The sequence below is a fragment of the Rosa rugosa genome, chromosome 3 (genome assembly GCF_958449725.1).
Source record: "Rosa rugosa chromosome 3, drRosRugo1.1, whole genome shotgun sequence".
Classification (NCBI taxonomy): domain Eukaryota; kingdom Viridiplantae; phylum Streptophyta; class Magnoliopsida; order Rosales; family Rosaceae; genus Rosa; species Rosa rugosa.
The window spans coordinates 41,690,200-41,758,035 of record NC_084822.1 but is presented as its reverse complement, the minus strand read 5'-3'; the positions used below and the strand labels follow the sequence as shown (position 1 = coordinate 41,758,035).

The 67,836-nt window shown below is 38.4% G+C and overlaps 9 protein-coding genes and 1 long non-coding RNA gene across 14 annotated transcripts in view; 5 read left to right on the top strand and 5 right to left on the bottom strand.

Annotated features, from left to right (window-relative positions):
- Positions 1-2,090, top strand: part of LOC133736672 (protein NPGR2) — a 4,874-nt gene extending 2,784 nt beyond the window's left edge. For both annotated transcript variants that reach the window (XM_062164258.1, XM_062164259.1), the window contains exons 4-6: positions 1-505; positions 1,188-1,344; positions 1,521-2,090. The exon at positions 1-505 is cut by the window's left edge and continues 721 nt beyond it. In XM_062164258.1, the coding sequence (XP_062020242.1) occupies positions 1-505; positions 1,188-1,344; positions 1,521-1,837 (979 nt within the window). In that variant the 3' untranslated portion in view covers positions 1,838-2,090. The remainder of the gene's footprint in view (positions 506-1,187; positions 1,345-1,520) is intronic.
- Positions 2,091-2,195: 105 nt separating this feature from the next.
- LOC133736673 (polygalacturonase-like) lies at positions 2,196-4,433 on the bottom strand. The gene is made up of 7 exons (XM_062164260.1): positions 4,076-4,433; positions 3,805-3,936; positions 3,494-3,661; positions 3,368-3,391; positions 3,044-3,251; positions 2,633-2,946; positions 2,196-2,551 (listed from the first exon to the last, which is right to left on the bottom strand). Exons 1-7 carry the CDS (start codon positions 4,382-4,384, stop codon positions 2,351-2,353), a joined length of 1,356 nt encoding a protein of 451 aa, XP_062020244.1. The 5' UTR covers positions 4,385-4,433; the 3' UTR covers positions 2,196-2,350.
- Positions 4,434-14,160: 9,727 nt separating this feature from the next.
- On the top strand, positions 14,161-16,397 carry LOC133741001 (rho GDP-dissociation inhibitor 1-like). Its single transcript, XM_062168934.1, has 5 exons — positions 14,161-14,465; positions 14,903-14,966; positions 15,092-15,313; positions 15,702-15,826; positions 16,165-16,397. Exons 1-5 carry the CDS (start codon positions 14,265-14,267, stop codon positions 16,231-16,233), a joined length of 681 nt encoding a protein of 226 aa, XP_062024918.1. The 5' UTR covers positions 14,161-14,264; the 3' UTR covers positions 16,234-16,397.
- Positions 16,398-16,806: 409 nt separating this feature from the next.
- LOC133740999 (phospholipid--sterol O-acyltransferase) lies at positions 16,807-23,121 on the bottom strand. 3 transcript variants are annotated; one of them, XM_062168932.1, is made up of 16 exons: positions 22,630-23,120; positions 22,411-22,546; positions 22,162-22,306; positions 21,907-22,076; positions 21,727-21,803; positions 21,184-21,403; positions 20,918-21,092; positions 20,497-20,596; positions 19,865-19,959; positions 19,421-19,472; positions 19,222-19,293; positions 18,815-18,983; positions 18,194-18,298; positions 18,022-18,106; positions 17,836-17,925; positions 16,807-17,328 (listed from the first exon to the last, which is right to left on the bottom strand). In XM_062168932.1, exons 1-15 carry the CDS (start codon positions 22,852-22,854, stop codon positions 17,844-17,846), a joined length of 1,908 nt encoding a protein of 635 aa, XP_062024916.1. In that variant the 5' UTR covers positions 22,855-23,120; the 3' UTR covers positions 16,807-17,328; positions 17,836-17,843. The 3 variants fall into 3 exon arrangements, 2 of the variants coding, with proteins under 2 accessions (XP_062024916.1, XP_062024915.1); XM_062168931.1 differs by having other exon boundaries at positions 16,807-17,313; positions 22,630-23,116; XR_009861546.1 differs by lacking the exons at positions 16,807-17,328; positions 17,836-17,925 and having other exon boundaries at positions 18,194-18,288; positions 22,630-23,121.
- Positions 23,122-23,993: 872 nt separating this feature from the next.
- LOC133740998 (exocyst complex component EXO84B-like) lies at positions 23,994-28,720 on the top strand. Of its 2 annotated transcripts, none has more exons than XM_062168930.1 (7): positions 23,994-24,336; positions 24,428-24,525; positions 24,757-25,807; positions 25,953-26,444; positions 27,008-27,193; positions 27,330-27,454; positions 27,576-28,720. In XM_062168930.1, the coding sequence occupies exons 1-7, from the start codon at positions 24,187-24,189 to the stop codon at positions 28,507-28,509; spliced, it is 3,036 nt and encodes a 1,011-aa protein (XP_062024914.1). In that variant the 5' UTR covers positions 23,994-24,186; the 3' UTR covers positions 28,510-28,720. The 2 variants fall into 2 exon arrangements, with proteins under 2 accessions (XP_062024914.1, XP_062024913.1); XM_062168929.1 differs by having other exon boundaries at positions 27,327-27,454.
- On the top strand, positions 28,602-32,711 carry LOC133741000 (proline--tRNA ligase, cytoplasmic-like). Its single transcript, XM_062168933.1, has 13 exons — positions 28,602-28,617; positions 28,952-29,049; positions 29,228-29,297; positions 29,445-29,537; positions 29,966-30,082; positions 30,204-30,388; positions 30,634-30,700; positions 31,086-31,208; positions 31,295-31,447; positions 31,560-31,844; positions 31,978-32,199; positions 32,301-32,400; positions 32,505-32,711. Exons 3-13 carry the CDS (start codon positions 29,238-29,240, stop codon positions 32,567-32,569), a joined length of 1,470 nt encoding a protein of 489 aa, XP_062024917.1. The 5' UTR covers positions 28,602-28,617; positions 28,952-29,049; positions 29,228-29,237; the 3' UTR covers positions 32,570-32,711.
- A 7,996-nt stretch (positions 32,712-40,707) lies between these two features.
- On the bottom strand, positions 40,708-43,584 carry LOC133741356 (uncharacterized). The gene is made up of 3 exons (XR_009861838.1): positions 42,669-43,584; positions 41,918-41,993; positions 40,708-40,987 (listed from the first exon to the last, which is right to left on the bottom strand). It is a non-coding gene; the product is annotated as an uncharacterized LOC133741356 (long non-coding RNA).
- Positions 43,585-45,260: 1,676 nt separating this feature from the next.
- On the top strand, positions 45,261-51,220 carry LOC133739386 (BRCA1-associated RING domain protein 1). Its single transcript, XM_062167165.1, has 13 exons — positions 45,261-45,498; positions 45,618-45,671; positions 45,764-45,834; positions 46,599-46,694; positions 46,817-47,274; positions 47,578-47,823; positions 47,911-48,011; positions 48,506-48,692; positions 48,801-48,877; positions 49,127-49,214; positions 49,727-49,892; positions 50,446-50,564; positions 50,661-51,220. The coding sequence occupies exons 1-13, from the start codon at positions 45,368-45,370 to the stop codon at positions 51,003-51,005; spliced, it is 2,139 nt and encodes a 712-aa protein (XP_062023149.1). The 5' UTR covers positions 45,261-45,367; the 3' UTR covers positions 51,006-51,220.
- Positions 51,221-51,329: 109 nt separating this feature from the next.
- On the bottom strand, positions 51,330-54,895 carry LOC133739387 (protein NRT1/ PTR FAMILY 5.2-like). The gene is made up of 4 exons (XM_062167166.1): positions 54,475-54,895; positions 54,086-54,303; positions 52,538-53,109; positions 51,330-52,343 (listed from the first exon to the last, which is right to left on the bottom strand). Exons 1-4 carry the CDS (start codon positions 54,605-54,607, stop codon positions 51,443-51,445), a joined length of 1,824 nt encoding a protein of 607 aa, XP_062023150.1. The 5' UTR covers positions 54,608-54,895; the 3' UTR covers positions 51,330-51,442.
- Positions 54,896-57,447: 2,552 nt separating this feature from the next.
- Positions 57,448-61,793, bottom strand: LOC133740052 (protein NRT1/ PTR FAMILY 5.2-like). The gene is made up of 4 exons (XM_062167902.1): positions 61,546-61,793; positions 61,188-61,405; positions 58,998-59,569; positions 57,448-58,700 (listed from the first exon to the last, which is right to left on the bottom strand). The coding sequence occupies exons 1-4, from the start codon at positions 61,676-61,678 to the stop codon at positions 57,806-57,808; spliced, it is 1,818 nt and encodes a 605-aa protein (XP_062023886.1). The 5' UTR covers positions 61,679-61,793; the 3' UTR covers positions 57,448-57,805.
- Positions 61,794-67,836: the final 6,043 nt, after the last annotated feature.

Below are 67,836 nucleotides of genomic sequence, written 5' to 3'. Positions count from 1 at the left end.
ATGTGATGAATCAAAAAGTACTGCCACTTGTTTATTGGGCATATCACTTTCAGCACACTCTAAATCAGTGGTTACTGATGGTGAGAGGGTGACAAGACAGGCCAAGGCACTTGAGGCCCTGAAAACTGCTGGGCAATTGACAGCAATGAGTGACCCCATTATTCTTTACCATCTCAGCCTAGAATATGCTGAGCAGAGAAACTTAGATGCTGCGCTTGACTGTGCAAAGCAAATGCTAAATCTGGAAGGTGGATCTAATATTAAAGGTTGGTTATTGCTGAGCAGGATACTATCAGCTCAGAGACGGTTTGTGGATGCTGAAACAATCATAGATGGTGCTTTGGATCAGACAGGTAAATGGGATCAAGGAGAACTACTGCGCACCAAAGCCAAACTCCAACTTGCAGAGGGTCAGTTTAAACGTGCCATTGAGACGTACACTCAGCTTCTTGCTCTTCTTCAAGTTCAGAAGAAAAACCTTGGTGACAGGAAGAAGCTTCTTAAGGTCTGTCATTCTTTATTTGATTACTTTATCCATTTATCCAAGGATTCTATTTCAGAAACTTTTATTTTATATATATATATATATATATATATATATATATATATATATATATATATATCATATATATATATATATATATTGATATATTAAACAGGAGGGACTTGGGAGTGATGTTTGTTTAAGAATTTAATGCATGACTTCACTTATACAGTGACAGAGAAAATGCTGTTTGAGAATTATTCTGGTTCCATGGTTGTGTCATTACTAGTCAAGAAGTTCTGACAAACTTAAAGTAGTAGGAGTTTTCTAGCCTGTTGGTATTTCTGATGTGTTGAAGGAAAGAGAATGATTCATGTATTGAAGTATCATCTATCATGTTACTAAATTTGATGGAGTTCTGTGTTTTTATTTAGAAATAGAGGTATAGGCTCATAAACTCATATTCCGTTGGGTCATGAAACTGTATCATTAAAGAATCAACTTAATAAATATTATCCCTAATTGAAGAGTTTAGAATGGATAGTCTTCTTTCACTCGTAAGTACATGTGTATTGGGTAACTGTAGATCCATTTTCTAATAACAGTTTATGTTACCCTAGACATCATTTCTATGCGTCTCTTTGCAAGACCTTCAGATAAAATTGTTCCACTGAAATAAACTTATTTGTGTTCTTAATGACAGAGTACTAGACGACATTTGGATAGAAGTTTGGAATTGGAGATATGGCATGATCTGGCACACGTCTACATAAATCTTTCACAATGGAGTGATGCTGAGATTTGTCTCTTCAAATCTAAAGCCATAAGTACTTACTCTGCAACTAGATGCCATGTCACAGGTAAATTCAGGCAACCACAGTTAGTTTCGATTTCTATTCATCCAGTTAGTTTCTTCATGCTCCAAACAACGGAGAAAATAATATATAATAGATATGTGAATAGTAGTACTGTTTGTGGAAACTTTGATGCTGGTGCATATAATGTATTATACTAACAAGGAACATCGGTTCTGCAGGTGTACTTTATGAAAATAAGGGCCTCTACAAGGAAGCTGTGAAAGCTTTTTCAGAGGCTTTGAATATTGATCCCTCCCATATACCGAGCTTGGTCTCTATAGCTGTTGTTCTCAATCGGCTTGGTAACTCAGAAACAGTTGTCAAAAGCTTTTTGATGAATGCATTAAGTCTTGATAGGATGAACCATTCCGCATGGTATAATCTAGGCCTACTTTACAAATCCCAGGGTACCCTGTCTTCTTTATCTGAAGCTGCTGAATGTTTTGAGGCTGCACTCTTTCTTGAAGAGTCTGCTCCTGTAGAACCCTTCAGATAACCATATATACACTCGCGCGCTCTCACACACACACAGATGTATGTAAACCTTTCTTTGCTGTCATGTTCAAAGTTAATAGTTATCACCCGCATATCCTCTTAGATGATGACAGAAAAAAAAAAAAAAAAGTGAAAATAGTTACCATTCTTTACAAAGCCTTTGCAGGGGAGTCTCTGTATTCTAAAGTAATCTAAAACAACAAATGTAATTATCTTTTTCTTTGATGTAAAATTGCCCCTTTTTAATTTTTTAATTTTTTAATTTTTTAATTTTTTAATTTTTTTTTATACAAGGCTATGGTGTCTGGGAACCTTGGCTTCAACTTGTAAGCTATCTTCCACAATAGAGATGTATGATATATCAAATTTGTCTTGAAATTCAATGAATTGGATTTTATTGATTTGGTTAGTATACTTTTAATTACACGATAATTACAGAGATTATTTATCTACAATGGTATGTATATTCACAACCTAAAGCCAATTTTCATGATGCCCTTGTTTCTATGAATTTTCAAGCACATCGAGGGGAGACATTTCCTTTGTAAGCCAGATTAACATTGCTGCATTCTGCTCCTTTGTCAAGTTGAACATTTTGCAGCACAATTCCCTGACATGGAATGCTCTTGCTGCAATCAAATGTTATGGCATCTTTTGAAGTGCTTGTCCCTCTGATGTTTTGGTACAACACATTTTGTACCTTCACTGCCTTGCTCTGCAATATTTACAAAATTAATTAGCAAAACCTGTCATTAAATTTGAGGTACTTGTTATTGAAGGTCAACTGATTACCTACCTGTTGTTTGCATTGTCCTTCGTCACTGGTGTCACAGTAGTTTTGGTCTATGATTATGGGGTTGGTCACATCATTCATTTCTATGTTTTGAAAAGCAATGTTGCTTGCCATTCCTGAGCCTCCTTGCCATGTTTTGATCCTGATTCCATTCGTGGTTCCTGAAATCTTAGCTCCGTTCACTGTTACTTGCGAAACATGGTCTTCAGACCCTCCTTTCCCCAAGCTACCGATACTGATTCCATGGCCAGGTCCACAGGTAATACTGGAGGCTTGCACATTTTGGGATCCACTTACAATTGAAATGCAATCATCACCTAGAAAACAAATATAATTGTTTCCATATCAGGACGTTTATAGTTGGTCATTTCTCATTTTCTCTAGTAGTTTATGAATGAGGATCCTCTAGCGTACCTGTTCCGATATTGCTTTTCGAGATTGTGATGTTCTGGGTATTGGCAACATGAATACCGTCAGTGTTGGGACTAGTCTCCGGCGCGGTTACTGTTAGATACAAAGCTTGAACATTAGCGCACTCTTCGAAACTGACGTGCATTTGCTGTGCGTCTTGGAACTTCAGATTCTTCACCACCAAGTTATTGCATTTGTAGAAGGTCACAGCCTGCAAGTAATTAAACCGGCCTTGATTTCAAACTTAATTAATGTACTTACTCAATTAATTAATTTGAAATGCACACAGGAAGATATATATATATATACACACACACACACACGTACCGTAGGTGCTTGCGTCCCGCAGGGCTACAAATCAATGAAAATAATTACGTGCATCAGTTAATTAGCTTTCAGAGAAGAAAGGATGACATCATTATCATGAAGATGCTTAATGAAAATCTACTATACCTTGGTTTGTTTTCTTTTGCAAGAGTTTTGCCACCAGATTTGACCGTTGCCATTGATGGTTCCAGGACCTTGAACTAACAGATTTCGAACGTTGTCAAACATGATCCAGTGATTGAGATCTTTGCTGTAGACTGACCTGTCACCAGATGCTTCTATGGTTCCATATATCTGATATATATATATATATATATATATATATATATATATCCAATCAATTCATGATTAATCCCGAATTACTTCATTTTATACATAATTTGATGTTTAAATGGAGTATAGACTACAATAAGATTTTTAATTGAATTTTGCATTACCTGCATTGTAAGCTGATCAGATTTGCATGGCCCTGAAAATGTGATTGGCTTAACAAGATAGTTCTTCTTTGGCACCAGAAGAACTAGTGCCCCACTGGAACTACAAGCTGTCTTCCATGCCTTTTGGAATGCCTGAAACAAATCCATGTAAAGAAATAATGACACATCAATTCTCTAATTTACATGTAAAAAACTAATGCATTCAAAGTTTCAAATAAATGCATGGAAACTATTTGTACCATATTTATTTATGACATTATTATAAGCGCACCTGTGTGTCATCAGCAGCACCATTCCCTTTGGCGCCAAAATCATCGACGCTAACCTTTTTAACGGAAGATGATGTGCTGAAGAGCCGAGTTCGGAGATTGATCCGGTCAGAGAACTTGAGATTCTCAAGGATGCTCATGTACGAAGGATGAGCTGCCCCGGAACCATAAAAACCAGTTGCTTCACGATGAGCATCATCAACATAACTATGAAGTAATGAGTTCTCTTGGAAGCTGCTACTATAACATGAAGAACTCAAAGAGAGAACAAGAAGAACACAGAACAGCAATAAAGGTCTCATTAGAGCCATTGCTTCTTTCTTTGTTTAGTAATGAGAGAGAGAGAGAGAGAGAGAGAGAGAGAGACTGGTTAGTGTATGGATCGGATTGAGATTCAAGTAGCTTGGGATGAGGAGAATATGATGAGGAGCTTGAGTATTTATAGACAGCGACGGAGCTCAGAGAGAGAGAGAGAGAGAGAGAGTTGTATGTGCGGCGGTTAAGTTGTGTCTGGTTCTTTCAGGTATGGCCGGTCTCATGGCACATTGAGAGGTTGAGACGAAATGATTTACTATCGATGACGACTTTTGCTCCATGCATAATATGCATGCTTATATTCAAACCTACATGCTTAGCATAAATCAGAATGCAACTGTTTATGATGCTTTATATTTCATCATCTTCTTAATCTCAGAGCATCGCTGATTTCTACGGCACATAGATTAGTTCGTTATGCTATGTCGGTCACAAACGTTTGTTCATTTGATTTACATACCGAGTTTTCTCATTTTCTTTTCGAGTACTTTGTTTCAAATCCTGTTTACTTCAGCTAATTGTGTTAAGATTTAGAATTTAGTACGTCGATTAAGACATGTATGTATAAATGGAAGTTTAACTAATGGATTCAAACTCAATCAAGATATACATATATATTATATGAACATCATGGGATGTAAGCTCGATCATGGTATTAGAAAATTAAAAAGAGGCACTGCCCATGCAAACATATTGTATTCTTGGGTGCATATCTCTATCTATTTGAATGGATGCCTATGCTTCATGATCTTGCGTATGTTCTTGAACTCTAAAATCCGTTCAGATCGAAAGTACAATACAATAATATGTTTCCTATGTCATACCAAACATTAAAATACGTATTGATCATTCTAGAGCTTGATGGTCGCAACGTATATATATACAAGATATATGAGTTTATACAATATACTAATTAAATATAGAGATGAACAAACATATGGTCATGCATGGGGTTACATTAATACACAAAACATACACTGTATTATGATGAGCTTCTTTGATGTCATTGTATGTGGTGTTAGGGATTTTTGCACACTAAGGTTTTAGGTTATTATCCATAAGGTTTAAAGAGATTAGGGGAATTCAAAATCTACGGCAATCTTGTCTCCATACTTGTCGTTCTCTGATTGAATAGGCACCTCCTCTTGGAAGCGTGTGGCTCAAGCATGCTGTCTAGCCTCTCAGTTCACGAAAGATTAATCTGAGTCGCCGCCAAATGTTTGCTGGGCTTGTTGGATATGGTTTGGACTTTGGATTGGGGAGGATGGGTGTTAGAATAGGAAAACATTTCTCCCACGGATTTGGACTTCTGTTTTTTTAAGAGAAATAGTACGTCAGCTCTTTATTGAAATAAAACTCAATTAAAATTTAAAAGTATAATCCTTTAACAAAGCATCAATAATAACATCAGGAGGGATAGTCTCCCACGAGGTAGAAGTCCTATAAATTGAAATAAATTTAGCTAAATTACGAGCCACATCATTAACTTGACGATAAGCATCACAAAAAATAGAGCCAGGAATCAAAGTGAATCCCTCTATAATGTCCATTATACACACGACCCACAAATTTGGACTCTATTTCATTGTCATTTCTAAAATGACATTCTTCCCTTTTCCATAATTAGGTAAGAGCAAAAAAATAGCTAACTTGAATCTTTTGTAACTGCAACTCCTCAATTCAGTTATTAATGCTTTGTTAATGGCACTGATGTCGAATTCTGGACTTTCAATTGGGCTTATCAATTTCCTTTAATAAATCTAATCCCAAATGAATAGAAACCTGATTGATCTTGATAAAAATGTTAGTGATTACATCCTTAATGGCTGCTGGAATATCTCTAAACTAAATCATGTTTTGACTCCTGATGTCGTTAATCATATTCTGGGCATTCCTTTGCCTGCCTCTTCTATTTCAGATGAATTTGTTTGGGGACCTTCCCCTAATGGTATCTTCTCTATCAAGTCAGCTACTTGGATCCAATGTAATATATGTAAATTAAATTGACTACGTACTATGATTATGTAATCCATTAGTGCAAAACATTGGTATTTCTTGTTTGTACATTTTGGCATCCCACATACGATCGCCATGTGTATTATTTCTAGATTAGCTAACTTTTAAGCACTCGTATAGACTGTCAGAGCCGTACTAAAATGGGTTTAAAGCTTAATCTCCTTGGCCACACATTATGGTATGGAGCAAACATTTGTTGATTAGGTATTTTACTGCCTTATTTCACTTGGCAACTTGTCATTAATTAGCTAAGATAAGAATGAAAGTGAGTACGTAGGGTGATTCACTATCATGGAAAATCACTGACTGGTTATATTAATTCACAAGTAATCTTCAGAAGTTATGTCATGTATTTTTAGGACTAAATTCAGTAAATTGCTTGTCGTTAATGAACATTGTAACTGCCAAATAACTAAAAAAAAAAAAAAGTACGTATAAGCTTAACTTAAACTCTTCAAAAGTCTTTTCTTGTCAAATAGTGGAGAAGTCTCATACAACACCATCCCTATTCTTCATCAAGATGCAAAATCACACACTGACACAAACCTCACTATCAAGCAGCTACAGCTAGTAATTGATTGTAGAAATATCAAGACTATTCCTTAATTATCAGCTAAAATCTAGCGCTAGGATTAAATATTATAACCTATGGTGGAGGTGTCTTTGATTCTTTTTTTTATATTTTTATTTCATCCTATGAGAAAGAGGTATTATGATCAGCATGCACATGAACTTCACAGTGAAAGATGATATTGCAAAATACCTAAAATAAAGGAGGCAATAAACCACCATTCTTATACAAATTCCATATTTTGATATTGGAAATTAGCTCTCGTTTTTATATTTCTAATAGTACCCATTATTGAGGAAATTAGATTAATAGGTTTGGTCGGGGATAGATTGCTCTTCCAGTTTATGAAAATAGTCGAAATACAATAATCTTGGTATATAAAGGAGGAATGAAAAGAAATACCTAAAATTAGCTCTTGATGTTCATGATTTATGGACAAAATTTACAAGACAATTAATATGCCACATTTAAAAAAAAAAATTAAAAAATAAGGGCCTGTGCAACTGTCTTCAATTTTGTATTAATGAAACTACTGAATGCAATGGTGGGATATAAAATCTGAACCCATATTACAAATAAGCAATAACAGAGCATCTCAAATAATAACATGAGCTTCCACTAAACCTATGTATTCAAATATGCACCAACTATTAAGACTTGTCATACTAGCAATTTGGGAAGGGCCGGCCCTGTGACTTTAGAGGCCCAAGGAGAACGGAATTTCGAGGCCCAAAGAAAATACTTAAATCAATTTAAAATTAAGATTTCATAGTATTACTGAAATATAACTCGTTTTGCATTTTTAGGTGCAAATGTGCTAATGAAACTTACATAATCAAGTTTTCCAACAATATATTTTTCAATAGATATCATACATAGTCTATCACTCAATCTCTCTTGTGACATAGTACACCAAAGGTAATATTTGATCAATTTCAACTTACAAATTGTGCGACAAAGCCTCTTGTTCAAGAGTCAATCTAAGTACCTAAGTTAAATTAATATTTTCATAGTCTTTTTTTTAGATTTCTAAATAAATTTTTTACTGTCTTCGGATCTTGTTGTATGAATAAATGCTTTTACCACAAAGCACATTTTTATTCTCTTTTTCAGTTTTTCTACTGTATTTTTTTTTTTTGTCTTTTCTTTTAGGCTGGTCACGTGGGCTGCCCCCTACAGCACATGTTTAACTTTTCCTTTTCTAACTTATATTTAATTATTTTTTTGAGTTGGGCTCTTGGGTTACCTACTACTTCTTTCCGTTTATTCTATTCGAGTCTTTTTTTTTTTTTTTTAACTGGGCAACATGATAATTTTTTTGAGGCCCACAAAATTAGAGGCCCTAGGACTGGGCCTAGTTCGCCTAGGCTCAAGGCCGACCCTGAATTTGGGCAACTCCATTTACTTTACAACTGTGAGTCGGTGACATACCTGAAAGATAAAGCAATAACAGTGTTATATGATAATTAAACCAGCTTTCTCAATATATTATCGACTATAACTACATTCAACGACACTATATTTCATTATTGCACTAGGAGGTTGCAACCATTTGAGTATGCAAATGACTCGACGCCTCACTAAACTAGACAAGGCACTTCAAGTGCACATACATGCATCTAGCCCGACTACCCCTACGAAATATTTGTAGGGACTTATTACACGTCAAATGCGATAACTAAAAGATTAAAATAAATAAAAAGAAATAAAAGAACTTTAGCCCAGACATGACCTAAAAAGAGGGCCCAAGCTCGAGCACCTGCCAAGGGAGCTAGACGATTGCAGCCTACCAACCAAGATTGACACGAGCCCAGCATGACCACCCCCACAGAATCACTCTCTTCGCTGCACGACCACTTATATCGGACACCTCCCCCCCCCCCCTCCCCCGCCCCCGCCCCCAACCCCAACCCGGGTCGTCACCGCTACATCATCCCCATCACGCTAGCTAGAAGCATCACTCTTCCCAACCACCCTCTCCCCAAATCAGATCCATTCAACCCAAACCAGATCAGATATGAGCACAGCAGATCCCAGCCTCATTACCATATGTTCGTTACCACCAGGGACCTTAGACCCAGAGACACCAACTCAATCCACCCACAAGGCTAGCTAGCCTCTGCTTTCCCCCTCCTTCAACTCACAGATAGCCACTGCGATCTCTCCGATCAGTACGAGAACACATATGTCGAGGACTACCTGGGGCCTCATACCAGACCCAAACCGAGTCGAAAATGGCTCGTCTAACGGTGGCACTGGCAGACAAGGAGGGGAAATTTTTCTTTTTTTTCTTAGGTGCCCGTAAGAGCATTATGTAATTTGTTAGTGGGAGGCAATACTTTATACATAGTTTATTGAATCAAATTGATTATAGGTTCTATGCAATTTACAAAACCCAATTTCTTCAATGACAATACAATTTTACTAACCCTCAAATGACATATGCAAAACCCTTCAATGTGATATCTTTTCAAATAGGAAATGTACAAATGCTGGTTGAAAAGAAATGTTGTAATTTTAAATTCAAAATCCAAAATGAAAAAATAATTAAGACTTAAGTTACCATATTAAAGAAAGGCTATAATAAAAGCATCAGCAGACTTGTTTTGGATTACAGAATCATCATAATTAGCTTTTTTGAATCGAAGGAGATCAGTCAGTTTTATAATTCAGCAAGCAGTACCAGAAACAACATACCCCTGAGGGGCTGACAAAAAGAGCAGTCCTTTAGGACATACAAAGGACCTATTCTAAGAAAACAGAGTCTCGCACTCTCGGGTACACCCACCTTTTACGGACAATCAAGAACATTTATTCTAACAAAACCTAGAAACTCATAAGCAAATAAAATAAATGTGACAACCGAGCAACTAGATCTTGCGACCCGGCCAAGGGGAAAATAAAACATTGCTAGTTGAGGATGCTGCACCTGTATCCCCTACAGTTCCACCATCTGCATGCAACTCCTCCATTTGTTCAGTCTCAGGATCCTTGCATGTCTCCTTCTCCACAATAGCTTGGACCTTATCATCTTTTTTTACAAAAAGAGAAAAGCCCAACACTAAACTAAAAAGTAAAAACACCAGCCCTAAATAGACCCATAGCCTGACCCAAATAGGCAATTTCTAGCAATGCCCAATGCTGAGAAACCCTAGCATCCCAATGCCAGGCCCAGACATCCAAACTAGGGCAAACCTTAGAGAGAAAACCAGCCTCCTCCACAATGCTGCCGTTGTAATTGCCGTAATCCACCGCCGCCCCTAACGTTGGAACTCTGCCATGTATGCACCTGTGCTCAACTCGGCGCCGCCGCCACCACTTGTGAAGGCAACAACAGTGTAACCCACCAACGAAGGTAGAAAATTTATAGTTAGTTCTTTCCCTGAGCAAACCCGCACCGCCCTCACTTCCGACAGCTGCGCTACGATTCTGGTCCATCCAAGACTTTCAGCAACAGAGATGCCAGAGTCGCCGCCTCCGCAGATTAGAGAAAGCTGCCTGAAGGTGCCTCCATTGCTGCAGCTAAACACCAGCCTGTCACCACCAACCAAAGGCGGATTTCCAAACGCCGACATCGCCCCAACCACCAGACCATCTTCAGTCCCCATACCTTGAGAATCTTCAATCAGAAAACCTCGACCCCTGCCATCATTGACCGTGATAACAACAAGAAGAAAAAGGCCGTAGCTTATGGACACAGATAGCGATCGAGCAAGCCCGTCACCACCGTGGAGTAGATGAGAGAAGAGAAGACGACACCCTTTATTGTCATAGGTACAGACTGCCACCAACCAAGGCTAGCCGCCATCGAGAAGCCTCTCGCGCAAGAGTCAGAGCAAAAAACATAGTTCCGCTAGAAAAAAGGAGGTTCTAGTTGGACCTTCGTAGATATTACAGATCCTAATATAAATTCATAAGTTAGAGCAGCATAAATTCATTGAAACTTTAACCTTAAGAAGCATATTTAAAGACCATATGAAAGTAAATAGCTTTTTATTTTTTTTATATATTTTTTTATGATAGAAACAAAACAAAGCAAAACTAGAAAACAAAACCACGAGAGACACCCCCTCCTAGCTGATCCACATGGAACACTAGAGACATAGAAAAGGGCAAACAGAAAAACCAAACAGATGGATTATGAGTAATATGCACTTCCGAAGCTAGACGATCAGCAACAAAATTAGCCTTGCGATATACATGTCTGAAGAGTACTGACTGGAACTGAAGAGTAAGCGCCTTGATATCATATAATAATGTTTTAATTCGCCAAGGAGTCTGGCAGCGGCCTTGAACACAGTCAATTAATAACTTGGAATCACCTTCCATAATAATGTTGAAATGATGATATAAAAGGGCAGTGTGTAGTCCATCTCTAAGAGCCGTGGCTTCCGCAACAAGCACTGACGCATTGTCAGTCTTTTTATTAGCTGCAAAAAGAGGGTTACCATCCTCGTTGGTAGTCAAACTATTCCTGATGGAACCATCAAAATTTAACTTGACTTGATTTATATTGGGAGGTTGCCACTTGATAAGGAAATATTTTGAAATCTTTGGGTGAGAGAATCTGGGATTAGCCTTCAAATAACTGGAGCTCATTATAAAAGCTTGAAACACACATGAAGCAGGAGAAACAATGATGTTCTTAAATATTAATTTATTCCTGATGTGCCAAATGGCCCAAGCAGTATACTAGAAGCAAACTGATCTGAAGAAGAAGAATGGTGGTTCCAATATGGTCAAGCGAATCAAGAAAAGATCCATTCCAAATGATTTCATCTTGAGTATCAATGACTAGGACAATTCTTAACTTGTGACATAGTAGCCGACTTGATAGTAAACTTCCCATTACCGGAACAACCCCAAATGATTTCATCTTGAGCATCCATTACAAAGTGAAAGAAAGGGTAAAGTGAGTATATAAAATATACAGAAAAATATTAATTAGACTTGTTGATTATATAAGAAAGCTATGCTGAGCTGGAATGGGTGTACAATTATAAGCAAATAAGCATGGATTTTACCTATTAGAGTAATAGAGAATTCAGTTTATATCTTTTTTCTCTTAAAGTATTGCTGCAACTATGCTCATAGTATTAGGGAACCATATATTTGGTATTCTCTTGTAAATTTAATAATTTTGAATCATAGTTTGTTTTTTTTTAAATTAAGGGTGATTAAATTGTTAGAGACTATGTACACTAAAGACTAAACATAGTGAAATTGGCAGATATTTTTTAGATCATAGTTATTTTGTATCACGAATTCGCGATATAGTGTAATATTAAAATATATTAACTACACTATTAGATGCACTCAGAGACACTCTAAGTCACTTGAAGCTACTTTTCTCTGTTCTCAAACTTAGGAGTTGCTGGTAACATACTATTATTGGGGAGCATGATTGAAAAAATCTTTTTCTCCCTGGTTTTAACTTTGAAGAAAAGTTTGGTTTCATGATCAAATTCTAATGTTCATTGCTCATATGTCCACGGCTACCCCTAACATTTATTTTGTTCCAGCTGTTTGTTTGTAACATCATTGTTGGATGTGAAAGAGGTGGTGCTTAATGCGGGGTTGACCATGATGATGATGGTGCTGAGGTTAGTGAGTGCATCGCTGCTTCACTTGATTTGGTATCTCATTACAGCCAAATAGCCAATTAAGGTAATTTTTTTGGAACTTGGATGGTTTTCCTTTTTTGTTTGCTTCAATGCCAGGTTTGTGCAGATATATGTTTTACTCTTCGTACCACAGTTGAGTGTATTAGTGAAGATGGACATCGTCTGTATTAATGATGATCAAGATACCTTGCTAGTCCAATAGTTATTATTATTTTCAACAAGTATATTTTCTTGACCATAAGGGGAACGTTTGTTATATGGGATTGGATTAGATCATCTCATATAAACAGACTTATCCCGTGTTTGGCATCACCCAGGACTCCATTAAATGAAACTATGGAGTCCTAAAAACAGACTCAACACCTTCTTCCATGGTGAGCCCAAAAATCATCGGACTGTGGAAGCTGCGTTCTTCCCTTCAGCCTCGTCTTCTCCACAACCTTCACCCGTTTTGAAATTAAGCACAAATACCTCATTCCTAGCCCCAACATTCATAATTGAATCAAAATTAGCCTAAGAGAATCCAAAACCACCACCACAGATGGTGTACCCGACAGTGACTGAAACACCCATAAATCAATTCTTCCAAAACATAATCAAATTCGAAAATCATGTAAACTAGCATGTAGAACACGAAGAATAGATTAACTTTCATACCTCATGCACCTCAATATATCGCCAGAGCCGCCGAAATTTGTAGAGAAACCGCCGGAGACTTCAGCGTTCGATTCTCTCTCCACGAATCGAACCCGACCAGTGCTCCAGCCGGAGGTGGCCTGACGGCGGAGTTTTGATCAGGTCACCGTTTGGAGCTTCGCTGGTTTTGCAGGTTGGTGTGTTGATGGTTTTAGTTCTATGATTAATCCTGCTGGCACCAAACGTGGGTCAAGACATTCTATAGCATAAGCCAGGCTTGAGGAGTGCATGACTCTTTAAAGAAATTAAGACGGGGTAATACAATCTCCCCTAACAAATGTGCCCAAGATGTATTACTTGCTAGAGTTTAACTTTTGTTTTGAGGTCAAATAACACAAGGTTATAGTTAATTGTAACTTTGTAAGTAGACACACATCAAACTGTGATCTTGACGTACAAGTGAAATTTATTTCCCTAAAAAGTAAAATTAAGATTATTAGAGAAAAAATAATAAGCTATTGAAAAAATATATATATTTTTTATATTAGTAGGGATCTAATCCATGATTTAGTTTCACTCTAACTCAATTCACTATTTTTTTTCACCATTGGGAAACCGAATAATGGAAGAAAAATTATGGAATTGAGTTAAAAACGAGGGGGAATAGTGGAAGAATATACACTAAAATTAAGGGAAATAAAAAAGATAAAGGAAAAGAAAAGGAAAAAAAAAGCTAAAAGCCAAATATACTGTGGGCCATCAGACCAAAAAGGAAAAAAAACTGTAGGCCGACACAGCACTGACAGAAGTTGAAATTAAGTAGAAAAAGACAAACAAACATAACAAGGAGACAGTACAACTGTACAAATATACGCTTCTTTATACGTATTCTCTGCCACTATTTGAATCATACTTCGTTTTTCCTTTCCTGGGTTTGACACTCTAGACAGTTCTTAAAAGGGTTGTTGTCTTTGTCTGACGCTGCACTCTCTGAAGAGAAAGAGAGAGAGAGAGAGAGAGTAAGTAGAGATGGAGGGTGGGAAGAGAGGAGATGAAGCAGGCCCATCATCAGAAAAGCTAAAGGAACTGAGTGAAAAGCTAAGTGAGTTCTGTCATGTTGAGGAAGAAGAAGAAGAAGAAGATGGTGAAGATCACAGGAGTAATGGGGTTGCTGCTGGCTTTGTTCCTGGGCCTTTGGTTTCTCTCAAGGAACAAATTGAGAAAGACAAGGTTCTCTCTACTCTTATTCCTCTTTTGCTCTAAAGATTCTGTCTTTTCATCTATGTTGAATTTGGGTCTGTCTTAGTTTTGCTTGAATGGGATTGTTGTTTAATTGATCACATGTAATAATGGACTATTCAGGGTTTTGCTTGAAGCCTTGATCTTTTGTCTAGAATGGTCAGGAAAAGATAAAGATCAAGGCTTTATTCTTGAACCCAAAACTTCAATTGAAGTCTGAACTGTACCTTATATAAGGAATTCAAAACCGAGAATTTGAATGTTTTTATCTCGATTATGTTCAATGTGGGGATGCTAGGCTTATTTATTGATCTAATTCCTGTTGTGATCCAAATGCAACTATTCAGATTGAACCATTTGTGTGGAATTGACAATCAAAGTGTTCGGTTGTGTACCGATATAATTCTGAACTCACCTGTGTTTAACAGGATGATGACAGCTTAAGGAGGTGGAAACAGAAGCTGCTTGGTTCCTTGGAAAGCGATTTGGATGGTTCATCTTTGTGAATCTTTTACACTCCATTTCACCTTGTTCTCTATTCAGCTTTACACACATTGGTTTGTTCTGTTTTTATGAATCCGTTTGTTATGTTTTGCTAAGAGTGTTTCATCAATCAGGCCAAATGGAGCCTGAAGTCAAATTCCACTCAATTGGTATCATTTCCGATGACTTTGGCGAAATAAATACTCCATTGCCCGTTGATGAAAATCAGATCGGTCGTGTCCTGTTTACACTCAAAGAAGGATCTGAATATCGGCTTAAGCTCGCATTTAGTGTTCTGCACAACATTGTTTCTGGCCTTACCTATTCCAACACAGTGTGGAAAGGAGGACTTCAAGGTGCGTATTACATCTATATGGTTGCCTCTGGATGTATGAATTATGCAATAGAAATGGTTGAAAGCTTTTGAAGTTTTGGTTAAACCTACAAACGCTAACAGACTGTATTATTCATTTATTCCTCATCAAAAAAAGAAAATATAGGTATTATTGAAATCTGTCAACAACTTGTTAATGTAGCCGGAGGTGAGCCTAGTAATATCTAATACTCTTTTACATGCTGAAAGTCAACAATGTTAGTTGTTTCTTCAGCTCACTGGATTGAAGAAGACCCATAAAGATCGATCCTTTTGGCATATCCTTTTGAAGTTCATATTGTAGATGCTAATGTTACTTTAATTATTTATTTTTGCTACTCTTATGGTTAATTTTATGGTTTGGGTGCCAGTTGATCAAAGCAAAGGAATGTTGGGTACATTTGCTCCGAATAGAGAACCCTATGAGCACACCTTGGAAGAGGAGACCACTCCATCTGGGGTGCTTGCAAGGGGCCTTTACTCGGCAAAGCTTAAGGTGCGTTGCAGTTTGCACTTACGTATAGGCACTTGTATGCAGCAAGCTTATTTTGAGATTGAAAAGTGAAGGCATAATACCTCTTTCTTTTGGTCATATAAGCGGAAGATATGGAGTCTTTAAAACCTTACCAGGTTATAGATCTTAAGGGAACATCTGTACTCAACACGAGTGCTAGCGTTTGAAAAGCAAATCAGTAGTCTTTTGTCGATGTTTGCAAAGCTGCCATTTCCCAACAATATTTTCCTTCTCTGTAGTCATTCTATACTAGGTAGTAACTTGTGAATCATGTACACAAATTATTTGCTGATTTTTCTTCATTTGGTTGTCTTTTGCAGTTCGAGGACGATGACAAGAGATGTTATATGGAACTGACATACTCCTTTGAGATCAAAAAGCGGAGTTAGCGACTTTTTCTGGAAGATCCTGCTTGTTGTTTCCTCCTTTTTCTTTATTTATCCATGAACCACACCACATATCTTCTTTACTTGTAGTTGTGATGCAAACGTACAATGGAATTCTCATGATTATTTCCTTGGCTTGTGATGCAAATTTGGAATTAGGATTACCATTACTGTTTGTTGCTTTCGGAGCCCTGTTTTTCCCTACACACATGACTTCCCTAGATAGGGATCGTTCTGCCGTTCAAACTGCCATTCACAAGTGAAAAATGCGACACAGATGCAACATGTTGATCACAAATCAGCTAGGTAGTTCTTCACTTGAACTCTTATTTCATCAAGATAAACTGATAAACCACTTGTAATCAAATGTATTAGGCAAACCCAATTGCTTTCCAGCTCATGGGGATCGCACCATTGAACTTGTGTCAATCAACCAAACAGGATTTTCAACATTGCTTGTTAAAAAGGCTTCAGGATAAGAACAGATTTGGAGATATAAAAAAAAATTATTTTGGCGTAACTTCATTATATTAATTAGCGAAAAAAGGGAACAAAATTGTTTTGGCCCCAATCTAATATACAAAATCTACAAGAATAGCATTGATGTAGCACCTATCCTCTGAGTTCAATATACATTTATCCTTGTACGGTATAGTAGTCCATTGTCTCGGATGGACAGTCACTGCTCGATTCCGAGACAATGTAAATAGTTACACATTTCGAGTGAATAACAATCTGATAGCAAATCATGTTAACAATGAATTCAAGAAATACTTTGGTGGTGCAATGGTTCAGCAACATGGTGCTGAGAAGCTACCAGAAAAAATAGACTATATGGAGAGAATTTGGGGAAGCTGAGTTGACCAAAGCAGATCTAGCAGTGGTGTCCCCCAGTTGCAAAATTGCTTGAAGAGCAAGCTGAGATACCAAGTTAGATATCTATTGACGACAAATCATGAAGCAAGATCCGAGATTCGCTGATTGTGCTTGATACAAAACTGCTCAAATGTTACACAATGCAGTGCAATGTCTTGCATGCAAATGGTAATGTGCCTTCGATTAGCACAAATATTGGCAAGGGACCTGATTAATTTGATGCTAGAACCCGTGAGGTGATGAAACAGAAATATAATCAAAAGAACATCAACTAGAGTAGATTATTCATTTCTTATCAATATATTAGAATGTTGAATCGACACAACAATTTGAATCTCTCAGCATTACATTGTTTCAGCAAAATTACATCACACGTGTAACAAATTTTAATTTATGCAGAAGACTAATATAAAGACTGCAGAAGACTGCACTCTATTCCAAAGATATTCAAACAGAGAATTTTTTCAATGCTTTTAAGACTTATGAAATGTCAAAGCATGGTCCTAAGAACAGGTAGATACTAATGCAAATTTAGTTATTGATAAATGGGAATCATACAACTGATATTATTTCCGAGTCATAGCAATTGTATGCATTCAGATTCTTTTAAGATTAAGACGATAAAGAAAAAAGGATACCTTTCAATCTACAAACAAATGCAAAAGAAGATTTAAGTAGAAGTGGTGATATTATGCTTTTAAAAGTAAGCTGAAAAAGAAGAAAGGATACCTTTCAGTCTACAAGTAGTGCGAAAGAAGATCTGCTCTAGAATTCTTCAACCTACAGCTCTGTCCTAAATGAACATCTCCAAAGAGGTATCTACATCACCAAACATAAATTAAGATTAAAAAGAAAAGGGGCAGAAATGAGCTTTAGCTTTCTAACAAATATTTAATAGTTTGAAAAAGAACAAACCTATATTCACAGTATTCAGCCCATGCACATCGAGCTTTTCCATAATCCCAATAGCAGTCCTCATTCCTCAAAGGTCCCCGTTTGGCTGTTGCAGATTACATATTAGCAAAGTACTTAGAGGGGGACGGGAAGAATGAGAAGAAGAAAGTGCCAAATATATATAAGCAATCACCTTTAGTAACAAATTTTGACTTAGCATCGGGATGGATATCATGCCACATTTGAAGCCACAACTCTCTCATTAGAACGGGGGATCTAACAATGTTCCTATGATTTGCTACATTAAGATACTGTCAGTGCAAGGTCTATTTTCTGAAGCAGAATAAATGTATTAATTGGTTATATACAAAGTTGCTGAAGATGGTAATATTACAGAAGGGCACCTTGATGTTTTTGTAACAAGAATTTACACACACACACAAAACTAGAAGACACCGAAAAGTTTTCTTATTTATACATGCAGGAAAAGACTACAAGTTAAATTAGAAAATGATGATATCCTTTTACCAATCAATGCAACTGAGACTTGAAAAACAGTAATTTTTCATATGTTCTATCTTTTTAAAATCTTTCAAAACCAAGCAGATGTGATATTTCTGGGAAGTATCAAGTGCAGGAAATGTTTGTCACAGATGAGCAATTGGAATCTGTATGGGCCATCCCATGGTGCTCAGCTACATCAAATTGTCTAATAGTGTTCAAGCAAAGTAGCTGGTTATACTATAAAGTAAGTTCCATAAACAAAAGTTATGCTTCATTTTGTGAGTCTGTGACCACTGGTTAAGATTCACACCTTTATCTATCTCCCAAACTGCCGTCCTCCTTCCTGGTATACTTTCAGAATCTTCATAGTAAGTTATGTACTTGACCCTGGGCAACCTTGTCATGTTTGGCAAAATATCTTCTTCATGATGATGTTCTACGTTCAATTCCTCTTGTACATCAGAACCGTCATGCTCAGACTGCAATTTCAAGAGAAACAGAAATTCAATTCTCAAAAAAGGCCACTTTACTGATAAACAAAAGAACACTGTTGTAAAATATGAGAAAGATTTTTGACTGGCATCTCCTCACACGTACACATAAATGTGTGAGTAGGAAGTGTGTGTTCCAAGAATATTTTCGTTTCTTTCTCAGAAGAGATGATTGCACTAAATCATTGCAGATAAACATGTTATGTAACTAAATGAGAAGAAGTACCTGCGGAGACCTAGTTATGTTAACTTTTGGTCCTAGCCAATTCTTGCACCAAGATAGAGAATGGTATGGTACCTGTTAAGTAGTGAGTTATTAAGTGCTATGAATGCTGTTTTATAGTAGGACCACGGAATAGTAATACTGAAGCAGAAGAGTTGAACATATTCAATAATGGGAATCATGCATGAATGTTGTAACTCACAGTCTCATCCCCACTTGCTGCTCCTGGATTTCCTTCGACAACATTTCCTGACCTATGGAGAAAATTATAAAATTATACTGTCAAGTTTCCCCAAAAAAAAAAAAAAAAAAAAACCGACAGCCTGAAAACATACTGAACTTGAAAACATATTTGCAATATGATTAGGTCAATACAGAAATGATATTACACATTCAATTAGCGCACAAAGTCACCACCTTAATTTAATTTAATTTTTTATTTTATTCCAAACATGTACATAGAGAGCAAGAAACTTACCAAAGCAAAGTTCAGATATGAATAAGTATGCAGTTACTATATTCAAGTGACACAATCTTATACATTTTCTGCAGTAACTGTATTCAAGTGACGCGTGGATGCATGCGCGCACCCACTCGTGCATACATTCTGTGTACTAGTGTAGTATATAACTATTAAGAAATTCACCTTGAGACCAAGGAACCTTCAATCTCATAAATCACATCGGTAATGATCCAGTTATCAGGGTAGGGCTTTCCACTTGGTGCAAAATAGTAACCAACCTGTTTTCCATTGCCAAGACACCAAAACTATCATTCACCACAACACCCATACCATCTAAATGTAGAACAAGCACCAACAAATCCCTAGTCATAAGAAAGAGATATCTTAGGATGAATACAAATGAATAGCTCTTCTTATTGGCAATCAAATCATAGAGAATCTAACCCAATTGAGAACAGAGAATATATTGAACTTGTAATAGATGCTTATATGAACAAAAAACCATGTCTGTTTCTGAAATTACCGGTCCTAGTTATGCTTACAATGATCAAATCATAACAACAAAGAGGTTCAAGCATTCTCGAACTAAGTGCATCATTTTGTAAGCAAAAAAAAATTAAGTAATCACAAACTAAAATTGTTTCAAGCATGAAAAATAATCTGGAAGCAAGGACAAAAATTTCCAATTAATCAGTGTGATACCAAAACTAAATCAATAAACCAAGTAGCAGATGATCAACAAGAATGCCAATCATGTGAAGTTGATTTAGTCATGACAGAGAAATAATATATCCATTATGACATTGCAATTATACCTCAGTTTTCAAGTCTGTTCCGTAGATGCAAAATATATTTTTTAAAGGTGGTCTTTCCCATGGTGTGAGTGGATTTAAAACTGGATCATCATGATATAGCCTGAAATAAAAAGCATTTCAAAAACAGTCGAATTGAAAATCGGAACCAGAAATCAATATTATCCATGCTTAGTAAAACTTCAAAATGTAGAAAGGACAGAAGCACATTTTAATAGCAGAAAGTGTCCTTTACCACTGGCACTAAAGGTGCCTTTCAACCTAGGTGACTGGAACACATAATACAACTAACCTAAGAAAGCATAATTAATACTAGAGACAGCACAGAATTTAAAAGTTGTAAGTAGAGCAAGTCCTAAACTAGCAGCATGGAGAAGGAGAAAAGTACTACAATATTCTACATAACTACTGACAAATTACTCACTTCTTTAATTGGTACAAAATCCTCTTCATATCTGGGTCATAATCCTCTATTGCTTTGAAAAATGTCCCATCTGCTATTTCACGGGCCGAGAAAGACAACTGGGTAGGTATTCCACATTCTATGCTAGAAAAGTTAGTCTCGGTCATGTCGGCAACAGATGGATAGGCATCATAGCCTGTAAATACATCATGCAAAGAAAGTACATATATATATTAGAATATATCAACATTGCAACCAGAAAACTTGCATGGGGGTCAAAATTTTACCACGGGTTGCAGGAATTTCAATGTTGATGATATTTGTAGGCCATCCAGAGAAGTTCATCTGAAATTCCCGCTCCTCACAGTGATACATGTGATGACCTCTCTTGTTCATGTTCCCCCCAGAGAAGTGGTTCCAGTATTTATTTTCTGCCTTACAATACTTTGAAAATGGCATCATCCATAATGAAGAAGCAAATGAATTGACCATCAACCGAGCTGTCCCCTGATCATCACAAACATTCAAAATGCACTACATCAGTTTGCGTCAAGCAAGTCTAAGTTCTGAAGTTCTATAATTTTTATGCTTTACACTTTTCTGAGCCTGATGTAGACAACATTAGTTTCAGAATTTCTAGGTGCATCTAGAAGCCTGAATGAAAATAACTGAGTACAAATTTTGCCCTACCCCAATTTTTATTTTCAGTTTTACTTAAGTGCAAAATAATAGTAGAATAATGAGAAGAAGAGCAGATATCCTACACCCTGGAGCATTTCGTTGGTTATAATGGCATAGAAAATAAAAATATGAAAACTATAGGTCACAACCTCAGAAATAGGAAGGCCAAATGTCAGTCCAGAAAGTGTTCCTTTGACAGTCTCGCTTGCACCAAGAAGCGGAGCTCCTGGAATTAAATCACCACAAATAAGTCCAGATAAAATGGCATGAAACGACTAGAATAAACTAAACTCTCACAGTAGATGAATTCTGATGCATATAAAGCATACCAACGGCAAAATAGGCATGAATGTGGTCATCCAGCCATTTGACATAATGTTTTGGTGCAATCTCCAGCTTTAGCCACTCCAAAAAGTAACGGAAGACATGATTACCAAGTGAATGGGCAAACACTACTGAGGGGCCTCCACGGAGTTTCAGTGCCGTCTCAAATGTCAATCTGTATTTATTTATTTATTTTCCGATTAATAGAAAAATTAAAGCATCATTAATAAATTGATAGATGAACATAATTAGGTATTAACTTGAGCTTGTGAAAGTAAAGGTCTCGCTCCTCAAGCATGGCCGGCGAAAGCCTCCAATCATAAGGAACAGCAATGATTGCATTGGCTTCAATTCCGAATTCAATACACCATTTCACCCATTCCTTCCACACAGAAGAAAGAGGACCTTCCAAAAACGAAGCAACACAACAAAACTAGCAATAAGCAAACAAAGCAAAATCGAACGCGAAAAACCGAAAGAGGCGAAACTCAGAGACAGTGCAACGTTACCGGTTATATAACCAGGATCGAGCTCTGTAATGGCCGAGAGGCCGCTATCGGGCCGCGACTTGCAGTCAGGATGATCCGTTTGGTTGTGCGGGTCAAGAAGCATGCACTTGAGCCAGCAGTTCACAGCAGAGAGAAGCTACGGCACAGAATCACCGTCACCGTCACCGTCACAAAAATGGAAGAAAATCAAAGGAGAAGAGAAGGGAGGAGGAGGCGTACTTTGGTGGTGTCGAGCCAGACCAAATCGAGAGGGTTGAAATCGAGAGGAGAGTAAGGGCAATCGAGGATGGACCAGGCGCGGAGCTGCGTGGAGGCCAAGCCGGGGATGATGATGCCGGAGAGCTTGGAGTAGTCGCCGCTCCAGTCTTCGCCTCCGACTCCATTGGAGAGGAGAAGAAGAAGAAGGAACGCCGTGAGCAGGTGGAGCTTCCACGTTGCTCGCATTGCTCTCTGCGATTTTTGGTTACGGTCAATTCATTTCCTTCTGATTTTATTGGGGGAGGAATTGCAGGTGCCAGGTGTAGTGATACTGGTACATCTAGTACGTCGTTCCACCGCAAGGATTTAAATTTCTTTAAAATTGTCAGAATTCTCATCTAAATTTTACTAATATTCAACCACCTAAGGTTGGTCGACCGCTTTATTTATGGTGAGCACATCTAGGCCTCCATCTGGCTGAACTTGTTCCTAACAATCTTGCGGACGCTGAGGTCGAGCGACAATAAGTCTGGACCAACCCAAACTCTCTACAGTTTGGTTTTGGCAAAAAACTCATTGTGAACATAGTATATGTAGTCCGAGGTTGAACATACCATTGTGGATGTAGTATATGATTTCCACCCTTCTACTCTTAATAGTTGTTTCGGTTGAGTTTGTTGTGGAATGTCTTGCAATTTCTTAACACTACAATACTACTTTTGCTTGACTTAAGTGTGCTTGCAGCAAGGCAATTATGTTTAACCGTTTTCTAAAAAAAATAAAATAAAAAGGTTGGTCGAGCGACCCAGCATGAAATTCTCATGTCTATTTTTTGAGTCTCAATTCTCATTGGTTTGTGGTCAGCAGATTTAAGGAGACCTTTGGGTTCGTTGCACTGTGGCGGGAGATTAGTCTCTCATGGAATTCGATCAGAGTACTGACTAGATAGGTGTGTTACTAATTCACTATTATATCTGAGGTGGCTTGCTACCTCGTTCCCGATCAATTTTTTTTTTACCAATATTTGAGAATTTTCATAAAACATCTTCGACACTAATTTGTGCATAATATATATGTCGACATTTATCAATATATCCATCAAAACTTAAGTACTGAAATATCCATTAGATCTGAAGTGCCGGTATCGACAAAAATGTTTTTATTAAGAATTTAATTTTTTAATTTCTTTAATTTTTTTTCTTTAATATAATAAAAACCGACTTCGTCTCTTTATCAATATTTTTATCAACTCTCAACGACTCAACTCTCTCTTCTCTGTGCACACACACAAAAAAGGCGCTTCTCAACCCTCAAAATTTTAACGAAAAATTCCGTAAATTTTGAAATACCGAAATTTCGTTAAAATCGAAATTGTAAAATTTATCCTAACCGCCAAACCCAGGACACGACGCCGTATAAGTGATCCTCTACCCTCGCATAACGGTAAAGATGAACGAAGAAACCAAAGCGCGCCAACGGAGCCACCTAACGACAAGAGCCACCTCCAAATCAGCGGGGCTTCCGATTTGCTATAAATACTTGATCACAGTTTCCGGTGCTAATGGATAGCCTTTCCCCATGGAGTCGTCTTCCACTTCTTCTCGGTTTCGCTTCAGAGACCTCCCGGAAATGGAGAACTCCACGCAGTCCGACACGGCCTCCGACGCGTCCTCCGTCGTCTCCAGTGACCGCGATGACGACTCCGACCTTCAATCCATGACCGCAAGGGTTAGTCAATTACCTTCAATCGAGTCCAGTGTTGATTTTTTTTGGTGGAATTAGAGGTTTCATTTCATATGTGATATTGCTTTGATTTTAGGGTATTAAGCATCTCTGTTCGGAACTCCTGGAGCTGAAGGCTGCATCCAATGGAGATTTTCACAGGCACATCTTTGCTAATTATTCGTCTTTTATAAGGTAAATTCTTCACTCTTCAGCAATATATATTTTTCCTTGTTCTTTTTACTCAATGAACACTCGAAATTCTCGGATTACGATATCATAGAACTGTATTAATGTGTTTGTAATAAGTATGTGATCTTTAATTATATGTGTAATTTGGTGTCGCGATTTGGTTACTTGTCAATAGAGTAGAAGTGATGCTTTGATTCCATAAATAAGTGGAAATGTGTTGTTATATATATGTAGAGTCTTTGAAGAAGTAGGGCGCGTGGAAAGGGAGCTGCTGCAACTGAGAAACCATGTTTCGACCCAAAAGAGGCTTGTGAATGACCTTGTAGATGGCATATATTCAAAGGTTTTATCAAAGGAGAGTATGGACTCGGTTATTGAAGAATCAGAATGGGATGAACCTCTTCTGATCAGTGAGTTAGAGGCTCACGCAAATGATGTTTTAGAAACGTTGGACATTCTCTTGTCTGAGAACAGGATCGATGAAGCGCTGGCTATCTTAGAATTGGAGGATGAGAATTTCCAAAGGATGCAGTTTGAAGAGGATTGTCCGTTGGACGAGTTAAGACTATTTGACTCTGCAATTTCTGAGAGGAAGGGCTTGCTTACACAACAGTTGACAATGTTGGCTGAAAATCCAAGAATATCTGCAGCCGAACTTCAGAAAGCACTGGTGGGGCTTTGCAGACTAGGTGATAGTCATCTTGCAACTAATTTATTGCTCAAATATTACCATTCACGCATTGCTTCTGGTATACATAAATTGAAGGCTTCGAAATCGTTGTTGGATAGGGTATACATCAGGGAACTCTCAAAGTTCGTGTTTTCTAAGATTTCTCAAGCAGCAAGAAGTTTTGTGATGTTATATGGAGAAACTTCTCCTTATGCACCAGAAGTTGTTAAGTGGACTCGTCAAGAAACTAAAGTGTTTGCTGCTTGTTTTGATGAATATGTTAAGTCCATCTCAGAAATAAGTGGTGGATTGTCCACAGCAGTAGAAGCTATGCAGTTTGCAATTTCATTTTGTTGTTTGCTGGAAACTCAGAGACTAGTGTTGCAGCCATATTTGATCAAGCATATTCGCCCTTGCATGGAAGATGTTCTAAATATACACCTGGACCATTTTACAAAAGTTATTGGCATCTTTACAGCGACTGATACATGGGTTTTGGGTAGATATCTTGTATCTGGAATTATTAATGAATGGTGCTCTTCCATGGTTGTTGGGCAACAACCAGAATATTGCTTGCTCACTAACAGCGGCCGGAAGTTTGTGACACTGCTGCAGGTATGTATCATTTTGTCTTTGAATTTATTTTAGACATAAAGGGAACAAAAAGGATCATCCAAAAGAGTTCATGGTATGATTGTAGGTGATGCATGGTAATGATATGATGCTATCCTTACTAACCTTTTTTATTGTTTGCTTCAAGGCTATCACTGTAGATGTCAGCCCATTACTTGCCCTTGAAATTGAAGGATCAATTCTTAGTGGACTTATGAACCTCTTTAAAAAGTATATAGACATCCTTGAAAGAGCCATCAACTGTGAAACAACTGTTACAGAAAAATCCAGTTCAAGAATCAATTTGGCCGAGTCAGTGCAACAACAGGTTTCTATTCTAGCCAATCTATCATCACTTGAGCAACTTTTCTCCAACATGGTCAGGAGTATTTTCAAGGGTGCTAGTGACACCAATTCTGAATTAAGAAAAAGCCACCCTGGTGGTTATCAACAGAAGGAAATTGACAGTTGTATATTTTTCATTCAAGAAGCCTCTCTTGGGCTCAGATCTCTATTCTGTGAGCAATTCATAAATAAAGTAATGTCCCTCAAAACTAGCTACAAACTTCCAGAAATCTGCATTGACGGCCAGGGTGAGTCTTGCATATTTGATGGAGGAATGCCCTCCCTTACCTTTCAGGTATCTTATTACATAATTATGCTGATATTTTTTCTTTGTCAGATAAATAATTTGAACAGCAATATAGTCCAAGTTGAAACCACAAGAAAGTGAAAAATAAAAATCAAATGTGTATGAAATAACGATTGTCTAAAAGCTCATGAGGTTCAATAGTTCCTTATTTCTTAATGCTGTGCAAGGAGGTGCTTTATAAATTTACATCTGCAACTGTTCACTCTTACATTGAAGTTTTTGAAATTTAGAAATCAAGAAAGCTGCTGAAATTATTGAAAATATTTGAAGAGTTCGTTGAATAGTGATAGGATAATGACCATGTCCTCAGCATGTCATGCCTTTGATACAGTCAGACAGCTTAGTTGGACTAGGCTACAGCATGTCACCGCTCCTTTCAGCAGTTTTTCTTGGATTTACTCAGAATTTACTGCATCAGTCAATTATATCCTCTTAGTTAAGAAAAGTTGTAACTTTGGGGGACTTGGATTATATGCTGCTGATATGGTCTTGTTTTTGATGCAAGTATATATGCTACTAATATGGTCTTGGTTTTGATGTCTGACGATCAGGTACTGTTTCTAGAACTGAGGAAACTAGAAAAGCTTTCTGAGGACAATGTTTTTGAAGTTGATTGGTTAATAGAGCTATTAGGGGAGATTATAGAGGCTGTTTTTGTTTGGATTTCAAATAACAAAGAGTTCAGGGATATTAATAAGGAGAATATGACAGAAGATCATCCTCTCGCTTTCAAGCAGGTTTGTGGTTCCTTTTCTTTTTCTTGTCCCTTAGGCATGCCTAGAGAAGTGCTAGCAGTCTGGTTACTATCCGCTTCTTTTGTCATGATGCTTGTTTATTCAAATTTTTTCTTTTTGCCTGTGTATCCTACAGCAGTTTATTTTGGATGTGCAATTTCTAGTGGAAATCACAAGGTACGGAGGTTACTTCTCCAGCAACCCTTTGTTTCTCATGAATCTGATGAAATCAGCCTTTGTTTCAGCTGGACTAGATCCTAGAAGGTATTTCTTGAACTTCTATTGTCATTTGATGTTGACAAAATGTGATGGTGCTTCTTTTACCCACAGCATGAGTCTCGGCAAGAGGTTTTTATGTCAAGTATTAACAATTTGTTAAATGCAGAGATGTCAACGATGATGCATGGGCTATAGATTCTGCTGCTGAAACGATCCAAAAGTTGCTGGAGATTGAGAAGGAACAAGAGCATGTGAGTGAAGAAGAAGCAGAGGAACAACCCAATAATGAAGCTGACTCTTTTCAGGATGATGCTAATTCTTCAGAGGAAGATGCAGTAGCCACAGACAAGCCAGAAGTTGCCTGTAATGCTGAATCCATATCCTTGAACACAGAAGAATGTACTGACCAACCAAAGAATGAGACCGGCTTTTTTCAGGCAGATGCTAGTAGCTGTCTAGAGGGTTCTGCGGAACCAGAGGAGCATAAAGTAGCCTCATATGACCCAGAAGTTTCCTTTAATGCTGAATCAGCATCAATGAATACAGCTCACTCTTTTCAGGAAGATGATACAAGTTCTTTAGAGGATTATGTGGAACTAGAGGAGGGTGCAGTAGTCTCATATGATCAAGAAGTTGACTTCAATGCTGAAACAACGTCGTCGTTGGAAGCTGAACCAAGCGAATCAAAGTATGCTACTGACACTTCCGAGAATGATGCTGCAAGTCCTTCAGAGGATCATATGCAATTAGAGGAGGATGAGACAGCCAGATACAATCCACAAGTTAATGCAGAAACAGTATCACTGAATACAGAATCTTGTGCTCCGGGATTATCTGCCAATTTTCCAGATGTGGATGGAAATTCCACCTACAGAAGTACCACAAATGTGACAGATACCTCCTTAGAGTCTCAAGATTCTGGTTTGGAAAGTGTGTCTAACAAGCCAGTTGATGTGTTAGAGATCATTGAAGAAATAAATGTACCAACTGCAGTGTTGCCTATACATAACACGGATCAGGCCTCCGAGATGAAGGTCCCCGATGAGGAGGGGAGTCACATTCAATCTGAAGCCTCCGAGTTGGTGATGAACAATCCATGAGATGGAGTCACTATTGATTTGTCAAGGCCTGGAGATACTCCTGAGAAAGACTTGGTTACATTGCAATACCAAAATAACACAGAAAAGAGGACTGCTTCAGTTCTAATGGTATATACTGTGACACCGGACGACCTGTAGAATTCAGTACTTTTGGTTGTTGCCAAAATTCCTTGCGACCCAAGTTGCTCAATAAAGTCAATATATTGACGTGTTTGTTTGTTTTTTTTTTTTGGGGGTGGGGGGGAACTTGAGCGTACTCGTTTCTTGTAAGAAAAAAAAAAAAAATTAAAACATATTTGGATAAAAAGCTTGCTGCCCAAGATTCCTTTGTTCAAAACTGAAAACTTGCGCCCCAAGACTTGAAATCTGTTCCATATATGACTTTTATCTTTGACGGTTGCAATGAATAAAATACTTACTGTCCGAGACTAATACTGAACAGTGAGTCGGCGTCCTCTTTCTTTCCTCCGATTTCAGAGAGAAGGCTAAGTAGCCTGAAGCAGAGGCCGAATCAGAAAACACAACACCAAATTCAGTTTGGTGAGCATCAAACTTCCCCAGTTTGTTTTGCCTTCAGTCTTTGGGTTAATGTTTGCCTACTGGTTTTTGTGTTCTTCTAGTTAACTTAAATGTTAGGCATTCTGGTGTTCTTTAGCATAGTGAATTGTATGAGCCTAATATATAGAACCTAACTGTGCTACTGGCTACTGTCAATTAGGTACTAAAACATGGCTGAACTGGGTCTTTCCTATAAGAAGGACGAGAATTTCGGAGAGTGGTATCGTCAGGTATCTGTCCTTCCATGTTTTCTGGGTTTTGTTCCTAGTGTTCTTTCACAAATATGATTGAGAAATTGGCCCCTTACTTTGTTCCAGCAGGTTCCTCTTCGTACTGACATAATTGACTACACTGATATATCTAGCTGATCCCTGCAGGTTCTTCTTCGTGCCGACATGATTGGCTACACTGATATCTCTGGTTGTTATATTATAAGGCACTGGGCAATGAAAATATGGGAGAATATGAAAGTATGCGTTGCTTTAGTTTCCTAGAATATCATCAAGTCATATATGTTGATATTTGTGTTGGCTTCTGCTAGAACTACATATTACCCATCTGGTGTCAGCATTATGATTAGAACTCTAAGTCTAGTTCTCAGTAAGCCAATTAATATATGATATTTAAACGACTATTTTTCGCTAGAATTCTGGGTACTACTAAATGCTGTCCTCAAATTTTCATTATCTTGAGTTTCTCATTTAAATTGAGTAGCAGTACCAGTCCTGTACTATGTCCATCCCAAATATCGGAGTTTTGAACTTTGTCTCCCAGTTCTTTATTCAATACTTACGTTCTTAGCTTATGCTTGCAGATTTCACTATTTATCTTACAAATTTTTCCTCATAACTCAGCAGAATAGCTCACTTTCTATCTTTCCAATGCTGTTAATTTGTAGGCATTTTTTGAAGCAGAAACAGATGAAATGGAGATAGAATCTTGCACGTACCCTCTCTTTGTAACCCGTGATTCTTTGGAACGAGAAAAGAGTCACATAGAGGGCTTCGCTCCTGAGGTTAGATTGTGAGAAAGCATGATAGTATGGCTTAAGAAACACTGCAGCAGTGGTGTTTGATGATTCAGATGCCCTTGGAAAATAAACTACATTATATTATGTCATTTTCATGCTTTTGTAGGTCGCTTGGGTCACAGAGGCTGGAAAATCAGAATTGAAAGTGCCTGTTGCAATCCGTCCAACAAGCGAGGCTATCATGTATCCAGATTTCTCTAAAAGAATCAGGAGTCACCTTGACTTACCATACAAGCAAAATCAGTGGGTCAATGTTGTTCGTTGGGAGAGCAATCCTACTCCATTTATCAGGTAGTTTCTTTGTCTACATGGGTTGAAATGCATACACCCCTTCTATATATGTAACAATTTTGCAGCATTGACAACGACAATTAAGATGGCAATCTCATAGAATTCAAGTTGTTCTTTCAGCTCAAACTAGATGTTTCGTAGATTCTTTGGCAGGGTCTCCAATTATTCTCCATGTTAAATGACCAGTTTCTTGAACTTTATCTCTTGAAAAGTATGTAATACTTTGTTTCCTTTTATAATGTCAGGAGTAAAGAGTTTCTTTGGCAAGAAGGCCATACTGCTTTTGCAACAAAGGAAGAGGCAGATCATGAGGTACGGAGTTACTCAGATTTCACTGTTCTATAGATAATGTATAGCCAAGTCCGATAGTTTACTGTTCTATAGTAGTTCGAGTTTAGCCGTGTTCATATTTCATCTTTATATTACTATTGATATTACTCGTATATATGGGTGTTAGCTTATATTTAGCCACTGAGGTACCATTTCCACAGCTGCAGATTCTAGAAACACAAAACAAAGCTGCACATAACACCCTCCTGATTACAGAAGTTAATTGGCTCTGTGATCTATTCAATGCAAAGTTTCTAACTTTCATTTAGGCTCCACCTGACATTTGCCTGATAATGTGCTTATTAATAGTAACTCACTGAGAGTAAAGTTTTGAAGGTTGGATTCTGATTATTCATCTTGATTGTAGGTCCAGGAGATGTTGGAACTGTACAGAAAGATATATGAGGAATATTTGGCGGTTCCAGTTGTGAAGGGACAAAAGACCGAGCTTGAGAAATTTGCTGGTGCTCTTTACACCACAAGTGTAGAGGTACATGATAGTTTATACCTGATTTAAGCATGTTTTTATTGCCTCTTTCTATGGTGAGCTTGAGTATTTTAGTTTCACACATGCAGGCTTTTATTCCTAATGCCGGCCGCGGTATACAAGGTGCCACCTCACATTGTTTGGGTCAAAATTTTGCTAAAATGTTTGACGTCAAGTTTGAAAATGAAATGCAAGAAAAGGCCATGGTTTGGCAAAACTCTTGGGCTTATACTACTCGAACGGTAAGTTTACTTTCTTCTAATTTCTGGATTTAAAGTTTGTTGCACTACTATCATCGATGTCCAATTATGAATTATAATTTGTTGTTACCATTATGTGATATTATGAGTACAGATTGGAGTGATGGTGATGGTGCATGGAGATGACAGAGGGTTGGTAATGCCACCTAAAGTGGCAACTCTGCAGGCTATTGTGATTCCAGTTATTTACAGGGATGTTGATACAGAAGCCATATTGGAGGCCTGCAGGAAAACTGTAGTTACCTTGAAAAAAGCTGGTTTTCGTGTTAAGGCAGATTTGAGTAGAACCTCTACACCTGGTCAGAAGTATTGGCATTGGGAGATGAAAGGTGTTCCTCTGAGGATTGAAATTGGACAGAGGGATTTGGATAAGAATCAAGTAAGACTGTTTCTTCAGTTAGCTAGTCATTTTTCTCTTATTGCTCAATTTGTAATTATCCGGGTTCTGTTGGCTCGTTTATTGTTGATGGTTCTCCAAGAGAACTGCGTCATGTTCATCATCTGGGTTTCAGGTGCGCTTTGTTCGTCGGGACAATTCAGAAAAAGTTGACATTCCTCTGAACAATAATTTGGTTGAGCGAGTAAAGGACACGTTGGATAGAATTCAGCAAAACATGTTTGATGTTGCAAGGGAAAGACGAGATGCTTGTATCCAAGTTGCAAGGACATGGGAAGAATTTATGGAAGCTCTAAACCAAAAGAAAATGATCTTGGCTCCTTGGTGTGATGAAATGGTAAGTATGGTTGTCACATTGTCATCAATATCGTCGTTATGATGTATAGCTTCCATCTGGCCAGCTCTTAATCCGGTTTCTCTCTTGGTCTTGTTTATTAGGATGTGGAAGAGGATGTGAAAAAACGAACTAAGGGTGAAGGTGAAATGGGAGCAGCTAAGTCTCTCTGCACCCCATTTGAGCAGCCTGAACTTCCTGAAGGTACATCATTAATTTTTCTTTGGTTCAGATAGAATAAGCACTATGCCTATCTTCGTAATATGAGTATTGTTGTAGCTTATATGTATGTGTATGTGTATGTGCAGGGACACTTTGCTTTGCCTCTGGAAAGCCAGCAAGGAAGTGGACCTATTGGGGCAGGACTTACTAGAAGATTACAACTTACGACTCCTGAACAATGGTGTGATTAACATGTAGGTAACTAGATAGTGAGGATTTTCAGATTCTGTTATATGGTTCAAGAAAGACATTTTGTTATATTTATCTAAATAATGTGATTTTCTTTATTTTTATCCAAAATTTCTGTAAATTTAAAGTATCGAGTTTAAAATTTGAATACTTATCCGTAAATGAGAGATTTTAAGTTTAACTCTCGTAATTTTTTTTTCTTGATCTATCTGTTTTTAGGACCAAACAAGAAAAACAAAAACATAAAAAAAAAGACCTAGCCGTTTCTGCTAGGGTTTCTCGGTGTACTCCTACATCGACAAAAATACCAAAACTTCATCTTTCCGATCTGATTTTTACCTTCAATCCACTGGCAACAACGATGGATAGTCTCGCTACTGTTATGACACAATCAGATTCGACTAGGTGGGTCAATTGTTGGTGCCGAAGGAAAAATTTCCAAGTTTTAAAGGCACAATCTCCACCATCTGGCACATCAGATCGGGCCTTACTATCCAGGATGCAGGGAAGCTATTCGTTTTCCAATTCGAGAATGAGGCTGCACAAAATAGGATCCTGCATGGGGGGCCGTGGTTTTATCGCAATACCATGCTAGTGGTGGGGGAGTACGATGGCTTGGGTCCAGTGGAAGAAGTTCCATTGCATCTGATGGAGACTTGGGTTGCAGTAATAGGGCTCCCTTTTGGGCTGAGAAACAAAGTTGCTCTCTCCATAGTGGGCTCTTCACTAGGGCAAGTCTTACGTCTTGATCTGAATGCTCTTAAGAGAAAGGATGAAGAACAGAGGATCAAAGTGGTGTTCGATGTTAGGCGACGGGTTCGTACCTGGAAGGTTGTTGAGTTCTCTCCTGCTGTGAAACCAGAGTTAGTCTTCATCTATGAAAAGGTGAAGGGTTTTTGTCGCGATTGTGGGTTTTTCGTCCATGATGCTCTAGGCTGTGACAAACGTCTGATTAAGGAGAAGGAGGAGATTCTCACGATGCCTCCAGTAGTTGCTGTCATGCCCCTGATTTTTAACACAAATAAAAATCGATATACAATTCCATAATTATACATGCGTGATCGTTCAGTCATCAATACAAAATACCTGGAACATCTTCCCTTTAAATCAAGTACATATTGATGCCCTAAAACCCACAATTCCAATATTGACCCGCTCCACAAAGTCATATATTACACAAACTTACGAATTAAATTGTCATCACAAAATAAAACGTAAATGCTCCTCAGAGCTTACTACATAGCGGAAGTCATACAATGGCAAAGCCAACAAAATTTGCTTCCTACCCGTTCTGCTGCCAACAAGCTACCTTAGCTTCAGCCACGATTACCCTGACCTGCATGATTAACCTCTACACCATTGAATAGTGCACCGAGTTGCCACACAACAAATCCGGTAAGCTTATGAAAGCTCGTATGAGTAACTCATGAACATCAATCAACAACTCACACAAATCAGCTTAAGAAAACCATGCAACCATGATTCCTTCTAGCATTCCATATCCTTTCTACCGAAAGGACAACATAAGTCACCGCTATGACAATGTTCTATTTGCTAACTTAACCATCAAGAAGCAATTCAAGTCTCATCTAGACAATAAAAGAAGAATACTTTCGGAACTCTCCTTTAAACTACATACTTATGAGTCTCCAGCAACCTCGACCGTTACCCCCATAAACTATAATGGCTGACAGACTAGAGCTCTACTGAAATCGTAACCACTCGTCCGGCCAAGGACGTGATTACCTATTTTCTGCCTTGGTCACCATCTGTGACATATGATTTCAAACCCCGTCTGGTCTTAAAATTAAACATCAAGGTCACCATCTGCGACCTGTCACCATCGGTGACATATGATCTTCAGACCCCTTCTGGTCTAAAAATCAAACGTCAAATAAGTCGCACCTGACCTAAAAACATTACAAACATCTAGTTTCGGCTTTCCCCATCCCTGCTCACCATCTGTGGCTCTTGGTACAAGGACCAATACATTTAAAATGAGTCACGCTTGACTCAAAAATGTAACATCAAATTCACTACTTTTCAAACAATAGAAAAACATATTTTTCCACAATATTGTTTCCTGAAAAATCGCCTTCAACAATAATATGAACACAACCATGCATATCACTCACAAGAATATATATATTTCGCGTAAATATATATATACGTAGTCATTCGCTCAGGAATGCCTACTAATACCAACTATAGTTTGCAGTTAAATAAATAAAGCCAAAACAATAATGGTAACTCCGTTCGTAAATGAACGTTGTGAGATTACTCACCTCGAAACTCCCGCTGCGTCTTCAATATTGTAACGACCTATACTTTTAATAATATTAAGAAAGTAAGATATAGTGAATATTATTATTTTTGCTTGAGTATTAATTTATATTCTTAATTATGGGCGTGTGTATATGTATAATTGTTTTATGGTGTGATATATATAAATATATATACACACACATCACCAAGACGTGTTGTTTAGATATATATATATATATAAGTATATATGCTATCTCTATATTTTTAGACCAGCCCATTATTTGTTTTATTTTATTTATTTATTTATTTGTTAAAACCCAAGTCAATTGTAAAAGCCCAAGACCAATGATTTATACTTCTGTTGGATGTCGTTTAACGACAAACCAATCTCAAAATCTCGTCTGCTATCTTCATTAGGGCTGGGCGTCCAAACCCGAAAGACCGAGGACCCGACCCGAACCGAGCAAAAAAGCCCGATTCGGTTCGGTTTTGATATGAAAATTATCGGTTCGGTGCAAAGCCCGACCCGAATGTATTTTATCGGTTCGGTCTCGGGTTTCAAATATATGGAGACCGAAAGCCCGAACCCGAACCGATCTCAGCCTCCCTCTCTCTCAAAACCATCTCAGCCCCGAAGGATATCGTGTTCTTCCCTCATTTCTGAAAATCCAGATTAAAACCCTAAAACATTAAGGTGATTCAACCCCATTTCAAAGTTCAGACTTTGCAGAAGGCAAGAAACCAATAAAAAATTACCAACTCAAATCTCCGTCTCAGTACCTCTCTCTCTCTCTCTCGCGTCCATTACCATCTCCTCCGCCACTCTCCACCTCCGAACTCCAGTAGCAAGAACCAAAAGATGGAAACTTTAGAAGCAAAGTTGTGGGTTTTGGATTATTTGGGTGGAGAAATGAAAATTGAATTGTGGGAAATGAAAAACGAGTAGTTTTATAAGGATCTAAGATGAGATTTTTTCATGGCCTTGACTGGCTTTGAGCTTTTGAGACTGGGAAGAGAAAGGTGTGAGAAAGGTGTAGCCGTGTAGAAGATGAAGAAGAAGGAAAGAAAGAATAATCAAATATATGGCCGACATCTTCTTGAGTTGTTCACATGGGTTTGTGGTGAGTTGGCCTCACTTCCCAAAGCATTAAAGAAAAGAAAAGTTGCTGCAGCTACCAAGGAGAAGAAAAGAAAGGACCGGGTGGAAGAAAAGAAAAGAAAAGCTGTGGTCTCCACCACCAAGAAAAGTTGCCTAGGACAAAATAAATATAAACTTTGCACATAAAATAATGAGAGTGCCTTGTGCTCTAGTGGTTGGGAGTAATGCTTTCGCGTAAGAGGTCGGGGGTTCAAACCTCGCCTCTTACCGAATTTTGTGAATATTTTGCTCAGAACTGGGAAACTGGATTTTGGGCCCGAAAAGCCCGAAGACCGAACCGGCCCGTTTGGAATCGGGTTCTGTCGGTTTCCAGTTTTGAAAAAGCCCGAACCGATTGTTTCGGGTTCGGTCTCGGTTTTACCAAATTTCAGGCCCGGCCCGACCCGAGCCCAGGCCTAATCTTCATCGTCTTCCTCCCCTATTTTGATTCTCTTTGCAAGCACCACTCCACCTAAAGTAAAAGATCAGGACCACTACGATAGACCACCCATATAAGATTAATCTTAGAAGCTGGAGGTGTCGATGTTGCTGAAGAGTCTTGGAGAGTCAATTACCCGAGTTGTGAGTCATCAAAGCTAGTAGCAGCATTTCAAAACTAGACATCACCATGAAGTTAGCTTTTTGCATTAGTAATTTTGCTGGAAAGGCAACTTGGTTATTTCTTTCAGTACTTCAAATCTCAAATGGACTACGAATTTTCTTTATTATGTTTCTATTCTTTAGTACAAGTCATACCTTTAACTCAAAAAAAAAAAAAAATCCCTGAGTTGGGGTGTGACAAATATAGAACAAAGCAGCCAATCCACAAAATAACCGTCTAAAAATACTTCGTCAAGTACCTAATCACATACGGTTTCAATTTAGTAACGATTCACATTTGATTTAAGTCCGAAACCCCTGTTTTGAACTAAAATCACCAAAGTGGCGCCAATGGAGGCGAAACCACATCCGTGACCTCCCAAAGTCTCCGGAATACTTCCACGATCGATATGTCCAAACCACAAGTCGATCGGAAGCTCGAATCCTCACAGATCGAATAATCAACCGGTATGAAACCGTAAAAATCATAACAATTTCATACGAACTCCAAAAATTGCATATTATATATCGAAAAGCTCGTATCGATGAGTAGAAGATCTATAATACCAGAAACAGTCCCTTACATGGGCGGATTGCCGCCACAGGCGGTGGCGCACCGCCGCTGACCAAAACTCAATATTTCACAAAACTTCCAACATTAAAGATGTTCATCACAGCATGCTTAACCATTTTCATAACTAGCACGAAGTCAGAAACTAAGCATAAAGGGTCGAAAACTACCTCGCAAGCCGTGGATTACAGTTCAATCCGAGTTGAACCAAGTTTCACGTGAATTGATCCAAACAACCACCAAGGATCGATCAAGGAGGTTGCTGCGACCTCCCCAAGCTTTGTTTGAAGCCTCGCCGATGTCGGAGATCGGAGAACCGATCGGGTCAGAATACCCGAATCTTCGCTGCCTTCTAGCGCTACCGTGGGTGAGAATCGCCGCTAGAGGATGCCAGAGGGACGACCAGAGCAAGGAGGCGATCTAATCTGGAGAGTTTCACCGTCGGAGTTCGCCGGAAAAGCCGAGTCGGGTCAGTCGAAAAACTTTGATACTGAAGGTGCAGCCGAGAGAAAAGAGAGAGAGAAGAAATGCTTTCCGGAAAAGGAAATAAAATTATGAAGATATTTTCGGAAATCCCCTATTTATACTAAAACGAAAACTTTTTTCGAAAGCCATAACTTCCTCATACGAACTCTGATTGACGCGTTCCGCATGTCCACAAACTCGTATCGACGCGCTCTATAACTTTCGTGAAGGAAGTTTCCCGAGAATCCCAACGTATAAAAAGTCAAACTTCACACGACCCCCTAAACTGTGAAATTCGAATAATTATACGTACGAAAACCATTCCACTTCACATACAACTTACGAATAAAGCACAATAACAATTATTCGTACAACTGGTCCATTATTAATTACCAAAATTAAATAACGAAAATCCAGGTCATCACAGACTCACAGTTGCCATGGCTGGACTATCTCTAATCTTGGAGACTAAGTCTGGGTCTTTCCCTTCCGGTGATTCTGGTAGGGTCGTGGGGATGGGAATCGCGTCAGAGGCTAGTTGCAAGGCCCTAGTTATTATAGGTGCTGGGTCGGATTCTCCAGGTGGTTTTGTCGACGGATTCCTTGTTGAGAAGGAAAGCCAAGCGGGAGTAGGATCTCATGGTTTGTTGGGGTCCAAGAGTATGGGCAACCCCATTATTTTGGAAAAAGTTCTGGCTGATATCAAGGCAGCGGGTGGCTTGAACATCCGGGTTCCTTTTCCCTCCACTTCGAATGAGGTAAACTCGAAGGCACTGACTTTAGTTCTTGCATTGGTAGAATTTGGAAACGAAGCTAATATGGTGGCGTTCTCCTCCATTCAAATAGCTCCAGTAGGAAAGAAAAGAAAAGCAGTGAGGAACTTGGAGAGGTTTGGAAAGAAGTATTTTTTTTTTTGGACTTTGTCAAGGGGAACCCAAAGGCTAGGCCCAAGATAAACCCCTTCGGCGCATGTGAAATGCTCCAACTGTGCATTGCAGCACAGTGCCTGCCCACTTTGACAGCTTCGGGGTCGAACCTAGGTTGGGGAGCACACTCAACTAGGCAAGAACCACTAGACCACTTGCAGTGGTTTTGGAAAGAAGTATTTAGCTTTTCCTGACTCAATGCTTCAAGTGGAGGAGAATGTCTCTTTGGTGCTGCAGCATAAGAATGGCAAGCTGTTGGTTTCGCCAAAAAAGAAGAAGGTTGGGAGACCAAAGGGCAGCAAGAATAGAATTAAAGTTGTGGATGAGCTAGAAGTGAAAAAGCTTAGAAAGTATAAGTGCAGGGAGAAAATAAACTTTGATTAAGTTGTTGCTGAGAATGTTGGTGAGAGTAAGCATGTGCAGCTGGCAGATGGTGAGGTTGTGCAGATGGTGGAGTCTTCTTTTGCAGAGGATACTGTGGAGGGTGCTATGTCACCTACTATTAGTTTAATTTAAATGTTATTTGGGTCGCAAAAACCAGAGCCTTAGTTGGTTCCATTTTATGTCTACTTCGAGGTTTCTTGGTTTTTGTTAGAATAAAGGTGCGTGGATTTTCTAAAAGGTGAGTGTACTGGAGACTTTTTGAGTTTTTATTCTTCTAAAATAGAGATTGCAGAGGTTCTAAGAAACGATTCTTTCTGTCGACCACATATAGGTGTTTCATTTTTGTACTGCTTGCTGAACTTAATGAAATGGCTGACCTATTTCAATCAAAAAAAAGTTTAACTCTCGTAATTGAGTCTAATAAATAAATAAAAATTCTCGAATTAATTATTAATTTTGTACTTGAATTCTCTTATATGTCCAACTTTTAATCCCCACATTTTTTTTTTAGAGATGCTAGAATTTTATTTAAGATTAAGGGGGAGTACATTCTTGCTGCACAAGGTCAAGAATGCAGTCTGGAATACCATTAGACCACACAGTCCCTTGAGCAGATTCATAAGCCATACTTGCTAGTCTATGAGCTACTCTATTACAAGAATGAGAAGCAAAACTGATTTGGACACCCGGATTACTCCTCATTGCAGCTTTAATCCCCACATTAAGGAGTTAACAACATCAAATAATGTCAATGGCTCAATTCCAGGGTTAGGATTTTACGGACTGTTACAATCAAGTCCCTTTAACTAGTGGCGTAGCCACAATTTTTATCGAGAAAGGTCAAAATTTAAATAGCCACAACCTCTTACCTTATATATATACTAGACTCCAAACACACCCTATGGGTGTGGGAAGTTAGAGAGATTTTTCTATGCTACCGTCACACCAAATGGTTTGTGTGACGTCCACTTAAACGCTCCCACGTGGATATTGGATCCAACTCAGATCTACGTTGAAAACTGAGTTATGTAAAATACCATTTGAATTGGGTTGAAGATCTAGTTCCCTTCAATCTTTCTGCGAAGTCCTTATTCAAGCAACTTTTCTCCCATCTCCACTGGTATCTACCTCTCAGCGAAACCACCACACTGAAATTCATGAGGTATTTAAAAAAAAAAAAAACAAAACAAAAAACTTCAGAAGAAACCCAATCATATATCCATAAGACGTGAATCTCTTATCTGAATCAATTTTGATAATGAGAAGATGGGTATGTGCATGGAAGAAGACATTTGTTGGGTGGATCAATGCAACGTGGTGGGCATCTAATGTAACCTAGAAGTCTAAAAACCCAGATGAATGAATCCACATTCATATATTGAATCTCGTACAAACCCAGAAATATACAAACCCAGGATTGAGCATTCTCTCTTCTAAGTTGGATATTTACCCATAAGTCTACTAACCCAGATGAATGAATAATTCCAACAAAACATTGAGCTTGAGCTGGGTATTGTTGAAATTATTCCAAATATGATTCAACTATTTACAATCAATCTTCTCCATTTTAATTGAAATCTTCTTTTCCAGACAAAAGAATAGTCATGTGAAATCAGATTCATGAGTTTTTGTTTTTGGCATAGCCCAGATAAGAAAAATTGGGTCTTCAAACAAACTTCAGGAGGTTTTTTTATCCCATAAGAGATTGATATTCGATCGATGATTATGTTTGAGATTGTAGCTTCTGTCACGCCCCGGATTTTGAATAACAAATCCAAATCCGAAACATGAATTAATACAACTCACATAAATACAACCTGAATTTTTTCTCAAAACAACCACACCTCACATCGCTCGATATTACATAAACCAAATCTCAAATTTGTTTATTACAGCACACTCTCACCAAATTATATTGTAAGGCTCAAATGAGCATAACTCACCTCACAATTACAATTGCTGTAAAACTAAAACAAATTCTCTAACCCGCACGATCACCGTCCTGATTCTCCTGACCTGCAGGATTACCCGCTACACCGTTTGAATAGTGTACCGGGATTGCAACAATACAAACCCGGTAAGCTTTTTGCAAAGCTCGTATGAGTAAATGAAAGGATTGCACGATTTAAAGTAGCACAATCAACTCAAGCACATTTTAATTTTGTTTTGCATAAGAATTGAAGTGTACAACATCACTTCAAGCATCAATCAACTCACATCTCATCATGACTACTCAATAATAAACAACTTCTTACTCAATATATACTCACAGGCTTATGATTTATTTATATAAATCATCCCATGCAGTATATTATACTTACAGGCTTATGATTAATTATATTAATCACCCCATTCAGTATATCATACTTACAGGCTTATGATTAATTATATTAATCACCCCATTCAGTATGTCATGTCATACCCAAGGGCATATGATAACTCGTTTATCCCCCAAGCAGTATGACGGCAGACAGACTAGAGCTCTAACTGTATCGTAAAGTGTCACCTGGGCCAAGGTTCACCTTACGAATGACTGCTTTCCTCAATTCACTCGACTCCTCATTTAATTCATCTCAACGACTCAACTATCGCACTTTACTCAATTACCCATTATCATAGACAACACAACATCTAAGATAAATCACATATTCCAAAGGGTAATGCTCAAAATATAACTCAGTAAATCACACCATCCAATATATATTCCACGTAAATATATATATATATGTAGTCACCCACACAAGAGTGACCACTAATACCAACTATAGTTCACATGCAATAAAATCTAGAAATTCATTTTTTTATAGTTTAAATACATTTTACTTACCTATGGACCGTAGTCGATCAAGTCCATATAATTTAAAACAAATATTTATTTTCATAAAACAATTTCCACAATTTCTCAATTAAATAAAATCACCGAATTTCGGTTCGTGAATGAACCATGTGCGATTTACTCACCTCGATATTCCCGCTGCGTCTTCAATTCAACACAATACACACCGAAATCGTTCACCCAAGGGAGACCGTCAATCACCTAATCACACATGACCTTAACTTAGCCAATAGCTCAAAAACATACTCAAACGACAATCCAACGGTCGGATCGAAATTAAATGATGATCCAACGGTCGGATCCTCACGGATCGCCTTTAGGATCACCCCCCAAAAATCATCACGAAGATCCAACGGTCAGATCTTCCTGAATCGTCCTTACTAACATCTTCACAAATTTATACAAAAATCCAACGGACGGATTCTCACGAATCGCCTCCCTAATCACCGTTTTGCATTTATACGAAGATCCAACGGTCGGATCTTCGCCCATGACCACACAAAGCCACTGGGACAGTCATAAGATCATCGTATCAAAACTACAAGTCCATCTGACGGTCCTAACTTCACATATCACAAATCTAACGATCGAAATCGATCGAAACTTAAAAATTCATAACTTCATCATACGATATCCAAAAATTATGAATTATATATGCAAACGATCGTATCGACACGTAGAACACAAAAATGGACAGAAACTGTCCTTGGGGTGTCCGGAGGTCGCCGGAAACCACCATCACAGTGGCGGCACCGCCACCCATCCAAAGTCAAAATTAGACAAAACTCCCAACATCAAAGTCCTTCAACTCAACTCCAATTTCACTTTTCATAACTACACCAAAGTCAGATTATAAGCCAAAAAGTAGAATTTTACCTCGCAAGTTTTGAAACCCGAAGAACCCTAGTTTCCCAATCTTCAAAATTCGATCACCCCGGATCAAATCGCTGCAAGCCTTCTTGGGGATAGCTTCTACTTCCTCTGGGCTAGAAAAGCCCTCAAAGAACTCGAGCTATAGTGGCCGGAGCTGGGAGAACCAAGGTGGCGAAGGAAGACGATTTCCAGCTCGGCTGTGCGGCTTCTCGGTCTTCTAGCGGCCACCACGATGGTTATCTCAAGTCGATGTCTTCTGGAAAGTTGTAGAAAACTTCACGGTGAGAAAAATTGCTTTTGGAATCAGGTCGATCGGAGGCCTGTAGAGGAAGATATGGCCAGACAAAGTAGAGCCCAGAAAAAGTGGGGAAGAGCGATTTCGTCTCCGACGAGGCTCTCTTCTCGACCTTGTAGAGCCTCATACAGCTCGTATTTCACTTCGATTTCTTCTACAAACTCGTAAAGGGGGTCGAGACCAGAAAAACCCACTTTGTTTCACATCAATCGGTGGCCGGATGAGGAAGAACGAAGGTGACGAAGGGAGGGGGTCGCGGCTGGGCTCGGGAGAGAAATGGGGAGAAATTTCTGGAGTTCCAGAAATTCTGTCCTCATTTGCAATATTCGGATTTTTTTTCATATTTATAGAAAATCCCAATTTTCAAATATTCGTAACTTATTCATACGAACTCCGAATATTACGTTCCATATGTCCACGAACTCGTATCGACGCGCTCTACAACTTTCATGAAGGAAGTTTTCCCAATTTCCCAATGTATAAAAAGTCAACTCCTTTGACCCCCCTAAAACGTTCAGTTTTCAAAATAAAATCGTTCGAACTAATTCCACACTCCTCTAAGCTTCGTACTCGTGTCCACGACCACGAAATCATTTCCAAAACGTCATCGGAAATTAACTTGAATTTTTCGGGTATTACAGCTTCTTTCGAAGGAATTGCATAGTGTTGAGAATTGCAGAGTGGTTGAAGAAGATGGAGAAGATAGAGAACAAACCCCAGGTTTCTTTGCCGAGAAAGGGCATTCCAGGAAAATGGTTTTCAACATGAATCTGAGTTGGATCTAATATCCACGTGGGAGCATTTAAGTGGAGCGTCACACAATCCATTTGGTGTGACGGTAGCATAGAAAAATTTCTTGGGAAGTTATTCCACAGAATGTGGAGAAAATTGCTGCACATATTTTATTTTTTATTTTTTTTTGTTTTTCTTTTATTTGTGAATTGACCATTTTGTCTTTCTCAAATATTTCAGTTCAAATGTTTTTTAATATTTGAGGGATATTTTGGTAAGAATTTTCTGTTTTGGCTGACAAACTCTCTTCTCTTAATAATAGTATAGATATATATATATATATATATATATATATATATTAAAGAATTATTGGATAACTAATACTTTATTTAGTTAAAACTGTCGACCAAATTAACTTTTCAATTTCAAAGACAAATACATTACACTGTATTAATTTGTCCCAACAATTTTTCAATGCCTAGTAAAACTAGAAGAAAAAGAATAGTCCAATGAGTTATTATACTCGGTCTATTGACACAGTTTTTTTTTCGAAAAAGATTTATTGACACAATTAGTCTTGGTATAGAGGAAACAAACAAAGTCTTTTGTTGGAAGATAAATATATAAATATCTATTTATACATATTCTATCCAGAGCGGAGCTCCGCTTTGAAAATTAACGTGTGAAGTTCGAGTTTTGGGTCACTTTTCGGTCGCATATCCACATCTCGACCGTTCAGTTTTTAGGTACTAGTGTATAGATCGTCTCTGCAAATTTTCAGCTAAAATGATGATCGTTAAGGCATTGATAATTGCCTTAAAGCTAGTACGGTTCAGGTTGACAGATTCAGTCCGTCCATTGGTTTAAGCGAGTTAGATACCTTAACGATAATCAATTTGGCTGAAAATTTGCAGAGATGATCTATACACTAGTACCTAAAAACTGAACGGTCGAGATGTGGATATGCGACCGAAAAGTGGACCAAAACTCGAACTTCACACGTTAATTTCAAAGTGGAGCTCCGCTCTGGATTGGATCTGTCTATTTATATATGAAGCTTATTCTAATAAAGTGGGTAAAGGTTGAGCCAAACCAATGGGCAGAACTTCTCATAAAGGTCAGTTAAAGTATTAAATCTCAGCCAATAAGGAGCACTTTTCAAAAGTTGAGAGGGGGTTAGCTGACTCTTCTCGCCCTATATCCGCTATGTCCTTGCCTTTTAACTTATGATCAAAAGTGCTACTTTATCAAGTTAAGTATGACATCCTTATTACATATAACCGTTGGACTCAAAAATTACCAATTTAGAATATCCAATTCAGAGCAAAAAAATAACGATTTACAACAGTTAATTATATAAGCTTTTAACCACTCGAGCTACAAAAATTTTAAAAGCAAAACGTCTAACAGAAAATACCGTAGTAATTACCCAGCGATATGCATCGTTAAGCACCACCTCTCCGGCGGGAAATTCTCACAAAACAAAAGAGGAAAAAGGGCGCGACTCTACTCAAAAATTCCAGCAGCCCGCTCTTTTCCCACTCAGGCAAAAACACCTCCGCCTTCCACGTGTCCCTCCTCACCTCCAAACCAATAGAAATCCGCCGCCTCATAAATACCCCACACTCTTCACACACTTCTCTCTCTCTCTCTCTCTCTCTCTGCACAGATCCCAATGGCCCAGTCCTCCGCCAAGCACTCTTCAGATTCCGGAAACTGCCGCGACGGCGTCGTTTCGCCCATGAACAAGAACCCCCTCACGTTTCATCTCCAGAAGCTCGGCCTCGAGCTCACTTGCCCTCTCTGGTTCGTATCCGCCTCTCCCGATTTCATCAGAAACCAACAGATCTTTGGTTTTTTTTTTTTTGTGTTTCCGGCGATCTGAATCTGAGTCTGGATATTTGATTTTTGTTGTTGAATTGCAGCCTAGGGTTTTTTAATCGGCCGACATTGCTTCCGTGCAATCACATCTTCTGCAAGTTCGTCTCTTTCTTCTTGCCCTAATTTCCGTGTTCGATTGACACGATTCTCAAAGTTCTCATCTTTTTGTTGCTTTTGGTTTTACTTGCAGCAACTGTGTGCCCAATCGGACCAATTTTGGAGCAGAGTGTCCTCTGTGTAATATCCAAGTTCCTGGTCAAGGTATGTGTGCTGATGCCCTTAATTAGGTTTTCCCTAAAAGTTATTTGATTTTTAGGTCTGAAGTTGTTATCTTGATCTAGGTATAGCTGTAGATGCTTTTGATTAGGTTTCTGTGGTGGGAAATAGTAATTTTACATAAAAGCCTATTGTATATGGAGTGATTTTTATTGTCCTCTGTGCATAGTGAAAAGGGATTCCTGGAAATGGAGTAGCTTGAACACGGCTTAGTCTACTGGAGTATAATTCAAATGAGATCTAATGTCTGACTGCATATTACCTAAAAACCCCACTTTATTTCAAAACAAAAAGAAATTGAAATGGTTGACTGCTTTAGGGGAAGACAAATTTGTATGTGAGTGAACAAAATGGGGAAGACATTCTTTTTGATGCAACTGGGAAGGCCTGTTTTCAAAATGGATTTGCCCTTTTCAGTGTGTGAGCCTAGACTTTAGCTATTGGGTTTGCGGGTCTCAAAGCTTGAGATCTAAACCGTAAACCCTAAGTGATGTACAAGACCCTTAAAAAGCTTTAAATGGTTATTATGTGTTTAGGTAGGGTTTTTGATCAAATAGTGTTAACCGTTAGTTCTTGTTTAATGATACCCAATGGCAACCCATGTTATTTCAGGAAATTACTCACATTTGCTGAAATTCCTTATTAGATACCACAAAAGTGTTCGGTGGAAACAAAAATTATCTATCTCTTATAAAAGGAAAAAAGATTTTATAATTCCTTTCTGATGCAATGATTTTGTGGGATGATAGATCTGAGGCATGCGCCTTTCATGGAAAGCATAGTAGCAATCTACAAAAGCATGAAGGCCACTTACTGTACCAACTCATCCCAGCCCATATCTTCAGGTACAACATCTTAAAATAAACACACTTCTTCAGAGGTTGATTTGGAACTCCCCAGTCTCCCTACTAATATTCAAACTTTATCAAGTGCTAAGCATTGAAGCTTTGAATTTACATGATTGCAGATGTTAGAACAGCTTTGGGTCAAAACCCTGTTTCACCTGATGTCAGTTTTGCTGGGAAATCGACTCAAGAACAGTTTGACAATTGCCAACAGGGTAAATCAGAAAGTGCTCAGACCATTGTTTCATCAAGGGGTAATAAGCGAGTATGGGTTCCATGTAGTCAGAAACATTCTGTTACAGATGGAATTGGCAAGCATGGCAAAGTAGATAACTGTAGCATAGCAATAGATGGTAACAGCGAAGAATTTGAGTTGGGTAGAGGACGTAAATTTAATGGTGGATTAAATCCCAATTCACCTTTACCAAGTTCTCAAATAAGATCTGTGGGACTGGATGAGTGTATAACTTCAGAAAGAGACATGAATCCAGTAGTGCAGGCGTTGCTGGATAGTCCTCCTTCATTTGGTGATGCCAAATGTTCAGATAATGATAATAGCTTTGACCAGTGCTCTGAGCAAGTAAGAATTGTCTAGCTTCTTTATTCCCTTTACATAAGTCGGTGCAAATCAGCATTTATCCTTTGCATCCTATAAAGAAGTAACATTATTGTCTAGATGTTATAAAAACATGAAAATTTCATCTTGATAGATCTTGAAAAAATTTATGTTGGAATATAAATTTTGAACTGAATGTGTGAGTTTGCAGACATAGATGAACTTTACCCTTATGTTTCATTTGAAAGCTAGTTTTGCTGAGATGGTAGCTTTTTCTACTTCCCTTGAAATCATACTGTTTCATGGCTTTTTTTTTTTTGCTTTCAGATTTCAGACAGTTTGATCAGGGGGTCAATGAGGAAAATTGATGATAGAACAGGGCAGATGAGGCCTGATAGTTCTGCATCTGATACTGATGGTCATTTGAGGGAACTCAAGAGACAGAAGAAACTGGACTATGGGCCAATCTCAGGGACTAATTCTGAGCTGGAACTTAAATTCAGAACACCTTCTAATGAGTCTTTCACAAATAACACCATTTGTGCATTTTGCCAGTCTTCCACAATCTCAGAGGTTAGTTTCTCTTATATATTCTAATCTCAGTGTCTTTTTGTATACATGTCAAAAAGTTTTACTCAATACAATGAGTGAATCCTGCAGGTCACTGGGCCAATGTTGCACTATTCCAAGGGAAAATTGGTGGAGGGAGATGAAGCATCTGTTTCAGATGTCATACATGTTCACAAAATATGCATTGATTGGTATGTTCAAGCAGTAATTATGACATTGTTTGTCTACAATAGTTACAAATATGGTTTTTGTACACTTTGGAATTCTGATAAAAATAATGTTGTATTTTTAATAATCTAATATGCATCAGTAAGGGTTATAAATTAAAATCTTATATTCATTATAACCGGTGACATTGAATGATTATCTTAACCATATTGTTATTTTGAATCTGTTTTGAACTTTATAGTCTATTGGATATGCTTCAGTGTTTTCTTTGAAATGTAAAATGGATCCTTTTGAACCGAGTTACTTATTTGATTCTGTATCCTTTTGACCTTGGAAGTCTATTTCCTATGTTTCAGTGTTTATTTGAAAGATGGATCAATATGTCCAAATTTGGTTTGAGAATAATGGTTCAGTGTCAATAATTCAATACTGAAGAAAGTGATTGATATTTCTTACTTACCTGATTGCTGTTAAAGTATATGCTACTAGATAAAACATTATAAATTTTGAACTGCAGGGCACCACAAGTGTTCTTTAAAGATGAAACCATTAAAAATTTGAAGGCGGAAGTGACAAGGGGTGCAAGATTAAAATGCACCAAATGTGGGATAAAGGGAGCAGCCTTGGGATGCTTTGTGAAATCCTGCCGAAGAAGCTATCATGTTACCTGTGCAATTGAAATTTCTAAGTGCCGTTGGGATTATGTATGTCCTAGGATTTATATGCTTTACTGTGTCCTTTTGCTAGTCTTATTTCTCTCTTTGCCATGAGCCTTATAAGTAACTGTTGTTGTGTTTTTTGGCTTGTTACAGGAAAGCTTTCTGCTGCTGTGTCCAGCACATTGTTCAGTTAAATTTCCCAATGAGAAGTTGAATCGTAACAAGCACAAGTATGTCATCATTCTCTTAGCAGTGTTTAGTTGAAGCAGATGTTTTTATGTTTTGGGGCCCCAAAATGTTAAATTTTGCTTTAAGGATTTTGACTCTTAGCTCTTCAAGCTAATCTATTCACTTACAACCCTAAGTCAACAAAAGGAAGAGGCTTGGAAAATGTTTCTTCAGCGGTTACATTGCAGCCAGATGATAGTAGCCTGTCAATGTTTAATCTAATGTCCTATTTTTTGCCAATCTGCTCACAGAAATTGTCAGCTCTCCGACAGTAGAGTCGCTTCAAATGGAGTGAACAACTGGGTTTTATGCCCTTCTGGTTTGTCTTCTGAAGAGAAGGTTAGTGCAAAAGAGAACTTCTCCATTCGAATCTTCTTTCTAAAACAAAAGCTTGTACAACGAATAGATTAGGATTCTGATTTTAATCACTTGGTTCTGTGTTGTCAATAGAAATTATGGAAAGTACCTTAATGTATTCTCAAATTTTGGTTGAGCTTCTTTCCTTAAATACTGATTTTTCTTCTTCTTTTCTTTGGCTTTGTGAGGACCTTGTTGTGGTACAAATACTAATATGCTTTCAGTCTCTAAACATATATGCATGACCGAAACCTTGAATAAAATGGTATTATTGGTATCTTTAATTAATTGTGCTTTGCAAAGGCTTGGATAAACATTATGAGAGCATTGTTAGAAGGTAGATTGTTAAGCTCCTTGATTTCAGGCCTAGAAGCATTCAATTGCCAGGCTAATTTGCATAGTTTTTTTTTTTTTTCTGATGCCATGTCTACTTGGTATCCTAAAAATCTTGCTTGCATTATTAAAAACTTATAAATGGTTTTTAAATGGTGCAGATTTTTCTTATCAAATTTGCTGAGATGAATGGTGCTACTTTGTCCAAGAGCTGGACACCTGATGTTACACATGTGATTGCTGCCCTGGATGGGGATGGTGCATATGTCCGGACGTTTAAAATTTTCATGGCCATTTTGGCAGGAAAATGGATAGTGACAATTGACTGTAAGTGATATGTAGATATTCTACCTTGCTGCTTCAATACATTTTTCTGTGGATTATTGTTTTGACTGCTCTTGCTTTTGTTTGAGCTGGATACCATGTAGTTTTATTGGTAATTCTGTGCTCCTTATTTTAGTACAGAGACTCTATATGTTGTTGGCAAACCTTTCCAATGATTCTTCTGATTAAGTTTTCTTTCCCTTTATTCTTGTTTTTGAGTATGTTTCTTAGATCAGTATGTGGATTCTAAGAGTGACTGTATTCTGGCTCATTTGTTGTTGAAATATATGCATGGTACTACTACTAAAAGTAAATGTGCACATTAATGTACAATCCTCAGGATTATGAGGTACAAATATAATATGCAGTTATGCATTTAGTTCTAGTAGTAATAGTTTTACTTAGGAAGTAAAATATCCTTAATGTGTGGAATTCTTGTCATGCATTTGTTCTCATGGCAATCTTTCAGATATTCTCTTATTTAGTATATAACCTGGCTTCTTTTTTTTCTCTTTTTTTAATACTTAATGTTTAATTACACTGAAAATGGGTGCAGGGGTAAAAGCATGTATGGAAACTAAGCATCATGTGGATGAAGAACCTTATGAAGTTAGTCTTGATAACTATGGGTGTCGCAGTGGTGCCAAAGCTGGCAGGCTTAGGGCATTAAGCAATGTAAGTTCCTCTAATGAAAACCGTGTTCTTTGCAAATAGGAACTCAAATCACTATGGGCATTAAGCGATTTAGGTTGATCCAATTTTCCTTTGCAGGATCCGAAGCTCTTTAATGGTTTGAATTTCTATTTTGCTGGTGATTTTATACTGGAACGGAAGGAAGACTACAAAGAATTGGTCATAGCTGCAGGAGGTACTGTTTTCAACAGTAAGGAAGATGTGCTTGAAGCAAGTTGTCATGAAAAGGGAACTTCGAGGACACTAGTTGTGTACAACCTTGACCCCCCACCAGGGTGCAAGTTGGGGGAAGAAGTTTCAATACTTTGGCAAAGGTCTAACGAGGCACAAGATATAGCTGTGAAAATTGGAGCTGAATACGTCTTTCACACATGGTTGTTGGAGTCAATTGCGAGATATGAGTTGCAGCCAATTGTATGTTGACGAAGTATGAAGTGCAGTGATTTTTGTTTGTTGAAGTACAGAACAACCATCTAGTAAAGATAGGTAAGACGGTAATCTGTATGCTTCATTAGAAAGGTAGGTCGAAGATGGTTTTCTGTATGCTTCATTAGATCCCTGCAACCTGTGATGTCATATAATGTATCATTACCCGTTTTTGTGTAATTCAAGTCAATGAATTTCATTTCTTTTGAATATTTTTTTTATCAGTTTTCAAATTGTTGATAGTTCCTCTTATTCTGAAATTCACTTCCAAGGTCTCAAATTCACAGACTAAAAGGAAAACATTACTGACAGATGATTGAATGATTGATGCTAATATACAATACAATGATCCACTGAATGAAACCTTTACATTATTAATTTCTTAGCATCACAGTACCTTTGGAGCTTAAAGCAGCAAAAAGAGGAAGCAGTTATCAGCTTATAAGTGAAGTTTTTGAGTCTACTGTTCGATCTAGACCTGAAGTACTTTTGTTGGGCAAAGTTTCCATGGCAAATTCTCCCTCGGGGTCCCTCAACTCTGCATTGTAGACATAGTATTTTGCAACCACGAGAAAGAAGAGGAAGTTGAGAAAGGTCAAGACAGCCAAAAACAGATAATAGTAGTCTAAATGAGAGGTGTTTAGGTTATCTAAAATCCAACCCTTGTGTGTATGTTTCTTGGTGAAGTTGGAAACTGTTGATAGAATAAAACTACTGAGGAAACTCCCAATTCCCAAGCTAGTAGTGAAATATGAGGTCCCCAAGCTTTTCATGCCTTCTGGTGCTTGATCATAGAAAAATTCAATCTTGGCTGTTTCCACAAAGGAATCAGCGATACCCATCAAAGCAAATTGAGGGAACAGAATGAAAATTGTGAGGGGAACTGTATCCTTTTTGCCAAAGAGGTGGTTTTCTTGTATAACACTCAACCTCCTCCTTTCAGCCAAGCAAGCCGTGATCATGATAATCGTGTGCAAAACAAGACCAATGCCTAGTCTCTGCAGCAATGTGATCCCTCTTGGGTTTTTTGTGTATCTCCGGACTATTGGAACAAAGTAGCGGTCATATAGCACAAGGCTTATCAGCATGAAGATTGTTACGAATGCTGAGAGACATGCAGGAGGGATTTCAAAACCAGGACCCATCCTTCTGTCCAGTGTTTTGCCTTGTTTGACAAAAAGAGTTCCTATTTGAGCTAACATGGTGCTTGGTATGAATGATGCAACCAGAATTGGAACCATTTTGACCATTTGCTTTGTTTGTTCAACTTGGGTCACTGGGCGTAGCATCCATGGTGAGGTTGGTCCACTCTTTACAGCTGCTTTGTCAAGGAATCTGCAAGTAATTTTATAAATGCAGTGTTAGTTGTGATTTTAGATGGCTACAAAACATTTGATCGATCAAGAAACAACAATAAAACTATTTGCAATCGACATTCATATAGACTACATCGTCGATCACATCTCTACTGAAAGCCAAACCCGCTTGTATATATAGGTGAGTTTTTACATCTAGGGTTTAGGGATTACCTTAATGAAGAGGAGTGGTCAATTCTGAATTTACCAGCTTTTGTGTACTTTTCCAAGCTCAGCTCATGAAGCTCTTTTAGGTCATCTGGGACGGTTACCCTCCACTTCCTTATCGCAGCCACAAGCACATGAGCTATTGTGCTGAAAGGACTCTCTGAAGGCAATTTGTGCCTATAAAACTTGGTGCCAAATAAGAACACCGTGACAGAGATTGCAAGACCAACTGTTGGAAGACCATAGCCAAGGGTCCAGCCAACTTTGTCTTGTATGTAAACCAAGAAGGTGTTTGAGAAAAGGGTGCCAAAGAATATGCTGAACATCCACCAGTTGAAGAAGGAGAGCTTTTGGATCCTCTCTTTAGGTTCAAACTCATCAAATTGGTCAGCACCCATGGTTGATATGTTAGGCTTGGTGCCCCCAGTTCCAACTGCGATTATGTACAAGGCACAGTAGAATATACCCACTTGGAATGGTGAGGCTCTTTTGTCACAGTCTTCAAGTTTAACTCCACTGCCACATGATGGTGGTCTTAGGGCACGTAGTGAAACTGCTAGGGTTAATAAGGACATTCCCTAATAATTGGTACAAAAGAGCAACATCTTATTACTTGAGTCTTGAGAGCAGTTATTTGATGTAAGAAATGCATGGATCATGTCATATCTTTTCTATGAATTAGCTAGTATATAGAGTTAGGTGAGTGTGTGTATGATCAAACTACCAATATTGTTGAACACGCTAAAGTTTAGCAAAAACTTGAAACTTTGGAGTTCGGAGGGTATGCAGGCTAAAGTTTACCAATCTTCCAACTTTTCACCAGTTTTAGTACTATTGCATCCACCGAACATTTAGCTTGGATACCTTCCGATCGAAGTTTCAAGTTTTTCAATATCCCTATCTGAAAAGTCTTTCAATTAATTTTTCAAAGTTAATTTCTTCAACCTCGTTGATACTTCTTCATGGGTCAGGTTGGGGCTTGTTGTCAATGGAGGTAAGCTTAAACTACGAATGGACAAAATGGACAAAACGAATGGAGTTAAGAGTAAGGAAGAGAGAACTCATTTCAGAGTGGGTGAAAATCAGGTCAAGACTGGTAATTTTCAATCTAAAAGAATGAAAAAGAGCTGCCAACTTAACAGAGAGTAAGTACGTTGACAAACCCTGACGGTAATCAAGAGGGCAAAAGAGAAGGCTAGCCAAAGTTACGATGGGAGTTGCTAGATTTCAGCATATCCGAAAGTTAAATTCTTACAGTGAAAAACTAAGAAAAGACCTTTCAACAACCAAGCATATGGACAACTAACTTTTCTTGTTCTCCTAGCTACGAAGGCTCACTTGGGAAAAGGATCCTCATTTCCGATACTTACTAGGTTCATTCTTGTTGACAAATCACCCTAAAAAGTACTACGTACGTTCTGCATGCAATTAACCACTTATTTTGTTTTGAATTACAATTGCGGTTAATTTGAAGAAAGCGGAATGAAACAGTGGTTTCCTACAAAATTGATCACATATTGTCTATGCTAAAATGAAGCTACAAGTGTATAGTACCACAAGATATATGCCGGAAGCAATGACAAAAGTCCAGTATCGGCCGAGATGAGCATCTGCAATATAAGCACCCAGAAGGGGTGTCATCCACACCGTCCCAACCCAGTTTGTGACGTTGTTTGAAGATGTCACTGTGCCTTCATGCAGCTTCTCCGTCAGATACACCACCAAATTTGTCGCAATTCCGTAATATGCCATCCTCTCAAACACTTCATACCCTGTACATAACAACACATGTTAATTGAAGCCTATAAGGAACTTAGGTTCCTAGTGTAGGCTGTTATCCAGGAACTAATATTGCCAAATTTTCTTTTTGATGAAAAGACAAAAAGAGAGAGTTAATATCACATGTACGTACTTATATATGGATTTGATGATGGCTACATTACCTACGATGAAGGAACAAGCTGTCCATCTGCCAGTGTTTGATCTCAGAACAGGTCTGCCTTTGAGATCCACAGTCCCGTCTTGTGTCTGATAATCTCTTCCATATGCAGAGCCCTTCTCTTCTACCTTTGCCATGTCAATTTGTGTGAAATGATTAGTACTACTTGCTATGGATGACTTGGGAGTTGAAATTCATGTGAGCACCTCATATGGTGTTTTATAAGTGGTTAACCAAGAACTTTTCAACTTAGTTTCCTCTCGCTTTCTTGCTCACTTGTCTTCTAGTTTTCTTTTGTTGCTAAATAGTAATTCCAGAACTCTCAGTATGGATACCTAACAACCATGAATATATGTGAAAGCTAATCATGCATATTATACAGTGGTAGTGTTTTGGAGTTAGCTAGTTGGTTTTGTCATATGAAACTAACTAAGCAGCAACTAATTAAGCGAGATTCATGCATCACACAATGTGAACATATACAAACAAGGAGGAGAATATTCGGCCTAACTATTTTGAATTAATTTACTTAATTATTTTCTTCCAAAGATGATTTTTCTCTTCATTTGTTTATATTCTTTTTTGTTTAAGGAGACCTGAAAATATAGAAGTTTATAATGCATGCTTTTATACATATACAAGCTGAGTGAAGAAATGATATCTGCTAGTAAAACTTTCCCGGACTTCCCCTTTCATAATGCAAAATTAATATAGTTTTATAATCGGATATATTCATTACGTGTTCTTATTCAAATATCATTCATGAAAAAAGTCAGCTATAAATAGAATCTAATAGACTATACGACTAATATAATATTTCAGATAACACTGAAATGATAATGATCATTGTTAAATATGGCTAAACCAATAACGTAGGGTTGAGTTTTATTAGTGACCTAAAGATTGAACTATGTACTTCGATGAATTATTAATTACGTGATAAGATAAATATGACATTTATAACACTAGAGCATGCTTATGTGTCTTAGAAATATGACAAAGTTAATCTTACGCAATATTAATTTATGCCATGCCTATGTGATAATGCCAACCTCGAGCTAGAATCTTATAGTATCTACTAATTTTTTTTTCCTGCTTCTGAATCAATCGACATTAATAATTGAACAACTTGATGATGAGCTGAGCTAGCAGTGACAGGAAGTGATGTTGACACATACTAGAACCAGCTATGGAATTAAACTACAAATTATCGAAGGATTTGGGTCCTCTCTCTTGGCTCAAGATACCTTCCTTTTTTGTCCTTCTCATTCTTTACTCTTCAAATATATCCCAAGCATAATACTCCAACCTGTATTATATTACGGAAGTCATGAAAACAACACGAAAAAATGATTGATCACCTTAATTTGCCATGTGTCTCTCTCGACCCAACCTCATGATGTGTACTGCTAGCTAGCTGGTGTTTGTTTTGCATGCAATATATATCTTTCATGGGATCTAAATTAGCCGGTCATGAATATAGAAATTTCCAAAAATTGTTCAGTCTCTCTTCAATGTAATATAATACAAAAAAGTAAGCACAAATTGATAAAACAAAAATTGGTTGTGTATGGGTGAAAGGCAAATTAAGGCTTAAAGTCCAAGAAAACGACCATAACGAGAGCAAATTTGATTGATATCTCCTTGTTAACTTCTAATATGTCCAAAGAAAGCATCTGACTTTCCACTAGATGAAAAAAAAGTTAATCTTGAAGATTGTAAGAAGCGTTCTGGGTACAAGGGCAACTCCAACAATGAAGTCTCATTTCGGGATGCTATCCTCATTTTAACACCCACTTGTTGCATTATTTATATATGACTCAATTCTTATCTCCAACCATGAGATGCTATATGAAGCCATGATGAATGTGTTATTTTTACTATCCTTGATTAAAATATAATATGAGTATAATGTTTATAAATGTTATATTAAAATGATGTTAATTTAATTAAATAAAGTAAAAATTTACATTTCTATTTTTATCATAATATTTAAAAATTATTCTTATCTTTTCCGACACAACCATCACCACCAACCGTGATCTTTGGCAAAGAACGACTTCTTCATTGGACCCATATTTTTTCAAGAGAAAAAAATTTAAGAACAACAAGATGGGTGAATAAGTGAAAAATTTTGAAGGAGATGAAGGATGTTTGGTGTGAAATTAGGAAAGAATGGGTTGATATTTTATAGAGTTTTCTAAAATTTACTGTTTCAAATGGTAGATTTTTTCTCTTTAATTTTCTAGCAATTTAAAAAAAAAAATTTGGATAAAATTAAAATGAATGAGTCTCGATTTAATAAGAGCCATTATATTTTTTTCAGCTTAAATATGAGCCGTCAGATTCAAAATATATCTATTGCTATTAAAAAAAAAAGGCCAACATCAGAACCGTCCACATAAAATGGACGGATCATAGCTGTCCAAAACATAACCGTTGCAAACTCACTCTGGTCAGCAGGGGACATGTATGTCAGGCGGGGCCCACCACAGCAGTCCAAATTCATGGATGTCTTCTCTCTCCAGCGCATTATGGCGCGTGCACGTCGTCCTCTTCATCCAGCCCAGCGTGTCCTCTTCAACCTCTCTATCCGGCGAGTTTCGTTATGAGTTGGGCTGACCCATCCCACATGTGTGGCCCCAATCACTGTAGCCCTGTCCTGGTTCTGATTTGAGTCCAAGTTCTATAATTCCAAGACCAAGTTCCCCTAAAACCCATTGTTAGAGAACCCAAAACATGTTTTGAGTCTCAAATTTGGTACGGCACCCCTATTGTTGGAGTTGCCCTAAGCATTACCCTAGCCTTTGTCTGGTTGAATCAATATATTATACAACAAAGATAAGCTTTGCTGCCGAAATGATATCATGACAGACAAAATTCATTGTCCAGCATCACAGATAAAAAATACTACTAAACCAACACTTGGTTCAAAACTTGCTGGTCTCGAAGATGGGGACAATAGTAGAAAAAGCATAACATGGTGGCCGTTATTTCTTTCATATCATAAGCTCATTACACGAAGTTCTTAAGGCATCTTCACACTGCGAAACCTACACCCACAATAAATATATATTTACTGATTCATTGTTTCTCACGCATATATAGGATCCGTCGTTGATACATACGAGTTTCATATAATTCGACTTTTGAGTAAATCGTGATCTCAAAATAAGCCATATATATGGAAGGTTTCATTTCGCATCTATATGCATGAAGAAGATTTTTGAACCCTTAGGTTTCATACTTTCAAATGCATTTTTTATCACAACGTCTTAGCGACTTAATTCCAAGCTGAGCAAGTAGGCATCGAGGAGACTCTTAATTTTATCAGCTCATAAATAGAGACTATTTGAGGCTTCCTTAAGATCTTGAGCTGAAGTTTTGCTAGGCAAAGTTTCCACGGCAAAGTCTCCCTTAGATTCCCTCGCGTCTGCATTATAAACATAGTACTTGGAAACCAGGAGAAAGAAGAGCAAGTTGAGAAAGCTCAGGCTAGCCAAGAACAGATAGTAGTAGTCTAGATGAGAGATGTTTAGGTTATCCAAAATCCAACCCCTTTTGGCATGTTTCTTGGTGAAGTCTGCAACTGTTGATAGAAGAAAACTACTAAGGAAACTCCCAATTCCCAAGCTAGTAGTGAAGTACGAGGTTCCCAAGCTCTTCATGCCCTGTGGTGCTTGGTCATAGAAAAACTCTATCTTTGCAACATCCACAAAGGTGTCAGCAATCCCAGCCAAAGCAAACTGAGGCAAGAGAATGAAAATTGTGAGAGGAACTGTGTCCCTTTTCCCAAACAGTTTTTTTTCTTGTATAACACTTAGCCTTCGTCTTTCGGCAAAGAAAGCTGTCATCAAGATGATGATGTGCAACACAAGGCCAATGCCTAGTCTCTGCAGCAGTGTGATCCCTCTAGGGTTCTTCGTATATTTCCGCACCACCGGAACAAAGTAGCGATCGTAGAGCACAAGGCTTATCAGCATGAAGATTGTTGCAAATGCCGAGAGACATGCTGGAGGAATATCAAAATGTGGTCCAATGCTTCTATCTAGTGTAATTCCTTGTTTGACAAAGAGAGTTCCTCCTTGAGCTATCATCATGCTTGGTAAAAATGTTGCAATCAAAATTGGAACCATTTTGATCATTTGCTTGGTTTCTTCGACTTGGGTCACTGGACATAGTATCCATGGTGAGGTTGGTCCACTCTTTACAGCTGCTTTGTCAAGAAACCTGCCGCGGGATTCAGTGCTAGTTTGATTAGTTACAGAAGGGCAAAAGAAAGTTGGTCAAAAACAAAACAATAAAACTATTAATTTTGACCACACTTCTGAACTGTATTAGTATAAAAAAAAATAAAAAAATTGCATTTGCCGGTTATATATAACTTTTCCCTCACAAGTCACAACATGCATGTAGAATCCATTGTATGCAGTGAAAACTCACATATATGTAGTAAGAGGGATACCATGTATAATTTGTAGATAGAAAAATATTTGGAATTAGAATTTTAGGGTCATGGGGATTTACCCTAATGAAGGGGAGTGATCAATTCTGAATTTCTCGGAGTTTGTGTACTCTTCCAAGCTCAGCTCATGAAGCTCCTTTGGGTCGTCTGGGACAGGAACCCTCCACTTCCTTATAAACGCCACAAGCACATGAGCTATCCTACTGAAGGGACTCTCTGAAGGCAATTTGTGCCTATAAAACCTAGTACCCACCAAAAACACCAAAATGGAAAGTGCAAGGCCAATTGTTGGAAGTCCATAGCCAATTGCCCACCCCACATTGTCTTGAATGTAAATCAAGATGGTGTTTGAGAAAAGTGTGCCAAAGAAAATGCTGAACATCCACCAGTTGAAGAAGGAGAGTTTTTGGATCCTCTCTTTAGGCTCAAACTCATCAAATTGGTCTGCACCCATGGTTGAGATGTTAGGCTTGGTACCACCAGTTCCGAGTGCAATGATGTACAATCCACAGTAGAATATGCCCACTTGGAATGGGGAGGCTCTTCTCTCACAATCTTCAAGTTTAATTCCGTGGACGCATGATGGTGGTCTTAGGGCAGGGAGTGACACTGCTAGCGTCAATAAGGACATTCCCTAAATGATAACAAAGTTCTCGGTCATTACAATAATAGGGTACAGATGTATACGCATGCCGTCCAATTAATCTATTGTATGATTATACAGATGTAGTTTACAAGAATAACATAGGTTGATGTTGGATCTCACTAACGTTAAAAAGTTCGTTAAATTTCAATAAGATCTATCCGCTACATTTTTTACATTCTTTAAATATAGTATACTCTAGCTATAACCAGCAACTTACTCAAGAATAACCTCCAGAAATTTCATAAACCATTTTAACATATCGTACTTGAATCTCCTTCATTCTTCTTTCTTTATGAATTAAGGTTGTTAAGCTTAGTCATTCTAAAAAAAAAGGTTGTTAAGCTTATTTTCTAGAAATTCGATCTAGATCATAAAATAATATAAACTCTCATGACATGATTTGAATGATGTTTTTGTTAAAAGGTTTATCTGTTAAATCTCATTGAATGAGCTCCACCAAGAATATGTCCAATATAGGGTAAAATCTTTATATAATACCTGAACTATCACGAAATGCATTTTTTGGTACCTACAAATTTTTAGGAAGTCTAGTGGTACCTGTACTATCCCTCCGTTTACTAAAATTCCGTTAAAGTATGGGTAAAATCGTAAAACACCTATTTTTTGTATTTCTTTTACAAATTTTTGATTAAACTAAACTAAACTAGGTTAAAAAAAAATATACCTAGAATTGAATTTAGTGAATATCTAGATTTACCCACCATCTCCATTGATTAATCCTATTAATTGTTCGAGAAAAAAGTTCCCTTATTAGTTGACCCAAATTAATATATATTAAATTTTCATAAAAAAAAGAAACTAAACAAAATCAAATTAATTGCCCCAAGTATCCGGAGAACAGTGAAGAATAAATTGGGAATTATTATTATTTTTTTGTATGCGTAATATATATTTTTTAATTATAGATATTCAATATATTAAATTCTATAATTTCTAAATATGAATGAAAGACTATTTTACCCTTGCTATTTTACTCACATAAGTGTCACATGACCGCCACATAGGCATTTTTAACGGAATAATGGACGGATGTACTAAAAAGGCTAATGGAGGGATAGTACAGGTACCACTGGACTCCCTGGAAATTTGTAGGTACTAAAAAGTGCATTTCGTGATAATTTGGGTACTATATGAGGATTTTACCCGTCCAATATATTGTGTAAACTAGAAATTTGCAAAATTCCTTAGCAGATCCAAACTAGCTAAGGCATACGTCAGATTGAAAACTATGAAAACCTCCGTCAAACAGTACTAGTTTCAATACGTGGTCTAGAATAATCTCATCTTTTGGACACCATTGAAGTGCGAGTGTTAAGAGGCAGCAAGGAGTGCATGCATGCATGAGCTTTTCATATTTTTATGTTGTCTAGATATATATGAATTACAAAGGCTTGTGGCGTATGATTAAACTACTAGCATCTGGAAAGATATTGTTACAAGAACTCTTTGGGTGGGGGGTGCATGGAAGGCTAACTTTGAAAGAACAAATTCATGAAGGTCTACGAAGATGAAGATACTATTTGCATAGATCATTATGTTATATAACTTATATGTGCAAACAAACACATAATTGGTTGATGAATACCACAAGATATATGGCGGAGGCAATGACAAAAGTCCAGTATCGGCCGAGATGAGCATCTGCAATATAAGCTCCCAAAAGGGGTGTCATCCACACCGTCCCAACCCAGTTTGTGACGTTATTTGAAGAGGTCACTGTGCCTTCGTGCAGCTTCGTTGTCAAATACACTACCAGGTTTGATGCAATTCCATAATATGCCATCCTCTCAAACACCTCATACCCTACACATCCATGTATACATATTCCATTAAACATCATAATAATAATATCATTTACGCTTGAGATCGAACTAATTTAATTTAATATATATACACACTGAGATAGGGTTGGAATTGATCGGAGGAGATGGCGCATTACGTACCTACAATGAAGGAACAAGCTCTCCATCTGCCAGTGTTTGATCTGAAAACGGGTCTCCCTTGGAGGTCCACAGTCCCATCTTGTGTGTAGTCCTCTCTTCCATATGAAGCCCCTTTCTCCTCTGCCTTTTCCATATCACTATAGCAATAAGGAAACAGATCGAATAGTATTTCTATTAGCTACCTAGCTAGGGCGTTGAAACTCATGTGATCAACTGCCTCGTAGAGCTTTTTATAAAGCTTTGGAAGTACTACAGGCCTGTAGGTTAAGTTAGTTAACCAAGAACCTTTCAACTTTAACTCCAATATTGTAGACATTCCTTTTAGTTTCTTGCTCACTTGCTTTTTATGGATGACTTGATATATGTGAATATTGTTATATATTCTATATACGTGTGTTGAATATTGTTATCATATTTTTTTTAAAATTAAATAGAGGATTAGGCGATACTAGTTCCTCTGCGATAGCCGATTTGGGGTGACTGGCACCCGCCCACAATCTCGAAAGAAAGGGAGCCATCGCAACCGGGAACCCACCGCTCATCCCTCTATTTTATGTTATTAATAAAAGAAAAGAAACATGAACCAAAACCTTTCTGAGAACAAAATGAAGTAAAGTACTCAAAGTGAGCACTAAGCAATAGTTACAAACTGATGGATAGAAGAAGGACATGCAGTAACCATGCAAATATATGTGACCACACAACAACCACATATATGGAACACACCTATAGTTCATCAGCAACCATGCAGCAGAAACCACCATAACCCAAGCCCACCTTTTCATGAAGTCTATCAAGCACAAAAAAATTAGCTAATACGGAAATTCGGTAAACTTTACAGATTGTGAACAAAGGCAGCAGAAGCACAAGGAGGAGGGCAGCAGAATATTGTTATCATATATTCGATCTATAAGCAACAAGAAAAATTGCATTGTTGAGGCTACGTACGTGCCCTCTCTTTTGTGCTCTAATGATCTTTCATATAAGAATCATTCTTGCAAAACCAAAATTAACAAAACCGAAACTTGTTTAGCTATTTAATTATTATAATGATCGATTATTTGACCGAAACTTGTTTAGCTATTTACTTAATGAGAATATATGTGGACTATTTGTTTCCTCATAGTCAAATAAGTAAAGAGTTTCTACTTAAAAAGTACTGTTATTTATGCAAATGATGCTCGAACAAATTCTCAAGACGTACTGCATTTTTTTTATCCCTTTTGTTCTTCCTATATAAATATACAATCTTCTATTATGTAATTAGCAAAGGTTATGTCAAAAAGCCGACCTCTAGGTTCCCTTTTGGCCTTTTGTTATCTACCATTATTTCCTGATGAGTACGTAGGGTTGATATATTCAACACTAGTTAATAAGGGAGCAGTGATAAAGTGAAGTTGACACGTACCTCTGCTAGAACAAGCTATGAACTACAAATTCTTGAACGTTTCTCTTGTTGGCTCAACATGTCCCCTTGTCAATCTCATATATTCTTTTGGAAAAGAAGATCCTAAGCTTGACAATACGCCACAACAACTTGCAATGAGAAAGTTAAGAAGGAAGAAAAGGTCATCACCTTTGCCCTCTGTATATAACGGACTTGATTACATAATCTATAACTCGAAACATCTCATGTCACTGTATACTGTTGGTGCTTGATTTTTATGGAATAATATTTTAATTTATGGAATCTAAGTTAGCCGGTCATGGATATGAAAGTACCAAAAGAAATAGAAAGCATAATCTCAGGTTCCTAGCTCTGAGTAAATTGTCACCGCCTTTTCTATGCGGCAACATAACCTATGTCAAGATTAATGAACAAATTTTAAAAGCTCAATGGAAGTACACAAGTTTTCAAAACTTATAATCTTTTGGCTCTTGAAGACGGGTTCCTTTCCTATGAGGATCAAAGATCCGAAGATAGATCGAGTTGAGCGCTCTTTGGGATCTTAATTAGTTCTCCCTGGCAGTAGGTACATCAGGTAAAAAGAAATTTTCGACGTTCACTTTGAATTGGAGGACGATACGAGTAGAGTGGATGAAAGCCTAACTTTGAACCAGGTGAATCTGTTCTACCATGCATCACATTCAATGTTCTGGATTACAATAGGGCTGGGCTGCCAATCACGAGACACCATGCACGTAAACAAATTAATTATAAAAACCACATGCCGCAAATACTCCTTGTGATATCAGTAGCTTTTGAATCGTGATAAATGCATTTTTATTTGCCAACAGTAGCTTTTCGGATTCCATGAGCAGTACGTACTGTTTTGATTCGAGACAGCAACTTTTTTGAAACAATGGCGAAATTGAGGCCGAGCAGTAGCAAAAAGCTAACAAATAAAAATAAATCAACCTAGCTAATTGGCATTATCATGGATCAAATATGAAATTAAACTTCGTGTTACAAAGAGTCGGTCCCGCTATGAATTTACTTGCAAAGTCGACTGAATCCTACAAAGCTAGGTTCAATTAGAATTATACACCCATGCAGTGGTATCCCAGCGCCAGGACACCTGCACCGACATTGCGGCGAAATTCAGGCAAAGCCAGACTAATCCACTGCACCGCAGACGCACGAATCCAAAGGATTCCTCAAATCTGCTGGCCACGGGATGAAGCTGAGATTCGAACGCTAGACCTGGGGGTTCTAGACTAGGCCGTTCGACCAACATATATACCACACCACGTGGTTGACTTTTTCAACCAATCTTTAGTTGCTAAAATTGGGGGGAAAATATTTGGTGCATGAATATTTTATTTTTTTGGCATAAATTGAAAGCTCGTTTTTGGAAGTGCCAAAGGAAGAGCCCCTCATATCTAAAATTGGGTCTATTTTATTTTATTTTTGGCATAGAGGAATGCTAGCAATCTTCTATTTTCTATCTTTTCTATTCATTGCTCGCCACATGTATTTCACCAAGACATAAAACTCATCTTTTATTGTATTGAAAAACAAACCACTTCTTCCTTGTTTGCCCTTCCATTGGATGTCCAAGATTTTTTTTTTTTTTTTTTTTTTTTTTCATATTTGAGTTTTCTAGTCTTTTTTTTTATATTATTTTTTCTTCTTCTGAGTTTCTCTTTTCTGGGCTCATATTTTTCGTAGAAGTTTTTTTTTTCTTGTACTGCTGAGCCTCTTCCCCAATCTTGTTATGCTTCTCCATTGAATAAACCAATTTTCCATCTCCAATCAAATCCCAAATCTTCACTAAATCTCACTATCACAATTAGCTCCCCAAACAGCTAGAACTTCACATCCTCGATAGGCCATCACAGTGGAAAGAGGTGGAGGAAGCTATATCGGGTAAGGAGATGGTGGAGATCGGAGAGAAGTGCTTTTTGGGGTTGTAGAGGGTGAGAGGCGGAGTCGTGGGGGAGAAAGAGTGAGGTTCGGTGGGTGAGAAGGTGAGGGAGGTTATGGAGGATGAGGTTTGGGATTTGCTTTGTTTTGAAGGAAGACCAGTACTTGGGTTTGTTTTTGGGTTCGGGGTTTGAGTTTTAGTGGAAAGTCTTGGAGATTTGGGGTTATGCCATTAAAGATTTGAAGGTTCTCGAATTGGGTTGTGTCTTGCAAACCTAGTAAGGAGAAGAGATAGAGACTTAGGGAACTATGTCAATGGAAACTCTTCAAGTTCCACACAGATTTAGAAAAGAAAAGATAAAACTTGATAAACGTGAGTGTACACACTAGGGAACACTTCACTAGGTTTGACACTATCAACTGGGGCCCGTAGGGATACCCAGGTACCATGCCATGGGCCGGGTTCACAACCCACCATGGCGGTGCTCATCGGGGACGACACCACGGACACCCGAGGCCCGGTACCTGATCAGCACAGCCCATCTAATCACACACCAGAAGGCTGATATAACTACAGAGGGACAACCTGCGTCCCTCATCGAGAGGATGGGGAACTCCTTTCCCATGCTTGAGTATTAAGGGATCAGCACAACAACCTTTTGAGGGTAATAACTCCTTTATTTACTATTACTTGATTCATTTATATATTAGTATCTTACTCAGGCATCAGAGAGGCATAAACCGTATGGTACGGTTTATCCCTCTAACGCTGTGTTCCTGGTACAGGATTTGGCAGTTGGATAGGTACCCCAGGTGGTATAGCATTATGAGTGAGGTACCCGGAGAAAGCCACCAGAAACATTGGCGCGCCAGATAGGGGTACTGAATCATGACTGAGCCGGAAGAAAGGGCAGGCGAGGGCAGAAATGTTGCTCGAGCATTAATATTCAGTCCGGGCACTTCATCAACAGGGACGCCGAGTGTCAGTAGAGAGACACATGGTCTGGGATTCTTGGACCCTCAGAATGCAGGCAACCCACAGATACCCGATCCAACAGCCCCGGTCTCAGAGCTGGAAGCGATGCGAGCAGAGATTGCAGCCTTCCGGGAACAAGCTCCGATCGATCAGGAACAACAGAGGCTCGATAGAGAGACCAACCTCCTATCACAACAGAGGTTACAGGAGTTGGAAGATGAGAATACCGCACTCGCCCGGGCGCTGGATCAGCGACACCAACATAACGAGGCGCTCACTCAGGCCCTCGCCCGAGCTTCCCATGTAACGACAACGAGGTTAAATGCTGCCCCGGTTACAGGTGCGACCGGAATCAGGCCTACCACATCCCCTGGTACGGGGTAAGGAATCATCCATATACCTTTAGATTTGTACCCTGAAAGGCTAAGGCACATGCCACCACCACCTTTACCCCGGTCGCCTCAGATTGAACCACTAGCAACTGACCTAAATACGACACTAGTTTTACAAATGAGTACGACTCTAAGCGCCCTCCAAGCGAGGGTAGAGGCAGCAGAGCACCGGGAAGCCTGGAGACCGCTGACGACTTTCGAGGATCGCCTGGGTCCTTTCACCCAGGAAGTCCGAGGTGCGGTACGATCGAATACAACGGAGGCGCTTAAAATTGATTATACGGGAATCAGGGTATCAACATTTGCAAGCCTTCCGTTCGCAAACGAGCGCCAAGGGATACACGGATGAGGTTTGCTGCAACATGTTCCAGGAAACGTTGTCTGGGGAGGCTTTGAGTTGGTTCTACGAACTACCGGCTGGTTCCGTAGGAAACTTCAAGGGGCTCGCAGACAAATTCGTGGCTCGGTTCATTCTACGTACTGATGGAATAAACACCCCGATTGGATTGCTAAAAGTGCAACAGGGGGAGAACGAGACGTTGAAATCTTTTGTCAACAGGTGGCAGGCGGCTACCGCCAAATGCCGGGATCTTAACAAGGAACTAGTGGAGCTAGCTTTCAGGAGGGGCCAAAGGCCCGAGGATTTCCTCTATGGAATCAATCATCATCCCCCGGCTAGCTACGACGAGTTGATGGCCACGGCCATCAGGCACGCCCAGGTTGAGTTCAAAACATACGGGGATAACGTCAAACCAGAAAAGAAAAGAACTAACCAGGCCCCGACCCCAGTACAGAGAGACGAACCAAGAAAGCGAGAATAGACATAGGACACACCCCGATCACCATACTCTGCAAGCAAGAGAAGCAAGGAGTCGTACAGGTTCACAAATTATACGGGAACACAGTCCCACTGGGATGACCGGACACAATACATCAAGAAACCACCCCTACCCCGGTACGAGGTATTCACTCTCCTCACCGCCACGTATGAGACCATCTGGAACGAAAATAGAGACGAAATACCCGGGCCACTGCCCCGTAAGTTCCCAAAAAGTAAACTCACACAGCAGGATATCGGCAGGTTCTGCACTTATCATGAGGATGCCGGACATAATACCAATCTTTGTATGGCCCTAAAGAACACAATCGAGTCCCTCGTCCAGAAGAGCAAACTTCAGCGGTATCTACCTGCTAAAGAGATAGGAGCCATCGACGTATACGGCCGGATTCTCACGATCCATGGTGGCGGACCGAATGACTTACCTCCCTGGAGTAGGAAGCGACGCTCCAGTTTGGGACACCCGGAAGTTTTCAATTTCCACAAGACCCCACAGCAAGGGTTGAGTGACACATATACTGCACACCCAAATATACGTAAGTGTGAGACATTAGGCTCATACCCAGTCACCATCTGAGACGCAGAAAAGGGTTGAGTGGCAGTGGGCCTAAGACGAATAAGCACAGCTGCATGCAATATTGCGTAGCCCCGAGCAGAAATAGGGAGATTGGTGCGCATTACCAATGCCTTAGCGACCATTTGTAGTCGTTTAATGGCGGCTTCTGCGAGACCATTTTGGGTGTGAACATGAGGAACTGGATGTTCAACTTCAATCCCA

What these genes read in the sequence shown, in the direction of transcription:
- LOC133736673 (XM_062164260.1), bottom strand. Translation starts at nt 4,384, where the DNA reads ATGGCTCTAATGAGACCTTTATTGCTGTTCTGTGTTCTTCTTGTTCTC. An exon ending in GCGGGACGCAAGCACCTACG is followed by an intron (nt 3,252 to 3,367) that starts GTACGTGTGTGT and finishes AATTACTTGCAG; the next exon opens with GCTGTGACCTTCTACAAATG. An exon ending in AAGGACAATGCAAACAACAG is followed by an intron (nt 2,552 to 2,632) that starts GTAGGTAATCAG and finishes TAAATATTGCAG; the next exon opens with AGCAAGGCAGTGAAGGTACA.
- LOC133741001 (XM_062168934.1), top strand. Translation starts at nt 14,265, where the DNA reads ATGGAGGGTGGGAAGAGAGGAGATGAAGCAGGCCCATCATCAGAAAAG. An exon ending in AACAAATTGAGAAAGACAAG is followed by an intron (nt 14,466 to 14,902) that starts GTTCTCTCTACT and finishes TGTGTTTAACAG; the next exon opens with GATGATGACAGCTTAAGGAG. An exon ending in CTTGGAAAGCGATTTGGATG is followed by an intron (nt 14,967 to 15,091) that starts GTTCATCTTTGT and finishes TTCATCAATCAG; the next exon opens with GCCAAATGGAGCCTGAAGTC.
- LOC133740999 (XM_062168932.1), bottom strand. Translation starts at nt 22,854, where the DNA reads ATGCGAGCAACGTGGAAGCTCCACCTGCTCACGGCGTTCCTTCTTCTT. An exon ending in TGAAATTCCTGCAACCCGTG is followed by an intron (nt 21,093 to 21,183) that starts GTAAAATTTTGA and finishes ATGTATTTACAG; the next exon opens with GCTATGATGCCTATCCATCT. An exon ending in GCTGAATACTGTGAATATAG is followed by an intron (nt 17,926 to 18,021) that starts GTTTGTTCTTTT and finishes TTGGTGATGTAG; the next exon opens with ATACCTCTTTGGAGATGTTC.
- LOC133740998 (XM_062168929.1), top strand. Translation starts at nt 24,187, where the DNA reads ATGGAGTCGTCTTCCACTTCTTCTCGGTTTCGCTTCAGAGACCTCCCG. An exon ending in TTCAATCCATGACCGCAAGG is followed by an intron (nt 24,337 to 24,427) that starts GTTAGTCAATTA and finishes CTTTGATTTTAG; the next exon opens with GGTATTAAGCATCTCTGTTC. An exon ending in TGCCCTCCCTTACCTTTCAG is followed by an intron (nt 26,445 to 27,007) that starts GTATCTTATTAC and finishes TCTGACGATCAG; the next exon opens with GTACTGTTTCTAGAACTGAG.
- LOC133741000 (XM_062168933.1), top strand. Translation starts at nt 29,238, where the DNA reads ATGGCTGAACTGGGTCTTTCCTATAAGAAGGACGAGAATTTCGGAGAG. An exon ending in AGGAAGAGGCAGATCATGAG is followed by an intron (nt 30,701 to 31,085) that starts GTACGGAGTTAC and finishes TCTTGATTGTAG; the next exon opens with GTCCAGGAGATGTTGGAACT. An exon ending in GGGATTTGGATAAGAATCAA is followed by an intron (nt 31,845 to 31,977) that starts GTAAGACTGTTT and finishes TCTGGGTTTCAG; the next exon opens with GTGCGCTTTGTTCGTCGGGA.
- LOC133739386 (XM_062167165.1), top strand. Translation starts at nt 45,368, where the DNA reads ATGGCCCAGTCCTCCGCCAAGCACTCTTCAGATTCCGGAAACTGCCGC. An exon ending in TGCAATCACATCTTCTGCAA is followed by an intron (nt 45,672 to 45,763) that starts GTTCGTCTCTTT and finishes TTTTACTTGCAG; the next exon opens with CAACTGTGTGCCCAATCGGA. An exon ending in CACAAAATATGCATTGATTG is followed by an intron (nt 48,012 to 48,505) that starts GTATGTTCAAGC and finishes TTTGAACTGCAG; the next exon opens with GGCACCACAAGTGTTCTTTA.
- LOC133739387 (XM_062167166.1), bottom strand. Translation starts at nt 54,607, where the DNA reads ATGGCAAAGGTAGAAGAGAAGGGCTCTGCATATGGAAGAGATTATCAG. An exon ending in CTTCCGGCATATATCTTGTG is followed by an intron (nt 53,110 to 54,085) that starts GTACTATACACT and finishes ACCAATTATTAG; the next exon opens with GGAATGTCCTTATTAACCCT. An exon ending in GACCACTCCTCTTCATTAAG is followed by an intron (nt 52,344 to 52,537) that starts GTAATCCCTAAA and finishes AATTACTTGCAG; the next exon opens with ATTCCTTGACAAAGCAGCTG.
- LOC133740052 (XM_062167902.1), bottom strand. Translation starts at nt 61,678, where the DNA reads ATGGAAAAGGCAGAGGAGAAAGGGGCTTCATATGGAAGAGAGGACTAC. An exon ending in AGCTTGTTCCTTCATTGTAG is followed by an intron (nt 61,406 to 61,545) that starts GTACGTAATGCG and finishes ATGGATGTGTAG; the next exon opens with GGTATGAGGTGTTTGAGAGG. An exon ending in GATCACTCCCCTTCATTAGG is followed by an intron (nt 58,701 to 58,997) that starts GTAAATCCCCAT and finishes ATCCCGCGGCAG; the next exon opens with GTTTCTTGACAAAGCAGCTG.